This window comes from Grampus griseus, assembly GCF_964374135.1.
Source record: "Grampus griseus genome assembly, chromosome: 12".
Taxonomy (NCBI): domain Eukaryota; kingdom Metazoa; phylum Chordata; class Mammalia; order Artiodactyla; family Delphinidae; genus Grampus; species Grampus griseus.
In genome coordinates, this window is record NC_139006.1 from 37800408 (window position 1) to 37872496 (window position 72089).

General features: G+C 41.8%; 3 protein-coding genes across 3 annotated transcripts; 1 reads left to right on the top strand and 2 right to left on the bottom strand.

The window, feature by feature from the left end:
- Positions 1–277: 277 nt before the first annotated feature.
- Positions 278–26254, bottom strand: CLUL1 (clusterin like 1; the record flags this gene model as incomplete). Its single annotated transcript, XM_082667717.1, has 7 exons — positions 278–466; positions 4612–4826; positions 13273–13410; positions 17469–17901; positions 19818–19985; positions 24842–24990; positions 26149–26254. The coding sequence occupies 7 exons, from the start codon at positions 26252–26254 to the stop codon at positions 278–280; spliced, it is 1398 nt and encodes a 465-aa protein (XP_082523843.1).
- Positions 26255–38632: 12378 nt separating this feature from the next.
- On the top strand, positions 38633–39061 carry LOC309831042 (endothelial differentiation-related factor 1-like; the record flags this gene model as incomplete). Its single annotated transcript, XM_082667980.1, has 1 exon — positions 38633–39061. The coding sequence occupies one exon, from the start codon at positions 38633–38635 to the stop codon at positions 39059–39061; it is 429 nt and encodes a 142-aa protein (XP_082524106.1).
- Positions 39062–57740: 18679 nt separating this feature from the next.
- Positions 57741–58259, bottom strand: CETN1 (centrin 1; the record flags this gene model as incomplete). The annotated part of the gene is made up of 1 exon (XM_082668049.1): positions 57741–58259. One exon carries the CDS (start codon positions 58257–58259, stop codon positions 57741–57743), a length of 519 nt encoding a protein of 172 aa, XP_082524175.1.
- Positions 58260–72089: the final 13830 nt, after the last annotated feature.

Genomic DNA, 72089 nt, shown 5'->3' on the forward strand with positions numbered 1-72089 from the left:
CTTGATATGTATAATTGAATAGCTTTTCAAAAAGGCAAAAACAGTTTATGTTCCCGGCAATAACATACGGGAATTCTCATTTCATCACATCCTATCAGGTTTTTTTTTAATTTGCAAATTTAATAGGCAAAAATTGCTATCTTGTCTTAGTTTTCATGTCTTTGATTATTAATGAGGTTGAATATATTTTCAAGGTATTTTAAAACTAGTTTTGTCATTTTCCCCTTTTATGAATCATCTATTCCTGTTGACAAGCATTCCTAATCAAGCACTCTGTTTACCAAGATTTAAAATGTTCCTTAAAATGCTGTACAGCTTTGGCCAGCATGTAGCTAATGAAGTTAGAACTCTCAGCACTTTCTTCATGAGGGATGGTGAGTGTGAAATTAGGGGAAGGCAGAATGCTTACCTCTGTCATCGTTACATCTCGTTTGGAAAAATTTCCTTCATGAACACCTGGAACTACCTAAGAAGAAGGATTATACAACAAAAGATTACTAAATCCCAGCACACATTCAGCATTAATTTAATACCACATAAGTCAGGATAGGCTAAGTTGTGCTGAGGTAACAAATTAGCCCCAGCATTCCAGTGGCTTCTTATAATTTATTTTTCACTCATGTTACATGCCCATTACAAGGGCTCTGAACCACCTAGATGCTCAGGACCCTGGCTGAGAAAGGAACATCATCTCACATGTGCTGTAGCACATGTAATAACGCATGGCTTTCTTTACATCCTCATCAGAGAAAGAGAATGGATAATCACACACAGGCTCTTCTCTATCTCAGTCTAGAAATAACTCTTTTCATTTTTGTTCCCATTTCATTGGCCAGAACTTAACACATGGCACCACTTAACTGCAAGAGGAGCAAGAAAGTGTGAGTGAGTGGATGGAATATTTGGTGAGCGCTACTGTCTGTCACAAATGTTAATGTGATGTACCAAGTTTTGTACTGAGTTTCCACAGGAAATTTACAATTTATGGTTGTATGTGTGATTTCTGTAAGAACCAGTCATCTGAAATGCATGTCGTTTACTTTCTTAATAAGTTCTCAAGGGCATATACTTTGATCTTAATAATTTAAACGAAACTGTAATGACATGCAACTTGATGTAACCTTAAGAGAACTATTTTGGGGCTTCCCTAGTGGCACAGTGGTTAAGAATCTGCCTGCCAGAGAGACTTCCCTGGCGGTCCAGTGGTTAAGACTCTGCACTTCCACTGCAGGAGGCGCAGGTTCAATCCCTGGTTGGGGAACTAAGATCCTGCATGCCCCACGGTGTGGCCAAAACATTAATAAAATAAAATAAAAATAGGAGAAGAATCTGCCTGCCAATGCAGGGGACATGGGTTTGAGCCCTAGTCTGGGAAGATCCCACATGCCGCGGAGCAACTAAGCCCGTGCGCCACAACTACTGAGCCTGTGCTCTGGAGCCTGCGAGCCACAACTACTGAGCCCATGTGCCACAACTACTGAAGCCTGTGTGCCTAGAGCCTGTGCTCCACAAGAGAAGCCACTGCAATGAGAAGCCCGCGCACCGTAAAAAAGAGCAGTCCCTGCTCGCCGCAACTAGAGAAAGCCTGCGCACAGCAACAAAGACCCAATGCAGCCAAAAATAAAATAAATAAATTTATATAAAAAAAGAACTATTTTGAAAATGTGTTCAAATAAATTTCCCTATCAAAAAAACTAAAGCAGAATATTAAGAAGCCAAATCAACACTGGTGATTTCTTAATTCTAGTTTATAAAGCTAACATAACTTTCCCCCTTTTCCTTTTGATACACGTAACACACATAAAAACTGCGTAAAGCGTTTACATCTAGTTGAATAAACAATTATAACACTAACATGTAACTACAACCTAAAAAGCATAACTTTTTTCACCTGCTGGAATTTGTGTATTTTTTTTTTTACAAAAGATTCCTCTTCAGTATGTGCTGTTTTACAAATTTGCACTTTCCATTACATGATGAAATAAGAGCCGTTTAAAGAAAAATAAGTTTTACAAGCGGTTCAGCAAAGTGGTTAAGTCCAAGGATTCTGAAGAAAAGCTGTTTGGCCTTGAATCTCAGTTCTACAATTTACTAGCTGTGCGACCTCAGACAAGTTGTTTCACTTCTCTGTACCTCATCTGAAAAATCTGTAAAACAATCATACTCACCTTATAGAAACACAGAGTATTAAATGATCTAATACACGGGAAAAGTTCTTAGAACATTGCCAGACAAATATTGAGTGCTCTTTACCAGTGATTATTATTAGAAAAATATACCATTGAAAACCATAATTTTATTTTCTATGGAGTTTTTTGTATAGAAGTGTCTTTGTTATCAATATCAAAAATTTTAGTTAAATCAATTAATGTTACTCAGAGCCACTAGAATGGAAGCAAATTGAAGCATAGAATGGAAATCCTGACGACGATAAAAACATAAATATTGGCTCTACTTTTCTAAAGATTGAGAGCATTGCTAAAATTTTTCTTAAAATTTTATTCTTTCCCTCATTCCTTATAAGAATTCTTCCTCTTTAAACTAAAAGTCTATATTTGTGAGAATGATCAAATATATCACATTATTTTACTCTCCTAGGGAATGATCTATCTAATGAAGTAATAGAGAGTCAGCAGGAATTGATAGTGGCTTTCAAAACCTTTTGACTATGGTCTACAGTTATAAACACATTTGTCATCATGACTCAAAAACACACATTTCTTAGAAAACAAACTTAGGGTTACCAAAGGGGAAAGGCGGCAGAGGGATAAATTAGGAGTTTGGGATTAACAGATACATACCACTATATATAAAATAGATAAACAACAAGGACCCTGTATAGCACAGGGAACTACATTCAATATCTTGTAATAACTTATAATGGCAAAGAATCTGAAAAAGAATGTATATATAAAAGAATATATATATATATATATATATATATATATATATTTTTTTTTTTTTGCAGTACGCGGGCCTCTCACTGTTGTGGCCTCTCCCGTCGCGGAGCACAGGCTCCGGACATGCAGGCTCAGCGGCCATGGCTCATGGGCCCAGCCGCTCTACGGCACGTGTGATCTTCCCGGACCGGGGCACGAACCCGTGTCCCCTGCATCGGCAGGCGGACTCTCAACCACTGCACCACCAGGGAAGCCCAAGAATATATTGACATATATATAACTGAATAACTTTGTTGTACACCTGAAACTAATGCAACATTGTAAATCGACTATACTCAAATAGAAAAAGAAAATAAACCACATCTTACATATAAGTTATACACATATATAAACACACATCATGGAAATGAAAGTTCCATGACATATGCATCTGACTTATTAAATGCAATGCACTCTAATATTTTTTCTTCTGGTGTGTTCTATTCTGCTTTTGTTTGTTTGTTTGTTTAATGTGCTGGTTGTGACTCTCTAAACTTATTTCTCAAACCACAACCTTGTACCTTGAAAGAGAGTGAATCACTAGGATACAGAATGTCTTAGGTCAGACTGCCTAGAAGCAGAGCCTGAGATTCTGACACAGTTATTTATTAAGGGCGCTTTCAGTAAAACTTTTAGGGGGATGAGGCGAGCAAGATAGAGAAGAGGGAGATGCTAATCTGGGAGGTGGCCTTCAGGTGACCTCCAGCCTCAGCCTGATCCTGCAGGGAGCTCTGGAGCATAAGTGGCCCCAAGGACAACCCTTTGGAGAAGATTTCAGGGGTGAGCAGTTAGCAGCAGCACCAGCTGGAGTTGGTAAAGGGATCCCGGGGGATTGTTAACATTACATGCTACACAAAATATTGTACCTTCAATTGCTCTGCAGGTGATTTTTGTATCTGGACCTTTTTAGGAGCCCACCAATACCAACCTCATCAGAAATCACTTGCCTGGTGCATTGTATATTAATGTAATATGGTGTGTGAAGGGGGTGCATCAGGGAAGAAATTCAATCACTATTTTATGTTATGCAACAGGAGTTATTGATTGCAAGTGGGAGACATGGTATAAGTGCAACTTAAGATAGCAATGTTTATATGTGAATATTAATATATAACTGTGTTTAATTTTCAAGGTAAGTCAGTAGCTTGTTGTGTCAAAAGCTAATGAGAGCTATAATTTACAGAGCTCTTGTTTTGGATAAGGAACTTATACTCATTGTTTTACAGACATTAATTTTAAGGTAGCTATTATTATTCCCATTTTCCAGATGGAAAAACTGAGGCCTAGAAGGATTCTGGAACTTTCCCAAACTTATTCAGCTGGTAAGTTTCAGAGTCAGCCTTTGATCTCAAGTTGCTTTACCTGAAAGTCTTCTCCCTTAAAAACGACATTGGCCAGGTTTCTTCATGGTTACTTGTATCAGCACTATAGCTCTAAGCAGAATTAGCCATCTCTGGATTAGAAAGTATTTTGTGTTTTAAATTGGTTTTCTTTATAGAGTTTCTTGTTTTCTAAAGACCATGCACAAGTCAGCCTGAGTACAATCACAATGGAAGTAGAATATCCTTCTAGAGCCTGTTTTCAAATTCAGACGTAATTAATAAGTAAATTAACAGAAAAATCAATGTATGCACACTTAGTCTCCATAACTGCTCTTGAGTCTCTCCATTACCTTTATGAAATTGAAGATGTTCTTGGTTCCTAGGGTCTGGTTTGCCAGTTCTGTCACCCAGCCAAACTGCTCTCTCATCTTCTCCATCAGGTATGTAGTGTCCTCCAAGTGATGCTGGGTCATCTGGAGAACCTGGGCATACTGCTGATTGGATATGTTGACCAACTCAAGGGCCTCATCTACTTTTGTGTATAGTTTAGGAACATCAGGACAGTCTAGCAAAGAAGAAAGTAACATGGTAAAGAAAAATGTATGTGGGACTTGGAGTTGGGTGTTGTGGATTTAAGTCCCAGCCCTTAAGCTTTCTACTTCCAGCCTTTTGACCTTGAGTGAGTTTTCAGCCAGGTACAATCGTCACGAATGAAATAACACTGCAGAATGCCTGCTCACAGAGCCAGCACACACTGAAGATTTAAAATGTTCCTTTTCCTTGTCTTCCTTTCCATAGTGTCTCTGAAGGTCATTAGGGCTGCTCACTTATACTCTGATCAGGACACATGGGAGATTGCACTTTTCTGCCACCTGGAAGTTGAGCATGGCCATATTCAAAGTGATGTGTCTTACTGCTGGAGGAATCCTTTAAGAATGGTTTAGGATTTATCACCCTCCCTCCCCTGACAGTGGAACTAGTTTTGCTCCATATGGTGGAGGCTCCATCATCCTGAGTGAGGAGATGTGCAGCAGAGCTCCCATGCAAGCTGTAACTGACAAGACAGAGAGAGAGAAAGAAAGCTTTGTGTTCACAAGTCACTAAGATTCTGCAGCTCTGTGTTATTATTGCACAACAGTCCTTCTGAACTGAAACAGGGTTAAAGGAATTTATAGAGCTGCGTTGATGAGCATCTTGATACTGTGTAAAGATTATTTATCTGCAAACTACAGAAGTGTCTATGTGTTAGGGCATCTGGGATCATAAAAGATTGTTATTGTAGAAAAAGATCACAGACTCTTTCGACTATGTCTTCTGCTGTTTACTAAGAAACCATGCCTTCAGGAAGATAGGGGTGGGGGAGAATCCACCAACCAGAAGCTAGGTGACTACCTCATCTCAAGTCTTAAAAATCAGTTATTGTTTCTTTTTGATATGTAGATATAATGCAAGATCCTCCAGCCTTCACACTTTTCCAAAATTTGTGTTGGGATCTTCAAGAAAGGGAGACCTTTGTACTTGCAGGTAAAAAAATTTGCAATAGTGTACATTTGAAAAGTAATTCAAGAAAATATTTTGAAAACAAAGAGAGTCACAGTTAACAAGATACATTATACGTTTGAAAGGAGATCCAGATATTCTTTTAAAATGTCTTCATTTGCAAGTTTAGAGTTGTTAACTTTTAGAATAGTGGTGTAGTTTTGTTTTTTTTTTAATTATGGGGGAAGAAGGTGGTGAGTTACCTCATGATCTTAGGCAAGGAGAATTCTACAAGGGACACTCATTTACTCTTTTAGAGAGTGGAAAACGATTTCCCTAAAATAAAGGTGAAACTTTGTGCAAAACACAATTGCATGAGAAAGGAAAAAGTAAAACTATCTCTATTCATAGACGACATAGTCTTGTATACAAAAAATCCTAAGGAATACATACACACACACACACACACACACACACACACACACACACACAAAACTATTAAAGGTAATAAGTCAGGGCTTCCCTGGTGGTGCAGTGGTTAAGAATCTGCCTGCCAGTGCAGGAGACATGAGTTCGAGCCCTGGTCCGGGAAGATCCAACATGCCGTGGAGCAACTAAGTCTGTGTGCCACAACTACTGATGCCCGTGTGCCCTAAAGCCTGTGCTCTACAACAAGAGAAGCCACCAGAATGAGAAGCCTGCGCACCTCAATGAAGAGTAGCCCCGCTCACCGCAACTAGAGAAAGCCCACCTGCAGCAACCGAGACCCAATGCAGCCAAAAATAAATAAATAAATAAATTTTGTTTTTAAAAAAGTAATAAATCAGCAAGGTTGCAGAACACAAGATCAATATACACATATCAGTTGTATTTCTATACACTAACAATGAACAAACCAAAAATGAAATTAAGAAAATTCCACTCACAATAGCATAAAAAGAACCGTATGCTTATGAACAAATGTTTTAAACGAACTGTAAGACTTGTATTGAAAACTAAAACACGCTGTGAGAAAAATTAAAGATGACTTAAATAAATGGAAAAACATCTATTTTCATGAATGGGAAGACTTAATATTGTCAAGAAGGCCATACTCCACAAATTGACCTATAGATTTAATGCAATCCCTATCAAAATCTTAACTGCCCTTTTTGTAGAAACTGACAATCTGATCCGAGAATTGACATGGAAATGCAAAGGATCCATAAGAGCCAAAACAATCTTGAAAACAAAGAACAACATCGGAGCATTCACACTTCCCAATTTCAAAACTTACTACAAAGTACAATAATCAAGACAGTATGGAATTGGCATAGGATAGATATATGGACAAATGGAAGAGAATTGGGAGTCCAGAAATAAGCCCTTACTTTTGCTGTCCATGGATTTTCAACAAGAGTGCCAAGACAATTCTACACAGGAAAGAATAGAGTTTTTTAACAAGTGAAACTGAGACAACGGGATATCCAATTGCAAAAGAAAGATGCTGGATCCTTACCTCATACCATATACAAAAATTAACTCAAAATGCATCACAGACTTAAATGCAAGAACTAAATATATAAAACTCTTAGAAGAAAGCATAAGCATAAACCTGTGTGACCTTGGATTGGGCAATGGTTTCTTAGATATGACACCAAAATAAAAAAAGAAAAGAAGAAATAAAGTAGACTTCATCAAAATAAAAAACTTCCATGCTTCAAAGGACACCATCAAGAAAGTGAAAAGACAGCACATAGAATGGGAGAAAATATTTTCAAATAATATATCTGATGAGCATTTGGTATCTAGAATATGTAAAAAAAAAAAAACTCTTACAACTCAACAATAAAAAGACAAATAACAAAATTAAAATATGGACAAAGAATTTGAATAGACATTTCTCCAAAGAAGACATGCAAATGGCCAATAAAAACATAAAAAGATGCTTGATATTATTAGTGATTAGAGAAATACAGGACAAAATCACAATGAGATACCACTTCACATCCACTCGGTTGGCTAAGATAAAAACGATGGGCAATAACAAGTGTTGACAAGGATGTGGAGAAATTAGAACCCTCATACATTTCTGTGAGAATGCAAATGGTACATCCACTTTGGAAGAGAGTTTAGTAGTTCCTCAAAATGTTAAACATAGAGTTACCATATTACCCATATATATTTCATGGTATATACCCAAGAAAATTGAAAACATATGTCCAAACAAAAACTTGTACACAAATGTTCATAGCAACATTACTCACAATAGCCAAAAAGCAGAAACAAACCAAATATCCATCAGCTAACGAACGAATAAACAGAATGTGGTATATCCATACAATGGAATATTAAGCAGCCATAAAAAGGAATGAAGTTCTGAGAGATGCTACAGTATGGATAAACCTTGAAAAAATTATGCCAAGTTAAAGAAGTCAGTCACAAAAGACCACAAATTGTATGATTTCATTTATATGACATACCCCGAATAGGCAAAATCAGAGACAGAAAGCAGATTATTGGTTGCCAGGGGCTGGGTAGGGGAAAGGGGCGGGGAATGGGAAATGACAGCCAATGAGTATGGAGTTGCAGCCAATGAGTTGACAGCCAATGTTGACAGCCAATGACAGCCAATGACAGCCAATGAGCCAGTTGACAGCCAATGAGTATGAGTATGGGGTGAAAATGTTCTGGAATTAGATAGTGCTGATGGCTATACAACTTTGTGAGTATACTAAAAAACACTGAATTGTATACTTTATGGTATATGAACTGTATCTTAATGCTGTTACTTAAAAAAATACACTCACATGATCAGTACCTTAAGGCCTTTTTTTAGTCACCGTATAGACATGAGAATGAGTGTTTCAAGAAAAGGAAGAAAGAAAACCCACATTTAGCAGGTGTCTCTTATGAAATGTGACAATATGCATCCATTAGCTTTTGTTGCACAACAAACAAATATTTATTATTTCTCATGTTTTTGTGGGTTTTGTGGGTTGGTTGGACTATTCTTATGTCTGAGCTAGCTCAGCTGGGGCTGGATGGTCTAGACCCTCACATTTTGAGGGTCTCAGCTGGCATGGCTGGGACCTCTCATCTTCCAGAAGGCTAGCCTGGGCTTGATCACGCAGTGGTGGATAGGCTTCCAGTAGCAAGAGAGGACAACTTTAATTCACAAGCACATTTCAAGCCACTCACATTTGCCAATATCTTGTTGCTTAAGGACAGACCCATGGCCGAGCCCAGATTCTCAGGTTGAAAAAACAGACTCCAGCTTTTGATGGGAGGAGCTGCAAAATATTGTGGATGTTTTGTCTTTAATCTAGTGTGCATGTATCACCTTCTGCCTGTGAGAGTTTCCAGTTTATACCTGTGGTTATCAAGCAATTATTAATATTGCCTACATCACTTTCAAAAAAGATTCAGTTTAATTGATAATTATATGGTCTCATGTAACAAAAACTGGGCTGGAGACAGACATTCCTTGGTATAAATTCCATGTGCCTACCTCCTATATTAAGAAACAAAATATAACCCAAACAGATGAACCCCCCCCACTGTGACCATTCCACATCAAACTCCTTTATCTTGAAACTACTATTTTGAATTTAGGTGTATACATCTAGTACCAGTAACTGGTATGGGAAAAGAGCTACTTACAGTGAGTCCATTTAAAATTGGGACCAAAAATGTATCGTAAATAATGAAAAAAAATGATTTATAATGTTTTGGAACATATTTCATTTATCTTATATTTTTCAAATATAAGATTATAATTACAGCTGTATGCTTAGTCTTAGAACAAAGAATGAGTTAAATTTTGATAAAAGAGGCAAAATCATTGTTTGACAAAACATACAAGAGTTGTTTGTAAAATACTGGAAGCAACTTAAATGTGCTTCAGCAGGAGAATGGATAAATAAATTGTAATGTGCTTACACAGACTAACATACAACAATGAATTCGTGAAATTAGAAACACACGCATTCACATGACTAAATCTCCCAAACTGTACTGAGTGAAACACCAAGGTGCAAAAGAATACATAAGCGATAACATTTATACTATTAAGAAATATTATCCAAAACTTGGAAACAATGCAGAAGAATGGCTGTGTGTCCTTTCAATGTCGCATGAAGTATTGTCTAAGAGGCCCACCCAAAGGTTACTTGATTCTCTAGGGAAATGATCCTTTGTTGTATTTACTAGTCACTGTTGATTTGGGCCAGACTCCACGACATTAGATGTAAATTACAGATTGAAAAGTTGCAAATAATTTTTGTCCAGTAGAGACATAAATTATTTTGGTCTGATAGAAATCATAACTGCAAAAGTTACAGTTTTATTACCCTTCGGTACATCAACTAGTTTTATATCTAACTCTGCAATCTTACTTCAACATTCTGTCCTTGACTGTAAATACTTCAGTCTCTCCTGTACTCATTTAAACCAGCTTAATCATTCTGCTCGTTCCCTTATTAATGGAATCAATCTTTCGAATTTTTTTTTTTTTTTTTTTGTGGTACGCGGGCCTCTCACTGCTGTGGCCTCTCCCGTTGCGGAGCACAGGCTCCAGACGTGCAGGCTCAGCAGCCATGGCTCACGGGCCTAGCCGCTCCGCGGCATGTAGGATCTTCCCGGACCGGGGCACGAACCCGCGTCCCCTGCATCGGCAGGCGGACTCTCAACCTCTGCGCCACCAGGGAAGCCCTAAATCAATCTTAACATGCTCATTTTGTACTTGTATGAGTCATATTTTTAAGCTTAAAAGTTATACTTTGACAATATAAAAACTAAAAACATGTAAAACATTGCTATGGATGGTATATGTGTGTATGTGTGCTATATATAAACACATGATAAAAGTATAAAGAAACACAAGGAAAACAACAAGGTCCTACTGTATAGCACAGGGAATTATATTCAACATCCTGTGATAAACTATAATGGAAGAGAATATGAAAGAATAATGTATATATATATATGTATAACTGAATCACTTTGCTGTACAGTAGAAATTAACACATTGTAAATCAACTATATTTCAATAAAATAAATTTTTAAAAAAGAAATACAAGGAAATAATAAGCACCAAATTCAAAACAGAAGTTTCCTACAGTGTGGGGAATATAGTCAGTGATGGTGACAAAGGTGGTTAAAAGTTACAAACTTCAAGTTATAAGATGTTAGTACTAGTGATGTAATATACAACATGATTAATATAATTAACACTGGTATATGTTATATATGAAAATTGTTAAGAGAGTAAATCCTAAGAGTTCTCATCACAAGGAAAAAATGTTTTTCTCTTTAAAAAATTTTTTTACATGAGATGATGAATGTTTACTAAACTTACTGTGTTAATCATTTCACGATGTCAAATCATTAAATTTATAAGTGCTGTATGTCAATTATATCTCAATAAAACTGGAAGGAAAAAAAAACCCCAAAACGATTTCCTTATAAGGGGATAAAGAGGATGTGATGTGGAAGGGGCACCAGCGGGGGCTTCATCTATTTTGGTAATGTTTTATTTCTTCATCTAGTATTAGGCACATGTGTTTCTATTATTTTATTCTATATACATTTATCATAAAATATAAAAGTTTAAATTGTATGGGAGGGCTTTCCTGGTGGCACAGTGGTTAAGAATCCGCCTGCCAATGCAGGGCACACGGGTTCGAGCCCTGGGCCGGGAAGATCCCACATGCCACAGAGCAACTAAGCCCGTGTGCCATAACTACTAAGCTTGTGCTCTAGAGCCCGCGAGCCACAACTACTGAAGTCCATGTGCCTAGAGGCTGTGCTCCGCAACAAGAGAAGCCACCGCAATGAGAAGCCCACGCACCGCAACAAAGAGTAGTCCCTGCTCACCGCAACTAGAGAAAGCCCGCGCGCAGCAATGAAGACCCAAAGCAGCCAAAAAAAAAAATTGTTTGGGAGCACATTAGGACAGCCTTTCCTCTGTGTTTTACCTTTGCAGCAATCAATTTATACTGCATGTATACTGTGTGACTTGATGTATACTGATTATTTGATGTGTTTATATTGTATTATCTGATTTCTTATATATTGTCTTTCTTTTTCCAGTTTTGTTGAGAAATAATTGACATACATCACTGTATAAGTTTTAGGTATACAACATGATGGTTTGGCTTACATATTCACAATATATTCTGAATTGATTACTGTTGTGGGTTTATTTAACATCCATCATCTCATACAGATACAATAAAAAGAAAAATAAATTCTCCTTGTGATGAGAACTCTTAGGATCTACTCTCTTAACAACGTTCCTATATATCACACAGCAGCTTTAGCTATGGTCATCATCTTGTACCTTACAGCCCTAGTACTTATTTATTTTGTAACTGAAGTTTGTACCTTTCAATCACCTTCTTCCAATCACTTCCCACACACACACACCCCATCTTCTCTATTATCTTATGACAATCAGGGAGAGATTATTCTTCAAAGCTTTTAACTGGAAGTTAAAGGAAGTTAATGATAGATAGGTGGCATGTTTGAGTGGGACTATTTTTGTAAGAGGTCAGTATATTAGTGTATATTTTTCTCTTGTAAAAACTTCTGTTGTCTGTATGCAACCTTGTAACTGTGACTTGAAAAACAAACACTTGAATAATGAGAATCATGAGTACTTCAGACATTTTATTTAATCCTCAAAACACTTGTGTGAAGTAGCTATATTAATTTCATTTTCCAAATGATGAAACAGAGCTGCAGAAAGTCACCCAGGGAGCAATTCTGAAGAAATAAGACCCTCATCTGCTCTAATAAAAAGGTCCAGTGTATATTCAATCTCTTGCTTCAAATCTTAGCCACATTTTTTAGAATTTCCTTCCCTTAGGGCTTTGGCAAGGTAAAAAGCAGAAGCACAGGAATCAAAAGCTCTTCTTGGATTTTGCAAGAAAATTTGCGTTCAGACCCTAGCGGTTGGGAAGTGACTTCAGCTGGGGAGGAGAAGGGACATGAGGGTCGGAGGAAAGGGGGAAGGGCCGGTGGAGAGAATTTTTCACCTGGGGAAGGAATGAAAGATGCTCTTGGTCAGATCTGGGAGGAGGCGAAACGCGCTGTGCAGGGCTTGGGAGGAGAAGCTACTATCTGTATTTAAATACTCTTTCCACCATCTGGAAAGAGTTAATGCCATTTGAAAAAAAACTTATTTGGCAAAAAATTTGCTTACACATTTTGAAGATTTCTTCATTGGTGGTTTTCTTTCTCTGCAGTAAGAAGAAAGAAGTTACCCTAATTTGCTGAGTTCTCTTTTGCACACAAGAGTGTTCGCTTGGTCTTTAACCATAAAAATTTTTCACGGGAATAATGAGGGAATTTTTAAAAAGGGAAAAGTAAGTTGACTTACTTTTGAATAATAAACGTTTATAAACCTGCCCTGAGCACCCGCAGACGGCAATGAGCACGCCAAAAAGAGCTTGAAGGGAAGCAAATGAATCCACGATGCCTGTAAAAGCGAGATTTGTGACCTCTGACCAGAATACAATCGAAACCCTGAGAACATAATAATCATTTACCTTCCTGTAGGTAATCCTGACATTTTTGGCATCTTGCGTGAAATTGGAAACATTCCGACGAGTTCTGGCGAAGCTCTCCACACAGCCCTCGGCCCCGCACAGGCAATGCCGTCCTACTCAGGCCGCCGTGGGCGGAGTCTACAAGTAACAGCATTTTCACATCAGTGTCGTTAGAGAGTTTGAACTTTAAAGGCATGGATAGAATGTCATTTCTCTTTCTAACCAGCACTTGCAAAATCTTTGTTCTGTATTCAATCGTAGGAGTGCATACTGGTGCAACCAGTTACTAGGACAATTTGGCATCTATTAAAAAGTGCATGTATCGGGCTTCCCTCGTGGCGCAGTGGTTGAGAGTCCGCCTGCGGAGGCAGGAGACACAGGTGCGTGCCCCGGTCCGGGAGGATCCCACATACCGCGGAGCGGCTGGGCCCGTGAGCCATGGCCGCTGAGCCTGCGCGTCCGGAGCCTGTGCTCCGCAGCGGGAGAGGCCACAACAGTGAGAGGCCCGCGTACCGCAAAAAAAAAAAAAAGTGCATGTATCCTTTAATCCAGCAGTCTCATTACTGTCATTATTACTCATCATTACTATTATTACTACTTGCTTCCCCCAAACCCCACTCCCCACACAGAGGTTAATGCATATAATTTTATTTTCAGGAAGGAATCATGAGGAATTATTCATAGTAACTCTATTGGAAGAGAGACTTGATGGGGTGGGAGAAGGCAGCTTTCATTTCTTTTGTTCCTTTGTATATTTAAATTATTTTAAATTTAGTGTGTCTTATTTTTATCATTATTATTTCTGATATCATTGGGGTTAACTAGATAGGGAATTGTAAGCCACTTTTCTCTTTGGGCTTCTATTAAAATTTTTTCTAGTAATTATTTTAATTTTTTCAAGCTGTAATTCGAATGTGTATTGGAGTTCCAAAGATATTGGAAATGTCTGTTTTTTAAACTGGGTGGTAGGTATTTATTGCTATTCTTTTTTGCATTTCACATATATAATGTTATAAACAGTACGTCAAAGATTTAGGAAAACATCTAAAGCAGATCAACTTTTAAGAAACTTTTTTTTTTCCTGGAATAATTAGCCATCCATATAAAAATGATGTAAAAAGAAGTCGTCCAACAGCAAATTGACAATTCCCAATTGAGTGTTTCACATTAGGAAAAATTTGTTATTAATTTTTAACCTGATGGTATTCTGTTATATTAAATCCTTGATGTTAAAAAAATGAAACATTTCGAGATAAATTGTGAAGTTTACTGGGACTTCCCTGGCGGTCCAGTGGTTAAGACTGTGCTTCTACAGCAGGGGGGCAGGGGTTCAATCCCTGCTCAGGGAACTAGGATCCTGCAGGCCGCGTGGTACAGCCAAAAGCAACAAACAAAAAATGTGAAGTTTATTGTTTAAAAACCTACGAGGCATTTGCTAGATCATCTGGTGGGTAAGGCAGCCATCCCCTTGGTTGAATAGGAGTCATTTTCTCCCATTCCCTATAGATTCAGTGGCATCTCCTCTCACCCCAGAGAACCCCTGTGAGTTCTACTGTAGAGCAATTCTGCATTATGTGCTGTTAATTTTGTCTTCTCTATTAGACTCTGAGTCCTTTGAGAGAGGGGATTTGGTCTTGTCATTTTAATCTTGTCATTCTTCCATAACTTCCTCTGTCATTTCACTTAAGATATGGTAGTGCAACTGTTCACTGACCTGTTTTTCTTTCTCTGGACTAAACTCCTAAAAGTTAGGGGCTGTGTCATGTCTGTCATAATCATTGCTTATTCACAGGATCTAGATGAATACTTGGTATATTCAAGGATGGCAAATTGAGGGCTATCTAAACCAATTCCCCATGCTATACTCATGAGAGTAGCCCATCGCCTACCTTCGGCCATGCCAGAACAGAGCCTGAGGGCCCTTCTAGGCAGTTACTTCTAGTAAATCATCTACCCTCCCAACTTGCCTGTTTCCCCCATGGGAAAATTAAGACAGCAAAATTCTCCAGGGCAGGATTAAAACCCAGAACCCCCAGCTCCCAGCACCCAGCACTGTGTGAAGCTACTACACCACAGTTTTACTGAATGGATCTCATCTATTCTCTCTAGGGATTTGTAAGCCAAGTGAGGACAACTGCAAAAGCTATCTTATTCTGTTTCAACAGATTCAGCAACTGAAGTCTAGAAAGAACAAAGTGGGAAGGAAATTCTTTCATATGGAGACTAAAATGAAACAACACTCAATAAAATTAAAAAATATATTAAACAAGATATTTCATATTTTTATCACCTTTTTCCTTTTAACAGTGTTCATTATTCAGTTTTAGCTACTTTTCTAATTTTGGCTCTTAGGATGATCATGACAAATAAAGCCTATCTGTGAAGGCTGCCAGATACGTAGTTTACACTCAGAAGATATTAACCACTGTAATTGACAGGAGGCAGCTTTCCTAGTGCTATTGTAACAGATTCCACAGATTTAGTGGTTTGAACAACATAGATTATTTTACAGTGCTCTAGGTCAGAAGTCTGAAGTGGGTCTCAGTGGGCTAAATTAAGGTGTTGGCAGGGCTGTTCTTTTCTGGAGGCTCTAGGGCAGAATCCATCTCCATGCCTTTCCAGAGTCTGGAGGCCACCCCACCCTTGCCTCCTGTTCCCCTTCCTCTATCTTCTAAGCTGGCAAAGTAGGGACAAGTTCGTCTCGTGAGGCTGTCTCTATTGATTCTTTTCTGCCTCCTTCTTCTACTTTTAGGAGCCCTTGTGATTTCACTGGAACCACCTGGACAACCCCAAATACTCTATTTTAAGGTCAGCTGATTAGCAACCTCAACTCCATCTGCAAACTTACTTTCCCCTGCTGTGTAACCCAACATTTTCACAGGTTCTGGGGATTAGGATTTGGGTATCTTTGGAAAGCTATTATATTATTCTGCCTACCGCAAGGGGCAAAGGTTTATTCCCATTAGGTGGATTTTCTAGGGGCAATAGGTTTTTTCCGCACCTACCACCAGTCCAGAAAAGTGATGGAAACTACACGCAAATACCCCACAGCCCCTGCCTGCCTATTTTTGATAAACTGTCCTCATGTACTCATCTGGGAAGAGAATCTGTTGAACTTGCTGTCTGGTTAGGGTAGGGACACTGGAGAGAGAAGAGTATAAAAGTGTAACAAAGGCTTTTTTTGTTTGCTGTTTTGTTTTTGTTTTTACTTTCTGCACTTGCAGGGGACCCTGGATCTCTAGATTATCACTGAGGTGGTGGTGGTGCAAGGAAGGAATTGACTAGTTTAGATTCCTCATGTAAGTGGGATATAATATTTGTCTTTCTGTGTCTGGCTTATTTCACATAGCATAATGTCCTCCAGGTTCATCCATGTTGTCACAACTGGCGGGATTTCTAGAAGGAGCCCGTTTCATTTTTTGTTAGAGAAGAGCATCCCTGTCCTTGACTTAATGTTCCATAGAGATATGTCCAAGGAAACACAGATTCTACCTGTGGCCCACACGGCAACTCTCATTTCTGAGATGCTGCCTCCCAGGCTCTCCACAGAAGCCCGAAGAAGTTACCTCCTTCTGCCTTAACAACATAAAGCAGCATTGCTTTTTCCAATATGGAATATCAGAGGGCATGAGTGGTATTGGTAGAAGGCGATTATTATCATTTACAGAAATTTCTACAGTCTTGGGTTTGTCTCTGAGTATTTTCTCTGGTTTTGTGCATAAAAGATGTGATCTAAGGGATTACAGTAGCGATGCAGAGGAGGTCACGGAAGGCACTAAATATGACCTGGTTTTACATGGCACTAAGCTTTCTCCCCAAACTGGAAGTTGAGGAGCCTGGACTGATTTTAAAGAAACCCCATGGTGTTCAAGCAGAATAGAGCCAAGCATCTGCCTGAGTTTTAATAAAGGAGGCAACTGTCTTTTTCAAGTTCTCACCTTACCAGCATTTTCTTTCTCAGCTTTGAAAATTTGCTCTAGAAATAGAGAACAGCCCCACAGAGTTCTCGACAAAGACGGGAGAAGGCTAGTGTTTGGCAGACCTCAAAGCTTTTTCTAAGAGGCTGTGAGACTTTGATCATCCATAAACCATCACTCTCAGAAACATTGTACAATGACTTAGAAATGGCTACCATTTCCAAAGTTAAATAAAACTCAACTTTAGTACAGATATCTAAATAATCTTTTAATACTTGCCTTTGCCTTGTTTTGATAAATCCTCGATCGCCTTCAGCATCTCGGTAACTGTTGCACTGACACTTTGATAAATAGAGAGACTGAAATTACAAAACAGCTGGAAGAAGCTGGGAATGTCCCAGCTTTGCACAGGATGTGCTTTTTTTGCTGGCTCTTTGGAAAAAGCTGGAAAAAAGTAAGGCTCCATGAAGTCTGTATCTGACATGAAATATGATTGAAAAGCCTGGTCAAATTCTTGCTGCATCTGTTTGAAGACGTCAAAACTCCTGTTATAGAGAAATCCCACATCCACAGTCAGTTGGCTGAACATGTTCTCTATCTGGGTCAGTTGTGAGTCTTCCTCAACGAACTTCTCACCGATGGGAAGGTCTTTTTCATTATCTTCATGGAAAGGAAACAGAAACTGATATATCTTCCTGAAAAAATGTTCAAGCTGTGGGGTGGGATGGGGGACAGAAATGAAATAAATTAATTTTCTTTTGGACTATTTTTTTCTTGTGAATTTTTATGTCAACTTACAAGTAGTCATTCCAAATCGAGAACAGTTCTGGGCAAACTAGGAAAAGGTGATCCACTTTAAGATAATTTATTAACATTCATGTACCTGGCTTTGGCTTTGACCATGGAAATAGGGTCTGAAGTTCCTCCTGGTTTCTGTTTGTCTACCAAGGCCTAAGAAGGCCAAGTTCTCAATATTATTGACAAGCCACAGTCCTGATGTACTGGTGGTGGTTGGCATGCATGGTTTTAGACCGTGCAGCCTGAAAACTGTGAAGAAGGCTCTTGTCTTTCACCTCTGCCTTAGTTCTTCTTCTTTTTTTTTTTTCCTTCAGTGGCATGCTATTCATGTCTTTATGCTCTCCTCTCTCTCATCTCATAAATTAGTCCAGGGAAAAGATCAATACATTCACACTGAACTATAGATGCTTAATACAGCTAAATAGGTTACTTCGAGATGTTACATATTACCAGTGATCAAAGCCCTCCTTGGCTGTAGTCAAAGGAATGAAGCTCTAATTATAGAATTTCCTATTCAGGCGGAGATCTTCCAGCAGTCACACCATGTTCTATTTCATCTATGTGACACATAAGTTCGTGCCAGAACACAGTTGCCCTTGTATGATAGTGATATGACCCTGTTGTATGTTTTGGAATGTAGCAACCATCAAACATCACTGTGGGAGCACTCCCCACCCCTGCTCAAGGGCTGTTCAAAGAATTCTCCAGGGATTCTTAGAAGACTCATGCCTTTCTCAAAAAGTAATCTGGGTGGATCATCTGCCTCTCCCTCTGTCAGCTTCTGTTTACCTGAACCCAGCCACAAAAATGAAACTTTAAAGGCCCAAGAAATTGTCATAAGGTCACACAAAAGGTGCAGATAGGAATGGTCTCCAAAGCTCCTGACTTCCAGCCAGTGCTCATTCCAGTATACTCTGGTATGTTAGAGAGTGGCTATAAAAATAGAGCAGATGCAATTAACAGTGGAGGCAAATTAACTTGGCATATGAATTATCCTAGGGGTTGTTCCTTCTGTAATTGGGGAAGGCCTTGCCAAGCCAGGCGCAGACTCTGATTACTGCATGCTCTGATACGGAGGGGAATTTCTCTGCATTGCCTACTCAGCCCACTTCTTGAAGGGGAAGGGAAATTCAGGCCAAGAGAAGAGGAGCCTTTTATGGGTCAGAGCTCATCCTAATCAGGTCACCACCCTCTGTGATTCCCTCTGCCCAGAAAAGAGCCAAAGAGGACAAAAAAGAAAACATGCCAGTCCTACAGGATGTGCATGGATTGGGGTAAAGGGGACGTGAATGTGGGTACGTGTGTGCATGGGCATGTGTGTGCTGCCACAAGAGGGCAAGCCCGTTGAAGGAGAGACTCAGGAGGCAGAGGACGCCTTCAAAGGCTTGGCCTCCAGAGAAAACATTAAAGCAGGTTGAAATCAGAGACTATAATACTATTATTCAGAATGCAATTCAGCAAACATTTATTGAATGCCTACAATGCTTAAATGAAGGCAGATAATATATGGTTCCTGACCTCAAAAAGCTTACAATCTAGTGGGAATGTGTTCATAAATAACAAATACAAGGCAGAAAGAGTCAGGGTGTTTCTGAGAGATACACACAGTGTCCTGAAAGGGAGGGCAAGCACTGGATGGCTGTTCTAACTTAAAAATTATATATCCACAAGTGATTCATACATAAGCATGAATGCTAGATTCTAGGTTGCAAAAGGCCAACATCAGATCATCCATATCTATTCTAAATATTAACATAAGTTAATTTTTAAAAGTAAGCTGAAGCACATACCTTAAGAACTTAGAAACCTTGAGCTCTATTTTTCCCTTACCTTGTTTTTCATAGAGGACCAACTATTTGGGCAGGTTGTATAAAATCTCATGCAGTTACTTTCCAGGCAAGATTTGCATTCATCCCAGGAACCTGTCAAAGACACCTGGCATAGCCTTTCTTCCTCTTCTAGATGTTCTTGAACTTCATTCATAAGTTTCAGAGCCTCCTAATTAAAAAGTAGAAACACACACCCTATTTCCATTTCATGACTCTATGTGTTGTACCTTAGTTGATCTCACTCTTTACAAAATGTGCGAATTCTAAACTAAACCTCTGGGAATTCCCTGGTGGTCCAGTGGTTAGGACTTGGCACTCTCACTGCCAAGGGCCCGGGTTCCACGATCCCTGGCCGGGGAACTAACATCCCACAAACCCTGTGGGACAGCCAAAAATTAAAACAAAAACAAAAAATACTAAACCTCATTCCTTCTTCAAGCCCTTAGCGTCTGACAGATCTACCCTGAAGCTTTCTGTTAAGAGCACTGCTTGATCTCTATTGAAGACCGGGGCAGTTCTTATTCACCTGTTCATTCGTACAGTCAACAGCTATTTATTGAGTGCTTGCTATGGGATGGACATTCACTGCCTGTGGGTGAAGCAACAATGAAGACACAGCCCCTACTCTGCTGAATGACTGTAACTGATCTGTTTACTTGTCTGTATTCACTTCTAGTCCTTGAAGGATGTGGAAGATGGGTTTTTAAGGCTTACAAAGTTGATACATTTATTTCCTTCATTTATGCTGCTTTTAATTTTTGTATGTTCTTAAACACTGCAAGGAAGCACAATTCTTGTGTATCAAATCAAATCTTGTATATCAAATTCCTGTGTACTCTATATCACAATTCTTGTAGTGAGTTGCATTCTAATGGCAAAGATGCTGTATTCTGAGGGGCTTCGTTCTTCTCATCCACATTCCAAGCACTCCCCCTTGTGGTGCCTGCTGTACTCGGCCAGGTCCCGCCCAGCAGAAGCGACACCTGTCCCTGAGAACGTCAACCCTGCCCCCAGAGCTCCCCCCAGGCCAGGCCCACGTAGACCACCCCCCACCCCCGTCTCCCTGCAAGTGTGGGCTTCTGCAGACCGGCTCCCTCCAGGCCTGAGAAGTAGTTCAGGGGATTTAGGGGATATAATGGACCTGTCCATAAGGAGAAAGCCTCAGAGCGGATGAAGACTCCCTTAAGTGAAAAAAAACACGAGGGAGCACAGTTTCTAACACCAATGTACTATGCACTTTTACCTACGGCAAAAGAAAAAGAAATCACCCTTTCCTGGCATATTAAGTCCAAAGAAACACCTGGGCACTGACAATCCCCCCACATTTCCTCTGCAGGGCTCGGATTTTTCAGCTGCTCTCATGGCAGAATCCTGGGGCTAAGCTGGGTGTCATTTGCTACGTCCCACATAAGAAACCTGGCAGGGCTCCAGTCTGCCAAATGCACCTCGTGATCCAGACAGGTTTAACTTGTCTCTTTGGGCTTTGCAGAACAATTTTGGAATCCTACAACTTCTCAAGAAAGGTTGCCTCACCAGGACAGGCAACAGTACTGCCCAGATTTTCTCAATCAGTCTTTTAAATATTCTGCCCATTGTCACTATAAACCGAAATCCCACTATTTTCAATTACAAACTACACTCACTGTGGACCCTTGGGCAAATTATTTAACATCTCTGAGCCCCTGTCTCCTTCTTAGCAAATAGGAATAACTGTAGGATCTACCTCTTAAGGTTTCGTATTAAGTGAGATGAGCAAGCAAGGCACATAGTCCGTAATCATCTGATTTCCTTCCACTCACCTCCAAGAGTGTAACAAGAACCAATGACCAAATCACATGGCCCAAGTTTTGGTACTGAAATGTTGCCATGGAGGAAGAAGGTCTCTGGTTTAGGAATGCCTTGTCCATGCCTTCTGCTTCCCCCTAAATGTCCCACCCAGCGATAGATTCCATACTTAGAACCCTCTTCCTGAAGTTCAAAGTCCCACACAAACCTGGATGGGGGTGTGGGGCGTGGGGAATCACTTGAAGCTGCTTTAGGGTTTCCCACTTTAGTAAGAGCAAGTTTCAGATGCTCCCACTAAATATAAATAGGGAGAAGCTGATGAGGAGGATCGAGATTACACTGGATCACCTGAGGATGGGATGTGTTTTGTTCTGGGAGACTTGGGGGCACCCACCCCGTATTTGTCAATTCGTGATTTGTGTGAAGTATCCTTTATTTTAGATTGAAAATAATTTTAGGGAGGGAAACTCAGGGTTAAACAGGTGTTTCCTTTTTTTTTTTTTTTTTTTTTTGCGGTACGCGGGCCTCTCACTGTTGTGGCCTCTCCCGTTGCGGAGCACAGGCTCCGGACGTGCAGGCTCAGCGGCCATGGCTCACGGGCCTAGCCGCTCTGCGGCATGTGGGATCCTCCTGGACCAGGGCACGAACCTGTGTCCCCTGCATCAGCAGGCGGACTCTCAACTACTGCGCCACCAGGGAAGCCCGGTTTTTCCTTTTTGAAATGAATTTTTAAATGAGTACCCAAACCTTAAGAGTATAATTCAATGATTTTTTAAAAAATAAAATAAGTATGTTTTAAGAAATAATAAAAATTCTACTAGCTCCTGGGATTCTTCAGGGTCAGAAATGGAACTAACACTTGCTAACCTGACTTACACCAAGCATTCTTTCCATAGCATGTGCTCCCTCCTTGGCTTGCCAGGAGGCCCGGGAAAGGGAGAAAAACAGAAAGTCACTGGGTCTTCCACAGGCACAGCACCAGTGGACTTTGTCCTGGGTCAGTCATGACAGGGTTACAACATTGTAAAGCAACCCTACTCCAGTAAAAATTTAAAACAACAACACCACCACATTAATTAACATCTCAAAACTCAGTTTCCTTAGCTGTAAAATGAAAGTGATGGTTTACTCAGATGTTGGAAGGACCGCAGGTGATAATGTGTTTTATAAAGGGCCTGTGAATGATATCTAGTGTGGTTGTTCCCGGTGGCCAGACTCACAAGCCCACCAGGGAAGAACACAGCTAGAGGGGCTTCCACATTTTCCTCATGAGGAGCTGGTTTTCATTTCCTCAAGGTCTTTTGATCTCTGCCAAAAGGGAGGAGGGCTTCCAGCTGCTGATCAAGCAATCTCCTTTCCTCGACAGGGACCCTGTGTGGTGCAGGGAGAGGGATGGCTGCAAAATCAACCAGCTGCTGACAGGCTGACTACAGCTTTGGGGTCCCAGCCTGTGATGTAGCCCTGCTCCAATGGATCAGGGGACACCCAGTGGCCACCGTGAATTCCAGCAGCTCCGGAGCTTGGCAACCCCCAACTTTATAGGTCTACAGGTCTAGGTGTAGATCAAGGTCTAGAGAAGAGATATTAGAACTTGTATTTGTGTTTTTTAAATTTAAAAATCAACTATGGAAAGGAGAAATGGGGGGTTGTTTAATGGGTATAGAGTTTCAGTTTTGCAAAATGGGATGAATTCTGGAGATTGGTTGTCCAATAATGTGAGTGCATTTAAAAATATATATTTCTTTATTTATTTGGTTGAGCCGGGTCTTAGTTGCAGCTCGCTGGTCTTAGTTGCGGCATGCATGCAGGATCTAGTTGCCTGGCCAGGGATCAAAGCCGGGACCCCTGCATTGGGAGCATGAGTCTTAACCACTGCGCCACCGGGCAATTACTGTGAATGTATTTAATACTGTTGAACTGTACTCATAAAAGTGGTTAAGATGGCAAATTTTATGTTATGCATATTTTACCATAATTAAAAATGTTTTCATGAAAATAAAATTGAAAAGTAATTTACTCCCAATTTTAAAATTTAAAATATTTTCCAAATTATTTTTATAGTTTTGATATTCTCTATAAGGGTATGTTGGAAAATAAATTTAAAAATTTTTTAACTGTTCTGAGTGTTATGTTAATGGTTAATGATATTAAACTATGAGCCATGCAATGTCTATAATTTAGAAATGTATTGAGCTTTATACTGTAACATATGAACAGTTTTTAATATGGCCCATAGACATTTGAATATAATGTATATTCTCCATTGATAAGATACATAGTTTGGACAACAACTATTAAGTTAAGGTATTTGAATTAAAAAAATTGATGAGGCTGATGTACTATTTCACATGCACTGGTGCTTGTGTCAGGCCATTGTGTGTGGCTAGCTGTGCGTGAGGACCCTGCGGAAGAGACACTGGTTGCCTCTCTCTGTTCACTTGGAGCCAATTGCAATGACTTGCCATTTAAGAGAACTCAGGTAAATGATGTTTTTAAACTACTTTTAACTAAACTAGCCCTCACAAAATGAACAGGAGGCTTTAAAAGTTTCTTGGAAAAAACCCCCAGCAGATTAAAAAATATGAATAACTTAAGCTCAAGTAGATAAGAAGCAAATGGCAGGGCTGCCACTTTTTCATTACAAGCTCTTTGGCCTTGTGTCAGTAAAAATATGATGATCTAATCAGATTTGGCAATAAGCTAAAATATTTTCAAAATATCTAGATGATTTGAAATATGGACTTACACCTACCCAAGCTAATGATGATCCCTAACTGCCTTCTGTGCCTTGAGATAATAACGGTAGCAATTCATGTGTCTAATTTAATAAATTAATTAAAATGCATATATTCAGGAGTGGATGCTAACAATAATTATGGTAATAGGGATGGGAAAGAAAAAAACTTTGGAGGCCACTGATGTAGCCAAAAACTCCCAGACACTTTTGACACAATATCCCAACTCAAAAGGCACCAATAAAGCATTTTTAAGAAAGCAGCACTTCCCAAACAAAGCCGAATCCCCCAAATTCCCGAGTTTGGAGGCCAGCGAAGGCCTGATCTACAAGGAATATCTTCTTTGGAGAAATTTGAAATTTTCTTCAAACTCTTCCTCCAGTAAGTGCTGCTCTCCAGAAAATCTATGATTAGGGTAAATAAGTAATTCCTCCAGTGCACTCAGACATGCACTATTTATGGTCCAGATATAGTTAAGGACAGGTGTGATTTTCAATGACTGTACCTGCTTTTCTTCTCTGCATTTCTTCAGGGTTCTCATTAGGTTGCTATGTTCCTCCTCTCTTCTTTCCATCAGGATTTTCATTTGCTTCATGCCAGTCAAAGCCTTCTTCACCTCTTCATCTATATCTATCTCCCCAGCCTTGGAAAAACCTAAAAGATTACGATGTAGTTGTAGTTTTTTCTTTTGAGATCTGATCAGATTACAATGTATCAGAACACAATGAGTTCGCCAACTTTTCATGTTCCCCCAGCAGAGGCTTAATTGTTTTTTTTTTTTAACAGCATCAAACTTTGAAAGCAGATCACAATGATTTGGGCTGTCAGCTGCCACATGGACATGGCTACCACCCGGGTGATATCTTCTGTTCCTCACTTCTGAACTGCTAGCCAAGTCAGAGTTCATTTAACTTTATTCTTATCATTTTCCTCAGGGCCTGTTTTCATTTATCCAATTGTTTTTCTTTCCCTTAAAACTCAAGTGTGTTTATATTAGAAGAAAACATTGAATTTTCTTCACAGACAATTTATATTAAATGCCCAACTGGGAACCTTAAACAGAGTGAACAATTTCCTTTTCTTTCAGCTTCAGTTACCTTCCCAGGAGGCATAAAACCTAGAAAGCATCTTGTATAATGCAAGATTCTTTAATAACCTACTGGACATCTCTTACACCCCTTTAATAAGCCTTTAGCGAGTATGAAATTCATGGTTTGTCATTCTCTCTTCACAATAGCCAATGTGGCCACCAGAGGAGCTTAATCTGGCCTCCAAATTTAATTACAGATCCCCAAAAAAGAAACGTTTAAACTAATTTATTTTCCTGTTAAGTACTCAAAGCATATCTCATCAAGCAAAGGCCACAAGTTAATGAGCACAGACCAACCAGATTCAATGTCATTATAACCCATTCTTTCACTATCTCAAGAATAACTGCATGGATTACTTTAATTGTTTAAATTTTTCAAATGCTAGAAAAGAATTTCACTGTTCATTAAAACTGTGCTCAGAGGACACCAAACATCTGGATGAGACCAAGCAATGCAACTCAAAACGTTGGCAAGTTTTATCTCTGTGATGGCAAACATCTGGATATGTGGACCATTCTCAGAGACGCATTTGGAATTTTCTATTTTTATCCAGATGCTTGGCGTCTTGTCTACTTGGCTTAAGTGCCTGGAGAACATCTCACCGTGAAACTAGAGGGCATCCTGAATACGGTTATCTCTCAACTGTAAATCACCGTAAATGCCAGCAGGACATGCAAACAGGCAAACGGGACACAGCGCAGATAAAAAAACCAAACATTACCCTTCAGGCCTCCATGGATAGCAGTTTTGTCCTTCCACGTAGGTGCACAGTGACAATCTTTCAACCACAGCAGATACACAATAAACACCAAGAGTGGCAGCTTCATGTTTCCGTTGTGACTGCAAAGGAAAAATAAACCTGCATCAAATGCCTTAGGTTAAGTTAGTTTCTACTGGCATCAATTGAAAACACATGGTGATCCAAAGCATTTTTCTGTCAGTTTTTCTTTATGACTTTAGACAATGTATGCTGATATGGCTGAGACATAAGGAAACCTGAAATCTAAATAAATTTTTTAAAAAGACAACCCAAGTCCCTATTTTGTTTACATTCTTCCTGACAGTTAAATAAGGTCATCATCTGAAGCATTTGAAATTTAGGGCAACCAATAGCATGGATAACAGCCCCATAGAATCCAAACTACATTTTATTTCCTTGTCAACAGTAAATATTCCCAAACACAGAATTAGGTATGTCAAAGGGACTGTTTTTTTCAAAATTCAGAGTCCACAAGTAAGTTTTAACCTAAATGGCTTACTACTTATTTTTTTATGAAAGCAAAAACCCCTCAGATTTTTCTCATACATCTTATAAAGTCCATCAGGATGTATGAATCATGCACAGTTAAATTTGTTTCTTCTCAGATAATAAATTTCCTTTTAAATTTAATTTGATAAATATTAGTTGCAAACATTCCAAATAAAAATGTATGCTTTCATAAAGTTATATCTATAAAATAACTTAGATTATCTTAATTCCTCCCAAAGGGGATATTTATCTGCTTTATGTATATTTGTTATTTAAAAAAACTCCATTATTTAATCAACATTTGGGATATCTTTTAAAAATACTAGTATTTACAAAGCTATCACATTTTATATCTACGGTTATCATTTGGACTAATTCTCTTTCTATTAAGACCCTATTTACCAAATGAAGTTTTAATATATTTACCACCAACTTTGCAGGCTCTCCCCAGTGAGGTTGTCACCAGCTTCTGGAAGGACCTTCACTTTTCTCTGATTTAATTTTTGTCTGTGTCAGGGATTTTGCCTTGTTCTATTAATTTGATGACACAGTTCTTAATCCTATTAACCTAGCATTTTGAGATTATGGTTTAAAATGCGGTAGGGTTTAGAAAGAAACACTAGAGGGCGGGCTGTCTACACGATCAGGAACAATGACCTTGAGTTACTTTATCTTACACAAATTTTTTTTTTTAATGTGGAATGCTTCATGAATTTGCATATCATCCTTGTGCAGGGGCCAAGCTAATCTTCTCTGTATCATTCCAATTTTAGTATTTATATGTGCTGCCGAAGTGAGCACACACAATTTTTTTTTTAAGATTTTTTTGATGTGGATCATTTTTAAAGTCTTTATTGAATTTGTTACAATATTGCTTCTGTTTTATGTTTTGGCTTTTTGGCCTCGAGGCATGTCTCGCGAGGCATGTGGGATCTTAGCTCCCTGATCAGGGATTGAACCCACACCCCCTGGAAGGCGAAGTCTTAACCACTGGACTGCCAGGGAAGTCCCCACAAATATGTTTTGATAGGACTCATTAAAGCCTTAAAAAAAAATATATATATATATATATATTTTTTAATTTGAAATTTATGGGACTTCTCTGGTGGTCCAGTGGTCAAGAATCCACCTTCCAATGCAGAGGATGCAGGTTCAATCCTTTGTTGGGCAACTAAGCCTGCCTGCCACACCTACTGAGCCCACATGCTCTGGAGCCTGCGTGCCACAACAAGAGAGCCTGCCTGCTGCAACGAAAGATCCCACGTGCTGCAACTAAGACTGGACGCAGCCAAAAAAAAAAAATAATAATATAATAAAATAGAAATTTATTCTATGTATATTCTTTTATAGGCCAAACAAATTTCTTTGATTGAAAGTATAAGCAACAATATGAAATAAAGTAAATGCTTAGTTAAAACATTTTGAGATAACTAATAAGGACCTACTATATAGCACAGGGAGCTCTACTCAATACTCTGTAATGACCTATATGGAAATAGAATCTAAAAGAGAGTAGATATACATATATGTATAACTGATTCACTTTGCTGTACAGCAAAAACTAACACAACATTGTAAATCAACTATACTCAATAAAAATTAATTAAAAAACATTTTGAAGATTATTTATAGTCATTTGGCATTTTAAAAAATACATGCAAACACATTTTAACTAAAGTGATAACACTGAGCATATAAGTGAGTATTTTACTACAATTTGATAATTGATTAGCTGAACTGAAAATTCAGTGAATGATTCATTTAAAAGCAATTTAGAGAGTCACCATAGCCAGGTGTTGTCTGGGTCTCTCTGGCTACTGAAATCTCAAGATTGTCTTGGGCCCCCTTTGCAAGTTTTGAAGGATTAGCCAATCAATACTTATTAGATACTCAATACTTTCTAAGCAGGTCACATTGTTTTGAACTGGTTCACCTGCCTTTCAGGGCCCTTAGAAGTTGATCCTTGTGTCTGAGTAACTTGCAGTCTGGAGTTTATCTCTGCTCTGCTTGGACATAGGGATGGGCAATTACAGGACACACGTGAAGTCCTGCCTACACCTCATTTCAGCTGTTTTGACTACCTGCTGAATCTCTGATTTAGTGGAAAACCTCTTAGCTCTGTTGGAAAACAGATCAGTTCAAAGCAAATTGACCTATTATCATTTTAAGAAGGCTCACGTCATTTTTGAGCAACTACAGTCCACACCTACAAACAGATGTGTCCTATCCTGAGAGGTGATTGGTTGGCCAAAGGAAGAAGCAGTACTTTGGGTATTTTTCTCAGAAAGAGGAGAGCACAGTTCTGGGAAAGTCAATCATAGGAAATTGTGCCGCATCAGTGCAAACTCTGACCCTGAGAACCTTTCTTGTTAGTTTGCTGTTGTCCAAGTTTGGACCCATTTGAAGTCCTGGCTGGCATCTACATGCTCTTTTTCGACAACCCACATTTTGTTGAAAGTGGAACCAATGTTTAGGAAGACTGGTGGTTCATTCTCTAGTGGTAGATTTTTTTCTGTATTCCATGTTCCCCCTTTAAGTGTAATTTCCTAGAAGAGAACTTTATTGCTAACTAGTACTAATTACTTTTAAAATAGCCTGAAGCAGGGCTTCCCTGGTGGTGCAGTGGTTGAGAGTCCACCTGCCAATGCCAGGGACACAGGTTTGTGCCCCGGTCCAGGAAGATCCCACATACCGTGGAGCGGCTGGGCCCGTGAGCCATGGCCGCTGGGCCTGCACGTCCGGAGCCTGTGCTCGGCAACGGGAGAGGCCACAACAGTGAGAGGCCCGTGTACCGCAAAAAAAAAAAAAAATCCTGAAGCTTCCAAAAACTTTCTTCCTCTAATTGTTTCAGCTGTTTTCACAGATGCCATTTTGTTCTTAAGATTAGGTAACACTTCGTGTGAATCTGGTTACTTTCATAATTATGACATCATTACATTCAAGATTTAAGTGGGTTGTAAAATATTATAGCTAGTCAGTAACTAAGGACACCTAGAAGCAAGGTCATCTTAATTAAGAAGGACAACAAAAAGAGGCACAGGATATTAACTGAGAAATAGAGAAGTCAGACAGATGGACTTCAAAATGTCAGGTTTACTGTTGGTAAGTTTGGGCTTGGACAGAGCATCTTAGATGTGTGCCCATAATGGACTTGCTACTATGTCACCCCTGATTATATCGGCCCACCCTGCCACTGGCATAGCTAGACAACCTCTGGGCTTCCCTTCGGGTAACTACTTGGCACAGAGCAGGCCAGGAAGCCTGTGCCACTTGTGCTGTTTCTTCTGTGGAGCCCAACTCCAGGATATGATGTCCGTGGTCCGTGGAGCTGTGTAACCCGGCAGCCCTGCATGTGTCCTGTGGATAAGTTGGGATTTGCTGTCTTGCACCAGTGAGGTCAGAAAGGGGAGGAAAGAGAGCGAAGCCTTAATGCTTTTGCCACAACTTGGATTCTCCCGTGTGTCAACCCACTCCCGCTTGGGAGGGGGTGCTACTCTGGCAGAAGTCCCTTCCCTTCCCACCAAAAAAAAAAAAAAAAAAAAAAAATCAAGGAGGGAATGCATAAGAGAAGTAAAAGACAAGAGCATAAAGATCCAAATAAATGACTTATGTAGATTATAATTAAACCGTGGGTAATTATTAGTCAAATCCATTTTACCTGCCTTTGCTAATCAAGGTCATTTTAAGACTTGCACATCCTCCAAGCAGCAGGCAGCTGAAGCAATAAGGTGTTTGCCCAAGTTATTTTCCAGGTACTTGGAGTCAGCTGTGTCTAGTTGGAGATGAGCTGGATAGGACCAAGCTGAAGTGGTTAACACTGGTTAGGACCACCACCCCTCCAACTGGGCATGTGTGAGTGTCCAGTCAGTGATGTTTCGATGTCAGAGGGCCAAAAACTCCACCCTCAGGACCATGTTAAGCACCTCCAGTTTTGAATGTGCAGAGGCCTTCATAGAACGATGACAATTACCACACCTTTTCCCAAGCACTTTCCTCATGCTCCCCACGTTCCTTACCCCTCAGACCATCCTGCTTCTTTATTCTTTATCTTCCAAATACCCCAAGGCCTTTGCACCCCAAAGGGGGAGGATGGTCTGAGACTTGTTCTCCCATCTCCTCACTTGACTGCCTTGTGAATAAACCTTCTCTTTGCTGCAAAACTTGGCAACTCAGTGTTTTGGCTTGCTGAGTGTCAGGCAAAACGATCCTGGTTCAGTAACAATAGTAATAATTTCCCTAGCTCTGCTTCCTTCCTTCCTCCCTCCCTCCCTCCCTCCTTTTCTTCCCTCCTTCTTTCTTTCTTTATCTTCATCTATTCAGCCATTCATTTAATAAAATTAAAGATATAATTCACATCAAAAAGCAAAATTTTGAAGTAGACTGTAAATACTCTTTTGGGGCAAATGTTGGCAGAGAGGACCAAGGGTAAAGTATAAAGTTCACTGATTTAAGAATCAGGTTCTGTCAAAATCCTTGCCTCGTGGTGGGCTCTGGATTTCTCTGTGTCCTCATCTAAAAATGAGAAATTATTGGAAGAAATAATCTCAACACTTACTCCCAGCTCTAAATATCTGTGATTATTATTCTTGTATTCTCATCAAGCTTCAACATAGTTTGAGTCCATCTGTAAAATAACACAGCCACCTTATCTCTTGTATAGAGTTACTGAACAGGTCAAATTAGTTAATACAAAAGAAAATGATTTATTGAGCCATAGAGCACAATGTAATTGGAAGGTAGACCAACAACCTCTTTTAAAAAATTCAGACTAAACTAAAATGATTGTTTTAGGCTCATATAACATAGGCAGCAAAAGTAGGCATTGAATCCAGATTTCAAAATCTTTCATGAAAAAGACCAATCTTGAATATAATAAGAAGAATTATATCCCATTTAACCTCATCATGAAATCAGAATTTATCAGAACAGACCAGCACCACAAAAATTTAATTATTGATCAGGATGTATATAAATACCAAAAGCATTCTAGAATTTCCATGACACCGAGCACGGTTCTTCTCTTGCGTCCAGGGAGTTCAGTCTTGGAACAGCTCATTTATCAGCAAATGTATGTTGGGCAGCCTTGTGTTCCACACACTGAGGTTCTACGGACGTTGGGGCGAGACAGAATAGATGGTCCCTACCCTGTAGGAGCTCCTGTTACATTCCAGGGGGAGGGAAGTGGACACCACGCAAATAAGTACCTAAGCAAGAACATATCAGAGCGTGAAAGCTGTTACAAAGAAAATAAAACGGGATAAGGGGATTGCCTGTGTTTTGGAAAGTGGGGGCAGCTTTAGTCTGGGAAGCCAAGGGAGGCCTCTCTGAGGAGGGGACGATCCCTAAGAGCAGAGCCCAGTGCAAAATGGAAAGGTGAGGCCCCTCAGTTCAAAAATGAAGAATTTCAAGATGCTAACAGCGGAGCATTAAACCAATATGGGGTCATAGGGATCAGGGGGTGCAGGACTCATGCGCAAGAAGCAAGCCCTGCCTGAAAGATGGAATAGCAAGTGCAAGGGTAGGAACAAACCCTGCACGTTTGAGGAACTGAAAATAGGCGCACGTGGTGGAGGGCAGCGAGAGGAAGGGGAAGTAGGATGCTAAGAGGCAGAAAGTGCGGATCATGTAGTATGGCAGGGTCAGACATGAACAATTATTTTTAATAACAGGATCACTGTGGAGGATTTACAAAGGGCAATGATATGGTCTGATTGACTGGTTTTAACAGACCCCTGTGGCCACTGTGAAGGACCGATTATGGGACAGTCAGGTGGGAGGGGAACCAGGGGGGAGGGAGTTTCCATCACCTGGACAGATGGCCACACAAGGGTGGCTCCTTGGGCGGAGTGAGAAGTGGTCAGGCTTGGGACTTATTTTGGAGGCAGGACTGGATTGTGAGCTGAGGGAAGGAGCAGAATCACTGGGGACTGCTGGGGTTGTGATGCGCTAAGTGTGTCCAACGATGCCCTGCCCCGGATGAGAAAGCCTGGGGCGTGTAGCCCTCCCTCACTTCCCACAACTCCTGACCTGCAGCCTGGATTTCACTCTCTGCCAGTGGGAAGTTTTATTGTTAAACGCATCACGGAGCTACTGATCACCAAATCCACGGCTTACTTTTTGTCCTCTTTCTTGTCCTCCACGTGGCATTTGGCACAGTTGACTAGCAACTACTTTTTTTTTTTAATATAGATTTGTTTATCTATTTTTGGCTATGTTGGATCTTTGTTGCTGTGCGCGGGCTTCTCATTGCGGTGGCTTCTCTTGTTGCAGAGCATGGGCTCTAGGTGCACGGGCTTCAATAGTGGTGGCTCGCGGGCTCCAGAGTGCAGGCTCAGTAGTTGTGGCTCACGGGCCCAGCTGCTCCGCAGCATGTGGGATCCTCCTGGACCAGGGCTCGAACCCATGTCCCCTGCATTGGCAGGCGGATTCTTAACCACTGCACCACCAGGGAAGTCCCGCAACTTTTTTTTTTTTTTTGCGGTATGCGGGCCTCTCACTGTTGTGGCCTCTCCCGTTGCGGAGCACAGGCTCCGGATGCGCAGGCTCAGCGTCCATGGCTCACTGGCCCAGCCGCTCCGCGGCATGTGGAATCTTCCCGGACCGGGGCACGAACCCGTGTCCCCTGCACCGGCAGGCGGACTCTCAACCACTGTGCCACCAGGGAAGCCCCCGCAACTATTTTTTTAAAGCAGCTGGTCTTTGGTATTACTGAACCATTCTCTCTGGGTTCTCCTCTTACTCCTCAGACTGTTCCTTTTATTTGTAGCAGGATGGGGTTCACCTTCCCCTTCATTCTTTTAATTCCACCTAGTCTCACTGGGTTCTCCATCTTCTAAATCTCCTTTATCTCATCCATCCCAACCTCTCCGCAGGAAGAGGGTCTTTTAGGATAATAACAAACCGCAATTATGCTGTGAGAGGCAGTGTATACTGCTCCCCCTGCAAGGGTGTGATGACACAGGCAGGCGGGAAGAGATCCCTGGGGTGAACCAAGCCAGGACCCCAGAGAAATGGAGAAGAGGCACATGTAAGGGAGACCAAGGGCACGTGACGTGGACGCAGCACTGACCAGAAGTGATCTGAGAAGAGTGGTCGACATGTTACATGAACCTCTGGGTCCAGGCACATTTCTTTTTTTTTTTTAATAATTCTACAGCATTTCTATTGATTGATTGATTGATTGGCTGTGTTGGGTCTTCGTTTCTGTGCGAGGGCTTTCTCTAGTTGCGGTGAGTGGGGGCCACTCTTCATCGCGGTGCGCGGGCCTCTCACTGTCGCGGCCTCTCTTGTTGCGGAGCACAGGCTCCAGACGCGCAGGCTCAGTAGTTGTGGCTCACGGGCCCAGTTGCTCCGCAGCATGTGGGATCTTCCCAGACCAGGGCTCGAACCCGTGTCCCCTGCACTGGCAGGCAGACTCTCAACCGCTGCGCCACCAGGGAAGCCCCAGGCACATTTCTGACTAGTTGCAGGTAAGAGTGAGCTGAGCCTGTTTGCCCAACCATCCTGCTGTAGATCCCCATGGCTGCGTTCCGTATTCTTTCACAGTATTTGCAGAGTGCCAGCTGTGTGCCAGGCACTTAATCAGACATTAGACACCTGCTCGGTCTTTTTCCTGACCTTCTTCCTCTGTCCCAGCCTTAGATGTTTATATTCCCCAGGATTCTCTTCTTGGGGAAAATGCCAAGCCATCCTCTTTGGCTGATGTGACATGGAACCTCAGACACTCATAGCCAGCCTTCTACTGGCTGCCTCTCGGACTGCATGGCCCACAGGGATTTCAGACTCAACAGTTCCTAATCCAGCTTTTTCTCCTCAAGCTTGCCTTACCATGGGATCCCAGTCACCAGATCCAGACCTTTGGGAATTATCCCAGACTTCCCTCTCTTCTTCAATCCAGGGGCCAACCCAAGCAGACTGCCAGACGATGTGTTGAATCTGGGCTCATGGAATGTCAAGACCCATGTGAGTCAATGGCTCGAGAAGCTCTATTATTATTGATAAACTAAAGCACGTAGAAGTCAACAGACCGTCAGAGCAAACAAGCAAAATTATATATAACTGCAAATCAAGTTTTTCTTTAAATTCTGACTACATTATTATGACCCTGGCAAATGTGTTTTAATTTGGTTCTTGATCTCCATGGCAACAGGATAGGTAAAATACCATATGTATTTGATGACAACTGGAGCCTATACCAATGACCTGTGGAGGAATAAATCATTCTATCAGTTGGATAGTACATTTCAGCCTCACCTTCTGATCCATAACTTCCTAAGTAGTTGCAAGTCCAAATTAAATAATAAAATATGAACAGGAGCATATAAATAATAGAATATATCACCTGGCTTGTTGGGTTTTTCTGAGCAAACTGGACTTTTTTGTTTAAGGTCGTTTACTTTTTAAAAAATTTTTTGGCTGCGTTGGGTCTTCGTTGCTGTGCGTGGGCTTTCTCTAGTTGCGGCGAGCGGGGGCTACTCTTTGTTGTGGTGCGCGGGCTTCTCGTTGCGGTGGCTTCTCTTGTTGTGGAGCACAGGCTCTAGGGTGAGTGGGCTTCAGTAGTTGTGGCGCATGAGCTTAGTTGCTCCACGGCATGTGGGATCTTCCTGGATCAGGGATCAAACCCATGTCCGCTGCATTGGTAGGCGGATTCTTAACCATTGTGCCACCAGGGAAGTCCAAACTAGGCTTTTTCTACATGGAAAAAAAAATTCTTCATGGGTACTGACTGCAAATTTTTAGAAGAAGGCAACACACCTAAAATATTAAAATGGGCAAAGAAATTATACACGTATCTTGTAGATAGATCAGGAGCCCTTACAAATGCTCTTTGGGTTATTACCAGATTTTTATCCAAAAGGAGGCAACAGACTTGCCAGGATGAATTATCCTTATTTGAGTATTGAAGGAAATTGTGACTCTGGAAGGCAAAAAAACTAGGGAACATTTTGGGTTATTTGTAAATTCATTAAAAAGTAGAATAAATAAAACAAAAGTAAAAGAAACTATCCTGGAATTATTCTAAAGTAGGTGACATAAAATACCATGTGTGTTTTCCTGAAATGTGTCCTTCATCATTTTTATTTTTGAACTTTCTATGGGTAGAATGTTCTTTCTTCAAATTAGAATTAATTTTAAAACTCTTTCAGGAGCACGGATACAATCCTGCATAATAATAATAGCACATTGCAGAATAGGAACTCAAGCAACTAACAAAACAGAATTTGTAAAGCGTCAGAATTTTAAAAATGCCAGATCACAACAAAGATCCTTTAAAATTTACTTAAATATTTAAAATGATTGTACTGAGAGCTGTTGTCTCTTGACAACGTAAATATGTTGTCAAGTTTTACTTTAGAGTTTTAAATTCAGTTTGCTTATCTTAAATTGTTTTATTTTAAAAGATACCATTTGATTATTAATAAAGTATATGTATACATATGTATAAGACACATACATATATGAAACAAAATAAACCCTTTTTGTAGTACTTGGTGGCTGCACGTGCTTTGAGGTTCATTTTTTACTAACAATGTCAGGCTTCATCCCCTACAGCTGGTCACTGCATTCTATCCATTTTATCTCATTCATTCACTCAAAAAGTATCTAGGCTGTATACAATTCTTCATAGCAGCTTTGTTCATAATAACCCCACACTGGAAACTACCCACATGTCCTTCGGTGGGTTCAGTGGGTTGAACAAACACTGGTACATCCATGGAATACTACTCAGCAAGAAGAAGGAGTGAAATATTGATACACACAACTTAGATGAGCCACAAGCAAATTATGCTGAGTGAAAAAAGCCAATCCCCGAAGGATCCATGATACACGATTCCATTTATGTAACATTCATGAAATACCATAATTATAGAGATGAAGAACAGATTAGTAGTTTTCAGGGGTTAGGGATGGCAGATGGATGTGGCCATCAAGAGGTAACATGATGGCTTGAGCGTGTTGATTATGGTGGCGATGCTACACATACACACGAGTGTGTGTATAACTGATGAGATCTGAAAACACTGTGATTATATTAATGACAATTTCTTGGTTTTGATATTTTACTATAATTGTATAAGATGTGAACATTGCAGGAGGCTGGGTGAAGTGTACATGGGGTTTCCCTATACATTTCCTTGTAACCTCCTGGGAATCTATAATTATTTCAAAATTAAAAATTAAAAAAATTCTCAGATTTGTCTGCACTGTCCTGGGCATTGTCCTCCTTTTTGATTTCCTTTACAATATGTGTCCCCTCTTTTACATCTCTACTGCTGCCCTGTTTTAGATCCCCTAAGAGCAGGGATTGTTGTTTTATGGTCTAATGAATCTCCAGTGCCTAGAACAGTGTTTGGCAGAGAGAGAGAGAGAGGCAGGCAGTGTGCATGTGAAATGAACAGAATTGCTTAACATCCTTACATGTCTTGAACCAAGTCTATTTCTCCCCACTATCTCCCTCTGCTGCCTTCCCTATACTTAGTGCTCCAGCTGCCCTAACCTGCTAACAGTTGCATGAATACATCCTGGTGAGTTTTCTCTCCATGCTAGACATTGCCCCTTCCAGGTCTTTCTCCCACTTATTATTTATCCTTCAGTGTTCAGATCAAGAAGCATTTTCTCATTCCCATTCTCTGGGTATTCTTGAGCATGCCCTCCTGTATCACACCATTCTACTTGTGTATATACCTCTATTACTTCACTTACCTCCTTTAATTCAGTAGTTTATTTACCTATTGAATCAGTCAGGGTTTGTACAGGAAACAGAAGGCACACTCAGATGAAATCATGAAACTAACTTTATGAAGGGACTATTCACAGAAGTGGGCAGAGGTAAGGAAATTGATTATTGGCTAAGGGAGCCCTGCAAGTGCTGGAGGCTTGGAGGAGAGAATTACAATCACAGACCAATGGCCAGAGCTTCAAGCCAAAACAATGCCTCCCATTGGCTGAACTCAACCAGAAGCCACAGAGCAAGACAGCCCCAGAGATGCAGCTCATAGAGGTCAATCCTTGAGGCGTGGAGCAAGGCAGAGAGAGGGCGAGAATGGATCTGGGGGAGACAGTGGCAAATAGAGACCAAGTGACACATGTTTCTCTCCCCATTAGATGGAAGGTTCCTGAGGGCAGGACCATTTCTCATTCGTTCTTGTAGTCCCAGCACCTAGCACAGGGCTTGACCCAGGATAATCATCCAATAAATCCTCGTGGAAGTGAATTACAATGTTAGGGCATATACTATATTTAACTTAATATTTATAGGAAAGTAGGCGGGAAGGCGGGCAAGCTGTTTACAATCTATCTTTGGCCCATTTTAATTTGCTTTCACATGGAAATGTTTTTATACGTTTCTTGATATCATATCTAACTTAGATGACAACAGCACAACCAAGACAGAATCCACTGGAAAGGCTAATTTTGGTCATCTTGCTTTGCTGAGTTCAGTCTAATAGCTCCAAAAGCAACACGAACCTGGAAATAGTTGTATCCACGTGGGGCTATCAGCATAAGACACAGGGCGTGAGACACACAAAATATTTCAGTTAGGGATGCTTGTCTACTAATTGTACATCATCTCCAGATCCTGGCCCCCAGCAGGCAATGAATAAAAGCTTGCTGACTGTCTAGAGTCAGGCAAGCCATGTAGATTTTTGAGGCATGAAAGAATCCAGATACTCTATCTAATGATATACATCAGGCCATTGCGTAGGGTGACCAACCATCCTGGTTTGCCTGGGACTATCCTGGTTTTAGCACTGAAATCCTTCAGCCTGAGAAATCTTCTGTCTCAGGTCAGCTGGGACAGTTGTTCACCCTACAATTAGGGTTAATTTAAAAATACAGATTTAGGGGGCGGGGCCGCGGCGAGCCCCGGAAGCGGCCGAGCGACAAGGGGACGTCGCGTCGCCGGGTCTCGAGCAGCTGCCTCGGAGCCGCCGGACGGACCACCTGCCCCACCATGGCTGAGAGTGACTGGCCCAAAAAGGGCCCCATGGCCGCCCAGGCCAAGGCCAAGTCCTCCTCTCTAGCAGCTCAGAGAGGAGGAGAATATGTGGAGGCTTCCAAGAAATGGGCCGCCGGCCAGAACAAACAGCATTGGATCACCAAGAACACAGCCAAGCTGGACCTGGGGACTGAGGAGCTGCATCACGACCGGGTGAGCCTGGAGGTGGGCAAGGGGATCCCGCAGGGCCGGCAGAGCAAAGGGCTGACGCAGAAGGACCTGGCGACGAAAATCAACGAAAAGCCACAGGTCGTCGCTGACCGTGAGAGGGGCCGGGCCATTTCTAACAACCAGGCTTTGGGCAAAATCGAGAGAGCCATCGGCCTTAAGCGCCGGGGGAAAGACATTGGGAAGCCGATCGAGAAGGGGCCCAGGGCGAAATGAACACAAAGCTTCGAAATCAGCGCGTTCCAGCTGATCTTGTCTGGCTGGTTCCGCGTGACCACCAGCGCCAGCGTGGGTCTCTTCACGCGGCCACGCGGAACACGGGGCGGTAGCCCTGCCCGGGAGCCCCCTCTACCCCTACCTGCTGTCAGACTAACAAACAAAACCTTGCAAAGTGTTTGCTTCTCCTGATTATTTTCCTCCCTGTCCCCGTCCCTCACGTGGGGTGCGGAACGCTGTCTTCCTCTCCCCTGGGGTCTGCCCCGTCACCAGGGTGGCTCCAGGGAGCTCGGAGGGGGACCACCTCGCACAGGGTGGGCAGCCACCGTCTGGGAGAGGAGCTGCGTCTCCCGCCCGGCTCGTAGAGAAGCTAATAAACATTTGTTGCCCTTCCAAAAAAAAAAATATATATATATAGATAGATAGATTCCTCACGATATAGCTTCATTGAGGCATTATTCAGAGGTGATAAAGCTATTCTAGCTCTTTGACAGTTATCTTGAGTTTTGTAAAACTTAGAATCTTCTTTGACTGGGATCTGGTAACTTTGCTGATGAATCAATTAAGAAGTCCTAAGAAAAACCCTCCACTGACAGTATTTTCTTAACCCCAAACCTTACAAACGTACTTAATCTAATTGGTTCCTCAGGTGTAAAATCAAAATGTACTCTAGCATATTTACAGAAATAACAAGCCTCTCTTTCCACTAATTTCCTCAGGTTTCTGGATATATTTCCGAACACCTTGCCAGCCTTGTCTGTAAACTGCAAGTCTCTTCTGATATTCTACGGGAGGAATATGCACTCACAGCTATTGTACCAGTGGCCATTTCTAACTTTCGTATTTATATGCCAAGTGAGAAAGCAGTTGAGAACTAGTTAAGGCTTTTTGCAGCAAGTCTTCATCCTCAAACTTTTGGCTGAACTGTGGAAACTCAGTATTGCAATAAAACTGCCTGGTTCTGGAACCAGATACACTCCTTTTATTAGTGAGAAACATCATATAGATACTGATTTATGTCCTATATGGAAGTACAGGAAAGATTTAGCCTGTGTATAGTATTTATAATTTATGAGAGATTTTTAGAAAAAAAATTGGCAAATGGATTGCCTTGAATCTTGGTGGGAAAGGCTAAAGCTACTGAAGTAAATTAAAAACAAAAATCCAACTGCTGTATATACAGTAACAACAAGTGATAGTTTGCAAATAAGAGGAATAGTTACCCCATTCCAGTCACCAAAATTAAGATTTGCCTCTGTGATGTGACACCAAGGGAAATAATTTCATTAATACTTTAATTAAATTATTTATTAAATTAAAGTTAATTTAGATCAGCAGTCCCCAACCTTTTTTGCACCAGGGACCGGCTTCGTGGAAGACAATTCTTCCACGGACCAGGGTGTGGGGAGGATAGTTCAGGCGGTAATGCAAGCGATGGGGAGTGGCAGGTGAAGCTTCGCTCACTTGTCTGTCACTCACCTCCTGTTGTACTGCCCGGTTCCCAGCAGGCCGCGGACCGGTACCAGTCTGCTGTGGCCCGGGGGTTGGGGACCCCTGATTTAAATCATTATTAATTTTTATAATTGTGACAATATGACAATTCCATGATAGTGACAAAAATGTCACTGACATTTTTGGTGCTAAAAATAAATCCTTTAAATAGTTTTGGGGGGTATACTTTATTTTATTTATTTATTTATTTTTTTGCGGTACGCGGGCCTCTCACTGTTGTGGCCTCTCCCGTTGCGGAGCGCAGGCTCCAGACGCGCAGGCTCAGCGGCCACGGCTCACGGGCCCAGCCGCTCCGCGGCATGTGGGATCTTCCCGGACCGGGGCACGAAGCCGTGTCCCCTGCATCGGCAGGCGGACTCTCAACCACTGCGCCACCAGGAAAGCCCCTTGGGCGGTATACTTTTAATGAAGGAATTGTGTGATATGTGAGTTATATCCTTTTTTCTTCCAGTTTTATTGAGATATAATTGACATACAGCACTGTATAAAGTACAGAATAATGATTTGTCTTACATCCATCACTACCACAAGAAGTAATGATTACCATGAGAAGTTTAGTGGAAATCTATCATCTCATATAGACACGAAATTAAAGAAATAGAAAAAAATTTTTTCTTGTGATGAAAACTCTTAGGATTTACTCTCTTAATAACTTTCATATATAACATGCCACAGTGTTAGTTATATTTATCGTGTTGTACATCACATCCCTAGTACTTATTTATCTTGTAACTGGAAGTCTGTACCTTTTGACCACCTTCATCCAATTCACCCTCTGGTAACCACAAATCTGATCTCTTTTTCTATGAGTTTGGTTTTTTTTTTTTGAAGTATTGACATAATTGACCTGCACCACTATGTTATTTCCTAGTGTACAACCTAGTGATTTGATATTTCTGTACATTATAAGATGATCACCACATCATTTAAATAATTTGAAAAATCAACTATTTCTAAAGCTTTAAAAAAATTTACTTAAGCATCTGAAGTCACCATCACCTGAGAAAACTACAAATAATGAGAGTTGCCTTAATTGAACATCTTACACTGTGTCAGGCACCGTTAGACATTTTACACAGAATCTCATTTAATCCTTTCAACCCTGTTATATGAGTATTACCAACTCCACCTCACAGTTTAATAAAACGAGGATCAGAGAAGTTAAGTAATTTGCCCAATGTCACAAAACTGTTAAGGCAGAGAACTAAAATTCTATCTAAACCAGATCTTTTTGTTCTCTCCACTATATCACACAATTCCCTTAAAAACAAAACCAAAATCACTTAAAAGTGTGTAAAAATACTATTCCAGTGACTATATTATTTTGCTTCTCTCTATATAATCTTCATTGTATGTTGCTAATTAAGAGTGAAGTTAAATAAGAAACCTTATAAGATCTATACTGATGCTTTTTGTGTATTGTAGAAGTATTCGTACCTTGAATGCTTGCTGAATGGTACTGGCTAATTCTACTCATTTACTAATTTGCTCATATATTTCCATTTCTGAAAATGTTGCCGAAAGCTGTTAAAAGGGAACAATGGGCATATTTTTAAAGTTTAGTAAATCAAAACAACATGGGCACATGCTAAAGATTAATTTGGGATCATTTACATATATGGCATTCTAAAACAAAAAAAGAGGAGGTAACTGTTTTTTTGAGTGCAGAAAAAGGAATGCAACCTATTTCTTGCAAGGGCATAGGAGCGGGTCTCATATTCTCACACATGGCTTTGTTTTCAAATTCTTGAAAGTGCAGAAATTCTTTTAATTTAAAGGTGAGCCCATGGAAAATCTGGAACAGCTGTAGAAAACCGTAGAGGAACGCAGTGCCACAGCCACTTTTCCAGTTTGTGACACCACCCCAGGGAGATCTGACCCTCTGCTCAGCACTGTTCTAAATTATCAAAGAGGCACCCCCGTCCCCATTGCTACAAACAAGATGCTTCCATGGAATTGATAGTCTCATTCACTGCTCCTGCCTAAAGGTTGTAAAGTGCAGAGAGGAACTCAGATAACCCTTTAGACACGAGAGAGACTCCAGGCTGTCCAAGGAAGAAGGCTCAGAGCGGGTCTAAACACAGCCTACTAGATAGTAAGTCTTGGGAAACAGCCATATCTCAATCTACTCTCCCAGGGACCTGGCAGAACATCACCATGACTTTCTGCAAGGTCATGCAAAGTTTAAGTGATTTTTACTCTCCCACATTCCGACGTGTCCTTCTCTGTCGATTCATTTCCCATGGTGGTTCATCATTCTTTATTTATGGCACCTTTATTAGTTAACAACATCTCATCTCTCCTAGTAATTGTGCTGCTGCATATTTTTGGAAGCTTCTGCGGTCACTGTCAGGAACTGAGGGATTTTCATCAATGTTGAAGGGAGAGTTTGAAAATCCTGTTCTCAAATGAGACAGGTAAAAAATGGTCTTATTAGGATTCCTGTTTCCAATGTCCGGAGAAAAGTCCCAGGGAGAGAAAAACAGATAACAGAGCCTTGCCTTGTCCACTGGTGAGGTTTGTACATTGAAAGTAGGCTAAGCTAGAGTAATCGGCTTAATCTAGCCATAAATAGTGTATGCAGCTCTTCATTTCATTAACATCATTAACCAGGGCCCATCAGGAATGTGGATTGAAATCACTGGGCCCTGTCACGGTTTCCTCTGATGCTGATTTAGCCACCTGCACGGAGAATGCCATGAACTGCCTGACACTGATACACAAGTGTCAGAGTGATTCTTCCGCTGTTTTTTTTTTTGTTTTTTTTTTTTTTGCCAATAGATTTGTAGGGATGGGTTGTCTCCTAGCATCTACCTCCTCCTCCCGGCTGTTTTGATAAAGAGAAGAAACGTCCTGGAATAGCCCAGGAGGTGGCCTGAGTTTTGCTGGCAGCCTCTGATGTAGCCACCACTGTTTGCACGTTCCCCAGGAAAAAGAACAGGGGGTGGCTTTGTTCTGCCCACACCGGAGAGGCCCCATATCCACGGGGTTTGCGTGACCAGACAGTGCCTTTCTCTGGCTTTTGGTAAGGAGAGAAATTTCTTCCTCCTAAAGGACATCATGCCTCACCTATCACTCATATGCGGGCACGTGCTGCCCCCTGAAGACGTTCACCAGCTGTGCCACTAGCTGGAAATCAGACCTGTTAGCCCAGAGCGTTCGTTTCCCCTCCACCCCCAGCCCCACCCGCGACCCCCCAACCCCTCTCAACCCCCGGTGGCGGGGGGAACCTAGGAGGCTCCCTGGCCTGCGGAGAACCAGCCATCTGGGTCTGCAGCGAGCAGTGGCCATCTGGCTCCAGCTAAAATGTTGTCAGGAAGGAATATGGGCCTACTGTGGAAAGAACATCCCGTTTTCCGAAAGAAGCTAGGAATATAGAATCTTGCATGAAATCCCTGACTTTTCAAACTTGGCAAGCTAACTTGGTTAAAAAAGAAAAACAAAAAGACCCCTCTGATGGCAGGCCCATGCGTAATATATACAATGCTTTGTGCAAATTAGAAAAAAAGCACCCCTCTGGGCAGATAAAGCAGGGGAAAAAAAAAAAGCAGTCAGTGCATGTGTGCCAAGTAAAAGGCACTTCTGGGCAGTTGTTCCCTGTGCCAGGCGCTGGGTTTAACGAGAGCGTCCTGGCCAGGGTTCAGCCTCCACTTGCCCGCTGGCTGCGCGCTGCGCGAGGTACACCGTGCATAGCTACAGGCAGCTCTCCTTCAGCCGCCAAGTCAGTCTCTACAGGCCAGATTCTGCCCCTGGGCCTCTGCGGGGGGCGGGCAGATTCACAAACTCTGGGTGATGGAGGAGGGAGCAAGTGAGCCAGGAGGCCAACAGAAATTGCAGGCCTATACCTGCTAAGGAGCCATAAAATTTTAAAATAGTTTTCCTACACTGTGTCCCAAACTTGCTCTCAGTGGTCCTGGGGGGTGAACGGTGAATCAGCAGGAGAGTTTATGTTAGCATTTTTCTGAGGTTATTGAACTCTGTATGTGAGGAGGATGCGCTCGTTTATCTACTTTGCCTTTCTTAGTACACTTCATCTACAATTATTTTTAACATGTTCCCTCTATTGGTCTAGCATGGATCAGATCCCTTTATAGAAATTATTTCTAACTCTGACAACATCCTGAAAAGATGTTGTTTTACAGATAAAGATACTAAGGCTCAGAGAAGTAATTTTTCTGCCAAAACCAGCTAGGAACTGGCTCTGTTCTGGGCTTCAAACTTAGGTCTGTCACTAGGAAGCTATTGCTGCCCTAAGATGATATGATGAGTCTGTTACTTCTAACTGAGATTCCAAAGGCTTTAGCTTTTCTCCCTAATGGCACCTAATCAAGATCTGTGTTATTCAAGTACATGATGCATGGAAATCTCCTATTTGGTGCCTTCTCCCTTCTCCTTTTTATTTCTTGATAAATGCAAGAACAGGGACTTCCTTGGAGATCCAGTGGTTAAGACTCTGCGATTCCAATGCCGGGGGTGCGGGTTCGATCCCTGGTCGGGGAACTAGGATCCCACATGCTACATGGCCAAAAAAAAGAAAAAAGCAAGAACAGTTCTTTTACCAAGCAAAGGATGCATCTGTGTAGTGTATAGCTTTGAAAATAACAACATCACCAGATGGACATATCCCAGCGAGTGTTGTTCTTTCAAAACACTGGGTTGCTATGGTGATTAGAGACTTATTCCAGCCATACTGTCATCGGTCACCACCTTTCTTCTCTTTTGGAAGAAACTTCAAAGCCAGTTTACAAACCATTCAGAGAAATTAGGCTCATCATTTCAGTGGCATTGATGGTTTTAAATGTCAAATGATAACATCCAGCTTTTCCAGCCACTCTGTCCATCAGATTTGACTACAAATCACTTGAGGCTATTTCCAAAGCTTAAGTCCAGTCTCAGTGGAGTTAGATTTGCCTCTTGAGAATGTTCCAGAGAATATGCTGGAGGTGTTTAGATTGTATCCAAAAGAGAACTTCCAAAAATATTCTGAGCCCAGCAGTACCATTGGTTAAGTGTGACTTTTGAAAGGGACACATGCATGGGGGAGTAAGTAGACAGGTCCTGACAAGCTGATTAAATTAAAGAGCTAGGGTGGTGGGCAATGTATGCATTTCAAGTCTAGACTTAGGAGTCAGACAGACAGGATTCAAATCTTCCTTTTACCACTTACTAGCTGTGTGACCTTGCACAGATTACTTAATCTCTTCGTGTCTCAGTTACTGCTTTTGTAAAATGGAGATAATTATTGAATATGTAGAAGCTCCTAGAACAGTGGGTGGTACAGAGTAAGTGCTATTTAAGTGTTGGCTATTGTTAAAATCACACATAGCACTTTATAGCATCACCTCGAATTATAAATGTATCAGGCAAGATCCGTAACAGGGCAGACATTTTCTATAAGTGGCATCACCAACTGTAGTAATAACATGTTCTTATGTAGGATAAATAATTTTGTTTGGTTGTTAACATCAAAGTGGAATTTGCCACGTCTAAAGGTTCTCTATCTAAATACATTGCATTTCAGATATAATCTGTAAAAAACTCGAAGCACTGTGCTGTACACCTGAAACTAACACAGTATTGTAAATCAACTATACTTCAATAAAAATATATAAATAAATAAATACACGCCATTTCATTTTATATCCAGGAATCCCAAATGAAAATAGAGATGCTTGGTAAGGTATCACAATATCAATAGCTTGAAATACCTGTGGCATACTGGCAAAATATTCATCCAACCCATACCTCTGAACCTTTATGACAGGAACATAATCTTTATGCAGTGCAGTCCATCTTTGTGCAGCTTTGGTTGCTGAAAATTCTTCCTGATACGAAATTGAAATCTCTTTCCCTTATCATTCCTTCTCCCTGAAACCCCTTGGAGCCCTGTGGAACAAGTCCTATTTCTTTGGAAGTCATATTCCTCGAGAGAATTTTCTTTTCAGGAGAAACAGCTTTAGTTATTTTAAGCCATTTCTCTTAGGATGTGGTTTTGTATCCCCTCACCCTATTTATCTCACTGCTGTCAACAGGCCTTGATTTCTTCAGTTCCTTTTAAGATGTAAAACCTACACGTGAGCACAGTCCTCCAGACCATAGAAATGGGTCTCCCTCCTCATTTGGTGAATTGCACTTTTATGAATGTAGCCTGGGAACACATTCATTTTTATTTTAGTTTAGTCCTTACTTTGACAGCATACTTCACACTAAAGTGCCAAAATAAAAGAACTGATTACCCAGAATCCTGTATCCTGTGAAGGTGTCCTTCAGGATAAAGGGGGAAATGAAGTTATTCTCAGAGAAAGAGAAAATAACTAAGAGAATTTGTCATTAGCAGATCTACACTAAAAGAATGGGCCTAAATAAACTGATTAAAAGACAGATATTGATAGAGTGGATTAAAACTAAATACATTCTACAAGAAATTCAATCCAAATATAATGGTATAGGCAAGTTGAAAGTAAAAGGATGTAAAATGATATATCTTGCAAACATTAATCAAAGGAAGCAGAAGTGATATATTTATATCATATAACATAGGCTTCAGAGCTCATAAAATTATCAGGGACTGAGACAAATGTTATATAATAGTAAAAGGGTCAATCCCCTGAGAAGTCACAGCAATCCTACATGCCTGTGCACCAAACAACAGAGCGGCAAAATACGTGAGGCAAAAACTAATAGAACTGAAAGGAGAAATAGACAGATCCTGAATTATAACTGGAGACTTCAATATCTCTCTCTCAACAGATTGATAGAATAAGTGGACGGAAAGTCAGCAGGGTTGTAGAAAAACTCAACATCACCAACAACCAACAGGACTTAATCATCATTTAAATAACAGATATGCTAAGGGCACTAATGAAAAAAGTGGACATTATGAAAGAACAGATGTGTATGTAAGTAGAGAGATGGAAACTCTAGAAAATAGTCAAAAGGAAATGCTAGAAATCAAAAACACTGAAACAGAAATGAAGAATGCCTTTTTTGGGCTCATTAATAACCAAGGAAAGAATCAGTGAGCTTGAAGATATGTCAATAGAAACTTCAAAAACTGAAATGTAAAGAGAAGAAAGAATGAAAAAGATAGATCAGAATGTGTAAGCGGACTTGCCTGATGGCGCAGTGGTTAAGAATCCTCCTGCCAATGCAGGGGACACGGGTTCAAGCCCTGGTCTGGGAAGATCCCCCATGCCGCGGAGCAACAAAGCCCACGTGCCACAGCTACTGAAGCCTGCACACCCTAGAGCCCGTGCTCCACAACAAGAGAAGCCACCACAATAACATATGTATAAAGGGAATACCAGAAGGAGAAGAAAGAGAGAAAGGAAAAGAATAAATATTGAAAATGATGATGGCTGAGAATTTTCCAAAATTAATGATGGACACAAACCACAGATCCAGGAATCTCAGACAACACCAAAAATCTGCATGTAATTATCAAACTGTAGAAGTGGTGAGCCTTTTGTAATGTATAGAAATATTGAGTCACTGTGTTGTGCACCTGGAACAAAGAATGTTGTAGGTCAATTATACTTTAATTAATAAAATAATAAATAAACAAATAAATACCATACTATGTTACCATAAATGATAAAATAGGGTGTATTTACAGACTCTATGTTTAAAACATCTTTTTATTTTTATGAATCTCCTTTATACTTTTAAATACACATTAGCTAAACACCATGGTATTTTAATGCTTCCTATTTGGTTAAAAAATGTCTGGGCTTTCCCTATCAAACTACCACTGGCATTTTTCACAGAACTAGAACAAAAAATCTCACAATTTGTATGGAAACACAAAAGACCCCGAATAGCCAAAGCAATTTTGAGAACGAAAAATGGAGCTGGAGGAATCAGGCTTCCTGACTTCAGACTATACTACAAAGCTACAGTAATCAAGACAGTATGGTACTGACACAAAAACAGAAATATAGATCAATGGAACAGGATAGAAAGCCCAGAGATAAACCCACGCACATATGGTCACCTTATCTTTGACAAAGGAGGCAGAAATGTACAGTGGAGAAAGGACAGCCTATTCAATAAGTGGTGCTGGGAAAACTGGACAGCTACATGTAAAAGTATGAGATTAGATCACTCCCTAACACCATACACAAAAATAAGCTCAAAATGGATTAAAGACCTAAATGTAAGGCCAGAAACTATCAAACTCTTAGAGGAAAACATAGGCAGAACACTCTATGACATAAATCACAGCAAGCTCCTTTTTGACCCACCTCCTAGAGAAATGGAAATAAAAACAAAAGTAAACAAATGGGACCTAATGAAACTTAAAAGCTTTTGCGCAGCAAAGGAAACCATAAAGAAGACCAAAAGACAACCCTCAGAATGGGAGAAAATATTTGCAAATGAAGCAACTGACAAAGGATTAATCTCCAAAATTTATAAGCAGCTCATGCAGCTTAATAACAAAAGAACAAACAACCCAATCCAAAAATGGGCAGAAGACCTAAATAGACATTTCTCCAAAGAAGATATACAGAGTGCCAACAAACACATGAAAGAATGCTCAACATCACTAATCATTAGAGAAATGCAAATCAAAACTACAATGAGATATCATCTCACACCAGTCAGAATGGCCATCATCAAAAAATCTAGAAACAGTAAATGCTGGAGAGGGTGTGGAGAAAAGGGAACCCTCTTACACTGTTGGTGGGAATGTAAATTGATACAGCCACTGTGGAGAACAGTATGGAGGTTCCTTAAAAAGCTACAAATAGAACTACCATATGACCCAGCAATCCCACTACTGGGCATATACCCTGAGAAAACCATAATTCAAAAAGAGTCATGTACCAAAATGTTCATTGCAGCTCTATTTACAATAGCCCAGAGATGGAAACAACCTAAGTGTCCATCATCGGATGAATGGATAAAGAAGATGTGGCACATATATACAATGGAGTATTACTCAGCCATAAAAAGAGACGAAATTGAGCTATTTGTAATGAGGTGGATAGACCTAGAGTCTGTCATACAGAGTGAAGTAAGTCAGAAAGAGAGAGACAAATACCGTATGCTAACACATATATATGGAATTTAAGAAAAAAAAAATGTCATGAAAAACCTAGGGGTGAAACAGGAATAAAGACACAGACTTACTAGAGAATGGACTTGAGGCTATGGGGAGGGGGAAGGGTAAACGGTGACAAATCAATAAAGAGGCATGGACATGTATACACTACCAAACGTAGGGTAGATAGCTGGTGGGGGGCAGCCGCATAGCACAGGGAGATCAGCTCGGTGCTGTGTGACCGCCTGGAGGGGTGGGATGGGGAGGGTGGGAGGGAGGGTGACGCAAGCGGGAAGAGATATGGGAACATATGTATATATATAACTGATTCATTTTGTTGTGAAGCTGAAGCTAACATACCATTGTAAAGCAATTATGCTCCAATAAAGATGTTTAAAAAAAAAAAAAATGTCTGGGCTTCCCTGGTGGCACAGTGGTTGAGAGTCCACCTGCCGATGCAGGGGACACAGGTTCGTGCCCCGGTTTGGGAAGATCCCACATGCCGCGGAGTGGCTGGGCCCGTGAGCCATGGCCGCTGAGCCTGTGCGTCTGGAGCCTGTGCTCCGCAGCGGGAAAGGCCACAACAGTGAGAGGCCCGAGTTCCGCAAAAAAAAAAAAAAAAAAAAATGTCCAAGTATCTCTTAATATTTAAACTTAAGTTGTGAAACTATAAAGCAATGACATGTGCCAATGACATTACAATTAAAGCCTTTCATTATCAAATTAAAAAAAAAAACTGCAGAAAATCAAAGACAAAGAGAAATTCCCCAAAGAGGCCAGAGGCGGAGTGGGGGAAACACCTTACTTTTAGGGAAACCAGGATGAGAATTGTACTGACTTCTCTTCAGAAACCAGGCAAGGAAGAAGAAAGTGGAGTGAAACATTTAAAGTGCTGAAAATAAAAAACATTAACTTAGAATTCTGGTTTCAGTGAAGTAATCCTTCAAAAGTGAAGGAAAGGGCTTCCCTGGTGGCGCAGTGGTTAGGAATCCACCTGCCAATGCAGGGGACACGGGTTTGAGCCCTGGTCCGGGAAGATCCCACATGCCGTGGAGCAACAAAGCCCGTGCGCCACAACTACTGAGCCTGCGCTCTAGAGCCCGGGAGCCACGACTACTGAAGCCTGTGTGCCTAGAGCCCATTCTCTGCAATGAGAAGCCACCGCTCTGAGAAGCCCGTGCACCTCAACAATGAGTAGCCCCCGCTCACCGCAACTAGAGAAAGCCCCCGTACAGCAATGAAGACCCAATGCAGCCAAAAATAAATAAATTTATACAAGACAATATAAAAACAAACAGACAAACAAACTCATAGGAAAAGGACCAGAGGCAGGGGGTAGGGGGAAGGCGAATTGGATGAAGGTGGTCAAAATATATAAACTTCCAGCTATAAGATAAAAAGTACTAGGTTTGTAATGTACAACATGATTAATATATACTTAACACTTCTGTATGTTATGAAAGTTAAGAGAGTAAATCCCAAGTGTTCTCATCACAAGGAAAATTTTTTTTTTTATTTTTCCTTTATTTTGCATCTATATGAGATGGTGATGTTCACTAAACTTCTTGTGATAATCACGTCATGATGTATGTAAGTCAAATCATTATGCTGTACACCTTAAACTTATGCAGTGCTATGTTTCAATTATAGCTCAATAAAGCTGGAAGAACAAAAAGAAGAGCATTATAGAAGAAATAAATGAAGATAAAATAAAATCTTTTATTTTTCTTGTTCTTAAGTGATCTAACACCAATTAAAAGACAGAAACTGACAGAGTGGATAAAAAAAACAATACCCAACTATATGTTGTCTATAAGAAACCTACCTGAAATATAAAGACACTGGTTGGTTAAAAGTCAAGATATTCCATGCTAATAGTAATCAAAAGAAAGCTGAAGTAATAACATTAATTTCAGATAAGGCAGACTTCAGAGCAAGGAAAATTATCCGGGATCTAGAGGGGCATTAAATAATGATGAAAAGGTCAATTCTCCAAGAAGACATAAAATTCTTATGCACCGAAAAACAGAGCATCAAAATATGAGGCAAAAACTGATCCATGTGTGAAGAGAAATAGATGAATCCACTATTACAACTGGAGACGTTAACACCCCTGTATCAGAAATGGACAGATCTAGGAGGCAGAAATTCAGTGAGGACATAGCTAAACTCAACAGCACCATCAATCTATTGGATATGATTGACATCGATAGACGACCGCATCTGAGAACAGCAGATGACATGTTCTTCTCAAGCTCATGCAGAACTTTCACCAAGATGGACTACATTATGGGGCATAACACACCTTAACCCATTAAAAAGAATAAATCTCAAAAAGCATGCTCTCAAGCCACCGCAATGAGAAGCCTGCGCACCGCAACGAAGAGTAGCCGCTGCTCACTGCAACTAGAGAAAGCCCGCGCGCAGCAATGAAGACCCAACACAGCCAAAAATAAATTTTAAAAACCCACAAAAACAAAAAAACAACCAAACAAAAAAACACAGGGCTTTAAAAAAAAAAAAAAGCATGCTCTCAGACCACAGAGAATTAAATTAGAAAAGATAGAAAAATAGCAGGAAAATTGCAAAATATTTGAGATCAAACAATAACACATGGGTCAAAGAAGAAGGCTCAAGAGAAATTAAAACATATTTGGAACTAAATAAAAATGCAGTGGGGGGGACTTCCCTGGTGGTCCAGTGGTTAAGACTTCACCTTCCAATGCAGGGGTGCAGGTTCCATTCCTGGCCAGGGAGCTAAGATCCCACATGCCTCAGGGCCAAAAAACCAAAACATAAAACAGAAGCAATATTGTAACAAATTCAATAAAAGACTTTAAAAATGGTCCACATCAAAAAATCTTTTAAAAAAAATGCAGTGGGATACAACGAAAAGTGGAGGGAAATGAATAGCACTGAATGCATATGTTAGAAAAGAAGAAAGATCTACAATCAATAGTGTAATCTGCTACCTTGGGAAACTAGAAAAAGAAGTGGTATATCTAGGGAAATTCCTTGGTGGTCCAGTGGTTAGCACTCCATGCTTCCACTGCAGGAGGCATGGGTTCGATCCCTGGTTGGGGAACTAAGAACCCGCATGCCTGGGATCCGGCACAGGCAAGTCTAGAGGACCCAAGTAAGCTGCGTGAGGAGAAAGCCCCTGTCATCCAACAAATTGCACCAGAGCCCCTCCCTCAGTTCATACCTGTGTCCACGTGAGGGTAGGTGGTCCATTATGACTAGCTGTTGGAAGAGTAAAAATGCTGAAGTTGGTTCAGGGATACGTCAGCTTTGGTACAACGGACCATAGGTTCATTACACTCAAAGGTGGACCAGAAAGATATCAGTGAAAGAGGAAACCCTCCCAATGGACAGAATTTCTGATAGACCAGAATCCACTTTGTGTGGAAAGAAAAGTGGCCTGAAATTAGAATACATGCGGGCTCTAACAGTGGTGACCAATCAGTTGGCTGATTGTTCAGGACTCTGGAAAAGGAAACATCAGGAATAAAAAGATCTAGAAACAGCCGCATAGTACAGGGAGATCAGCTCGGTGCTTTGTGACCGCCTGGAGGGGTGGGATAGGGAGGGTGGGAGGGAGGGAGACGCAAGAGGGAAGAGATACGGGAGCATATGTATAAGTGATTCACTTTGTTATAAAGCAGAAACCAACACACCATTGTAAAGCAACTGTACTCCAATAAAGATGTAAAAAAAAAAAGATCTGGAAAAAAGGTACATAGATGGATTTATGGCAATGGGTAGGAAGTGTAAGGAATTCATATTAACACCTATCAGAGCATTTGTATCATATAAGAGATGCCAAACAACTAGGAAGATAGAATGACTTGGCCAGTTGATGCCAGTCTACCTCTGTCATTGCCACCCCAGGGCTGGCACAATACGCACATGAATGGAGTAGTCATTGGGCAGAGATGGAGGCTGTGCGTGGGTCCAGCAGCTCGGACTCCCATTCAGGAAAGGTGATATAGCTACTGTGGCCACCAAATGGGAACAGCACCATCCCCCAAGGAGGCCAACAGGCCTCCTGGTGTCAAGTAGTCTAACTGGATCCCTTCCACCTGGAAAGATGAGCGACTCATCTTGACTGGACTTGACACATATTTTGGTCCAGGGTTTGCCTCTCTTGCTTGTGGAGCTTCAGCCAGGACCACAGCTGAGTATTTACTGACATAAGATCCCACATAATATTCCATTGGACCGAGGCACGCACTTTATAGGAAAGGAAGTGCAACAGTGGGAATTCAGGCCCAGAGTCTACTGGTCCAATAACACACAGAAGCTTTTGACCTGATGGAGCAGTGGAAAAGCCTGCTGGCGATGCTGCTGAGGGGCCAGCTTGGGCATCACAACCAGTGAGGATGCCTTGCCACCCTCCAGGATGCGGCACACACTCAAAACTGATGGCCATTATATGGTGTGGTGTCACGTGAGTCCAGCAAATCAAGGGCGGAAGTCATTCTTACCACAGCTGCCAGGCATTTACCCTTTAATTTGTGCTGCCCGTCCCCACAACTCTGGCCTCTGTGCGTTCAGAGATCTTGGCCCCCAGAGGGGGAATGTTCCCCTCAGTAGGCACAGCGAGAGTCCCATTAAATGTCAAACTATGCGTGCCACCCAGTTACGCTGGGTTCCTCGTGCTGAGAGGGCGGCAGTCCAGGGAAGGTGCCACCACCATGGGTAACTGCTCCTGGACATCAGGAGGATGCAGAGCTGTGGGCAGAACGTGGGGACAGTATGCTTGGCACCCAGGTGACACACTTGAACGTCTCTTGGGGCTCCTGTAGTCAATTTTGAGGGCAGAGAGATGTGTGCAGCAACCAGAGCCTGAGAGGGGCATGGTGATTAGGGGCCCAGACTCCTCAGGGATGAGGATCTGGGTCATCCCACGAGGCAAGTCATATGTCAGCAGAGGTGCTGAGGGTGAGGGGAATCCAGACCGCGTGGTTGGGATGAGCACTACTTGTGGTCTCGAGACCAGCTGCTGTGACAGAGGCTGAAGTTCATCCCTCTAGATTTCCTTCTAGATCTAGAAAGATCCATCAGAATCCTGAATTAGCCAGTAGATCTAAGTGGTATAAGGTGTGGGGTGTAGTGGACACCGTGGGGCCCTGCCCAGATCTCCCCTCTGGCCTGTCCCTCAGAACTGAAGTCATCCCCCAGGTGCTGGCAGTCTTGACAGCTAATAGTTTGCAACTGAATTCCCTCTCCCAGAGATTGACTGCCCTTGACTGAGGCCAGCCACCTTGCTCAAGGTCATACCCTCTTCCTAGGGACAGCTCATGTCCAGTGACTGTCAGTCAATGACAAGTTTTAAAGGCCCAGCTTCCTCGTCACAATTTGGGTCATCTGCAGGGTCACCCTTGCCCCAGAGCTCCCCATGAGATCAGCTGAGGCCTCTGTTAGTGACCATATCATAGCCCAATTTCTCCCTCTGCCCTGTCTTGGTTTCTTTCCCCCTCACCCGTGGGATCCAGAGAACTCAAATAAACTTCCTGTACACACACCTAAGACTCAAAGAGCCTGCTTCCCATGGAAACCAACCTGCAACAGTTTAAAGAGTTGGACCTATCCCATCCTCAATCTTCTCATCTTAGACATAACTAAGATGCCTTTAAGGAAAAAAAAAAATTCCTTTACTGTCCTCTGCTCATTTGGGGCATTAGCTCCCTTGATAGCAATACAACCTTGAGACTGTCATATTTTTATCCTTGGCCTGATGCTCTGCTTTTCACCTGTTAACATATATCATTAGAAAGCAAGAGTTTATCAATGAGCTCCCTACACAGTTTCTTTGCTATACTTCCTGCTTCTTTATTGGGACCATTTGTAATAGTGCCAGTAAAGTGAAAACTACTTTCTGAGTTCTTCCCAACCTTTATAGCTGAGTTTACTCATCTGCAAAAAGGTGTTTTTAAATTTTCATTGAACTTCTTGTGTTCTATTTGTGTAAAGACTGGGATACAGGTCTGATCCAGCCAGACGTGTATGATTTACTTCTCTTAAAATTCAAATGTCAATCTAGGTCTGCTCTAGTTGTTCCCCTGCCCCCGATTTACCCTCCATCTCCCAGAATACGTGCCGACTGAGAAGCAAAACTAGTAGTCCATGAGAGGTTCTTCCTTAGCAGTGAATGGGATTCAGGAATATTCTGGAGCCCCTTCCTGTGTGTAGGACGGACTGTGTCTTTAAGGCAACCCTTTAAGTCCTGGGCTACAGCCTCCACAGTTGACCCCATGGTGTCTGGGCAGCTTGATTCCTGGGCTTCAGCCTGGGTTCCTGGTTTTCGCTTCTACCCTCTGCTGGGCCGGGAGCCAAGACTGAACCCAGTCCAGTTGGCCAAGGCTCTGACCCTTTCTCCTAGTTCCTGCCAACTTTCTTTGTTTCTGTTTTTTCTACCTTGATCCATATTTAGATCCTTGGGCCGAGACTCTGGTCATCAGGATGCCAGGAACTCTTGTTTCCCAGAATGCCACGCTCCTCCCCTTGCCCTCAGATCGGGCCCCTCACACTGTCGCTGGTCCAAGCTGCACCTGTATCCCCTACAACTGCACCTGAATCCACACTAAGACATTGAACCTGAACTGTTAGCATTTGCAGTCTGGGTGAGTTCCCCTGCCCTGTGCCAGCCGCCTCAGCAAAATCCTTTCTCACAGTAAATGCCCACATACCCATCACTTCAGCTAGTACTGCCGCTTTGACAAATTAGTCCCTGTTAATGAGAATTAAACCCAGAGTAGTAGTTTTCCTTATTGGATTAACAATCCTCTGAAGGGTAAAACTGCTGGCAAAGCAAGTGAAAAATTTTCCAGAATTTCACATTTATTTTAATGGGACTTTGTATGAAGACTTAATTTAGTTGTGACCAAAATATCTTGCCTGTTTGCTAGTTTTGTTGCCTATTATCAAAACATTTGTCCAGGCCTCCATCTCAGCAGATAGATTTCATTATCTTCCCACAGCTATATTATTTAACTTTTCGCTAACTTCATATTTGTAGATGTTCAAATGGGTAGGTATTTTATTTCAAAACAAGAAAGGTTTAATTTATAACAGAGAACAAGTAGTATTAATGCATACACAAGCCACAACAAATACTTTCCTGGGATTATAAAATAGAGAACTACTTAAATGCCAGACATTCTGGCATCAACTATATACCAGAGGAGGGGAAATTAAGTATCAAGAACCAAGATGTTCTAAGAATTAGAAGGTAGACAGTGGCTTGTAATAAAGCAATAATAAAATGACTAAGGTTATAGTATAACTCATCTAATAACTAAAACACTAGTTTATCTTTCCAAGGACAGATAAGTAGCTCAAAGTGTGTTACAGATATTTTTTTACAACTTCCTAAGCTAAGATCTTACATTTATAAATATTTACTCAAAGTCATTAGTTAGCTTAACCTCTTAAGCCAATCATTCTTTGCTTGGGCCAATATTAAATTCTGTTTTTATTCTGTAGCCCAAGAATACATTGTGGCCCCGATAATCCACAGTAGGTAATGTACACACAAATCAAGAATCATTTGCATGTGATGAAACCAGAGAACCGTTTAAATAGCACCATTTACCACCAGCCAAAGGCAAGCCTATCCTTTAGAGCAGTACCGTTCCTGAGCCCAATAAATGGGTGCACTGTTTTCCTTCAAACCAGTATTCAGTTAAGTGAAAATCAATGGCTAGGATGACCTGCTGGTGATTCCACCTTATCATGCGAGAACAATGACTTGAATTTAAGGAATAATATATGAACCATATATTATATATATATATAAACTGAAGGCAGTATGTCTTGCCTTCAGTTTAATGGGTGTCCACCAATGCAAGGCAAATGGTGGATGGAAAGAAGTTTCAGAATCTTTGATTCAACCTACACTCCTCCAGGTCTGCTCTTGGGAATGAAAAACCAAAACTCACATTAAAAGCATCTTTAAAATTCTATAATTGAGCTAGAGATTTGGAAATAGAACTATCTAGACCAGCTGGGGGTAAGAGGAGAGACAGTGCTGGGCTCTACCTCAAGGTTTCACAAAACAGAAACAGGGAACCCAGCAAGTCAACTCAATCTCCCTACACATGCTTGCGGGAGAAACCGACTTCAGTAGAGGCTGGTCTTTTTCATGATCCGAAGAAACTCTTCCTCGTTCACTTCACCGTCTCCATCCCGATCTGCTTCGTCAATCATTTCCTGCAGCTCCTCATCAGTGAGGTTTTCCCCCAACTCGGTGGCCACGCGCTTTAGGTTTTTGAAAGAGATCTTCCCGGTTTCATCATCATCAAAGAGCCTGAAAGCCTTCAGGATTTCTTCCTTGGTGTCTTTCTCGGCCATCTTCTGAGTCATCACAGCCAAGAAGTCATTGAAGCTGACTTTCCCTGTGCTTTCCTTGTCCACCTCGGCGATTATCCTCTTCATCTCCTCCTTCCTGGGTTCAAAGCCCAGCGCCCTCAAGGCCACCTTCAGCTCCTTCACGTCGATGGTGCCGCTGCCGTCGGCATCGAAGAGGGCAAACGCTTCGCGAATTTCTTGCTTCTGATCTTCAGTGAGCTCGGGCTTAGGCTCCACCTTTCTTTTCTGGCTGGTGGAGGCCACGTTTGACTTCTTGAAGCTGGAAGCCATCCCTCTGGCGGCGGCGGCGGCGGCGGCGGCGGCGGCGGTTGTTACCTTAACGCTTGTTGTCACCGCGCTGGAGCTAGGGCGCCACCGCCAGGAACGCGGGCTCGGGGCCTCGGCTCATTCATTCCCAACCGCTTCCCTTGTGCGCCCCCAGGGAGACCCCGCTCAACTAAGCCCGCCCCATCTTCGAAATCTGACATACGTTAAAACCCACAGTTTCCTCAGTTATTACCGAGTTTCCACGACCTGAGAGACCTGAGCTGGTAGCCACCAGCCACATGGTCTTCTATAACATGCTGCACCTGTTCTTTCCAGGCCATTTGCCAGCATCCATAGGACCAGGTTTATAGGGTAATTTGGAAGTTTTTCCTCTCTTTTTCCATACAAATTAAAACAAACAAACAAAACAAAACAAAAAACCCCTCTGGGTCTGAGGTTACCTAAGGGTAAATTTAGGATAATCAAGATTGAGTTTGATCCCTTGTCATAAAATGTGGGAAAGAAGGAGGAGAGAATATTAAAAGTCACACCATGTGTTCAACGCCATAAATGGAAAACAGATAAAATGGAAAAAGTTATGTAGAAAATTTGTAGACGTTTGTCTCCTGACATTACCCTCAACAATGATAAAAACGTCACTAGCTTATTTGGCATAGGCTGAAATACGAAATGCAATATCTCAATGGAAGATTTACTTTCAGTGTTTCAATTTTACATGCTCAGTATAATTGCACTTGAGTACAGTCATCATTTCATTCAGTAGGCTTTGATTTGGAGAGAGGGGTCTGCAGTACTGTATTCTGGTATTCTGGAATTTTAAAAACTCTACCAGCCTATTACTCTCACTATTTGTCATCCAATTGGAGTTGTGCTGAAGCCCACACTCTGATTGCCCTGCTTCGGCAGTGGACACAGGAGGAGGTGATGCAGGGCATGTTGGGACTCAAAACTGCCTCCTGAGAACAAAGGGGCAAGAGGAAAATGGAAGCTGTTCAGGTGAAAAGAAAGAACAAATTCATCAGTTAAACCCATAAGGGAATTGTGTTTAGAACTGCTCTGTAGGTGCTAGGACTCAGCTATTTTTGTCTGACCTAAGGCTGGACATCTTCAGGGTTTTCCCTTCACATAAAAAAAATGAATGTTTCTTGCTAAAGAATTAAAAATAATTCGAATAAACTATTGTTGCTTTTGGTGGTAAAAAAAAAAAAGAATTGCTCTGTATTTCTTTAAACAGTTAAAAAAAAAACCAGAAAGCTGACAATGGTAGCATTCTTTTTTTAAAAATAAATTTATTTATTTTTGGCTGCATTGGGTCTTCGCCGCTGTGCGCGGGCTTTCTCTAGTTGTGGTGAGCAGGGGCTACTCTTCGTTGCGGTGCGTGGGCTTCTCATTGCGGTGGCTTCTCTTGTTGCAGAGCACGGACACGTGGGCTTCAGTAGTTGTGGCACAAGTGTTCAATAGTTGTGGCTTGCGGGCTTTAGAGTGCAGGCTCAGTAGTTGTGGCGCACGGGCTTAGTTGCTCCGCAGCATGTGGGATCTTCCCAGACCAGGGTTCGAACCCGTGTCCCCTGCATTGGCAGATGGATTCTTAACCACCGAACCACCAGGGAAGCCCTTACAAATTGTTTTTAAAGTTAGTGATCAGATATTGTTTACATGACATGTTTAAGTAGCCAGATCTCACTACCTGCCCCAGTTAATACGTGACATAATGGACAGAGGGCCTCGGCACAGGGTTTCTAAAGGTAAAAGCACCTTACCTGGGACATTCCTCTCAACAACCCCCCTTCCCGGCACGTGTTGTGGATGGTGTCAACTCAAAGCAGGCTTTGGCAAGTAGACACTGCCATTGCCCATCTTCCAACTCTGTAAATCCTCCTGCTTTCTTAACCAGGTCAAAAAGCCTGGGGTCTTATCTCAAACCTTATTATTTCTGTGACCCTGAGAAAGCCACTCAACCTCCCAGACTCAGCTGAAACTTCTGCAAAGTAGGCATAATAATAGAGCTTCGTACTAGGCTCCTGTGAGTGTTGAATGAACTACTCCAGGGACAGTTACTACAGGGAGCTACTCCAGGGGCCATACAGGGCTGGGTGATTCTTAGTTGAATCTGAATTCCTCCCAGATATTTTGCATTTCTTTTGACACCCACTCTTCTGCCCAAATTCATGCCAAGCTATGATGTGTTGGGAAAAACTGAGGGAATGAAGCTGCTTTATATAGAGCTATATTTGGGCCAAGTTGAGCTCAAAGCAAAACAGTTGTCATAGTTTCCAGATGTGTGCAATCAGCAGTCACAACTAAGGGCCACCAAGAGCTCCCTTCGTAGAAAACAGTGCCCTCGGCCAGAGTCAGCTCTTGGTGGGGAGTTACTTTATGTGCATAGCCTGTGATCTGATTTTAAAAAAGAAGGGATGCTTACATTGATAGTGTGCCTAGCACTGGGCTTGCTTCTCTCATCTGCTGTCTCATTTAATCCTTGTCATCATTTCTCATTTTGCAGATGGGAAAAAGAAAAAAAAAAAAGAGGCCCAGGAGGACCTGTCACGTATCTAATGGTGCACAGCGAAAAAACGGTGGCTCTGGGATTTAAACCTTGGCTGGTCTGAGTCTGATGCTGAATCTTCGTTCACCACACCATGCTGCCTTCTCCAGAAGTTGAGATCATTACCAAAATGCAGTATCACTGGGAAGCTATGATACTGATTTTCTTCCCTAAGCCTAACAGCAGTTAAGCATCTTGCCTAGAAAGATTTAACAGGATTTTGTGGGATCTCAGACAGGGTCCCATTCGGGGGTGAGTCACTGAAAGAAAGAGCAGTATGTCTGGACTTTTGTTTACATTTGTTCTTCAATTCTGCTTCACCCCATCCCCTCTGGGTACGAGTTAGTGGGAAGCAGTCTGGGCAAAGTGTTTTTGGTCGGCATTAGTCAGAGTCTATATAATGCTGGTGAAAATCAGCTTCATTGCTTTAAAGTCATTTTTCAAGTTTGAAGAAGACCAACATAAAGTAAATGAGATGTTCTGATAAACCAATGGTTAGGAGTGGTTTTGTTTTGTTTTGTTTTCTACTCTGAACATTTTTTGTACTGCGATGTCCTAGGTAATATGCTAACTCAGTTGTTGATTATCTGAGATGGGGAGAGGAGGGAAGATAGTTGTTTAGATCTGGTCATGGAAGTTTAGCAGCTGGAAGCGGGGGTGGGGAAGAGGTGCTAGAATTCCACAGCAGGGTCTGGAGTCAGCTGAGAGCAAGAGAAAGGACCCACACAGCTAGCTTATTCTAATTATTTGGTTTTCCATCTGACTCAAATGGCATGAAAAAGGTGAGGCTCAGGGACCTTTTAAAATTTAAGGTGCTCTCAGCAAATTCAGCAAATTCCAGGTACCACCCAATGCAGAAAACATGCATAATACAATTTCTTTATTGGTGCCTCTTTACCTTCCAACAAATGCGGAACAGAGAGAATGCCAATGCTTGATACTTCTGCATAAACAAGATAACTGTGTGCGTGTGTGTGTGTGTGTGTGTGTGGGTGACTCCAAAACCAACAATAACAGAACTAAACTATTTATTCGTGAATATGTGGAGCCATTTACAAGAAATGGACTCAGCATCAACAGTTTTACAATTCCGGTGGTCTCAGAGTGGGAATATGTAGTCCAGTCCAGTAACTCAACCCAAGCCTTTTTGGCAAGTCCAGGAACAGACTTAAGTGTCCAGCCAAGGACTACATAATTTCTCATTCCACGAACCCCAGAAATAAAGAAATACTCCTCTCAGATACAAAAGCAGACTGTGTTTTAGAAAAGAATTTACCAGAATCTCACACTGCTTCTCAAACTTTCACCCAGATACTCCTAATAGCAATGGAGATGTAAAGCACTCCCTTGGGATCCAGGGAAACATTTGGAAGAAGCCTACAGGAGGAATGAAATGTCTTTATGATTCTGTGTTTTGTCTTTTTAAAAAGTGAATTTTGCTTTCTGCTTCACTGCAAGTTTGCTGGTCTTAGTATAGTTTTAAATGACTGATCATCGAGGAATTGATTGCTTTCAAAAAAAATGCACTGTGCTTATTTGCTGAGTTTAAGTATACCTCCAGGGGTTAGGAGGACCTTGTATGTTTTAGCAAACTTGGATCTAACGTGGAGTTTGCAGTGAAAAAAATAAAGATGGACAATGTTTCCCACTCCTACCCAACCAAGATCTGCTTCACTTATACATCATTTGGATTTGGGTGTCAAAGAAAAAGAAGGAAGGAAAAGTGTGAGGAGGAGAAGAAGGAAGATGAATGAATCTCCAGAGCATTTGGAACTTGAGAGGTGGGGCAAAATGAAATGCATCCATTGAAAGAATGGCTGCCCTCTCTTCCCAGAGCCCAAATCAACCCAACTTAAGCATTGCTTTGCTGGCAACAGCTGAGAAAAGACACAGTCTATGTTGACATAAATTCAAAGCAGAACCTCATGGGGTTTATGACCCAGAAGGTGACCACCCTGTAAGTAGTCTGCCAAGAGCCACCAAGTTAAGGCACACAACAGAAAATGCAGAACTAAGAGGACCCGAGTGGCTTAGTTGGATTTTTAAAATATCTCATAGACTAAGCTATTGGTTTCCTCTTTGATCCACCCTTTTTCATTATCCAAGGCCCCTGAGACTTCAGTGTCAAAAGCTGAGTCCTCTGTTAACTAAGGAGAATTTTCTGGTCACCAGAGGCAGAAAGGTCAAAAGCCCACGGGGGTGTTAGTGACACAGAATTAGCCAAGTGACCTGCATGTTAAGGGTATATTTAGGGATTAGCAGTGACCTGGAGAGCTTGTGCCCTTTTCAAAGACATTGAAATTCAAAGTAAAAAAAAAAAATAACTGTGCAGGCCCAAGAAAACAGGTCTTGTGGAATACAGGTCAGGCAGAACTTGGCCTGTTGGCTGCATGGTGTTTGTCCAGTCCTTGTACTGGTCACTGGGGTTCAAGTAGTAAGGACACTTCTCAGAGAAAAGGACAGACAGAGAGAAACTTGAATTCTGGCCTCAAGCCTACTCATGCCTAGTTCCTTTAGCACAGCATCAATATCTTTTTTTTTTTTTTTTAATTTTTGACCACAAGGCATGTGAGATCTTAGTTCCCCAACTGGGGATTGAACCCAAGCCCCCCGCATTGGCAGCATGGAGTCTTAACCACTTGACCGCCAGGGAAGTCCCCGCAGCATCAATATCTTTATTGAAGTATAGACCCTGCTATAGGAGCAGCCCATAGGGAAAGTGAACTACTGCAGATGTAGCAATAATCTGTTTGATTTTCTCCCCTGAACCAGCTTGGTAGGAGAGGAGCCCACTTTGCCTGCCCATGTCCCTGTGGCCTTTTCCACAAGCACCCCTTTGGGAATAGAGGGCCCCTGTGATTGGCAGTGAGGCTGATCCAGGTAGGACCCTAGAGGCTACTCCTGAGTCCCGTGCTTGGCACCATGAGGGAGCAGGATAGCGAGGGACTGTACCCCTCCTGCACGTATGACACAACTGCCCTGTTATCAGAGGTCTGCTCCTCAATTCACTGGGGATTGAGGAAACCAAATGAAGGTGACAGTAGATGGTAGAGAAAACGTATGCCTTTTTTTTTAAAGTTTTTATCTTATCTTTTTTTTTTTTGGCTGTGTTGGGTCTTCATTGCTGCGTGCGGGCTTCCTCTAGTTGTGGTGAACGGGGGCTACTCCTCGTTGCGGTACGCGGGCTTCTCATTGCAGTGGCTTCCCTTGTTGCAGAGCACGGGCTTCAGTAGTTGTGGCACATGGGCTCTAGAGCACAGGCTCAGTACTTGTGGCGCATGGGTTTAGTTGCTCCGTAGCATGTGGGATCTTCCTGGGCCAGGGGTCAAACCCATGTCCCCTGCATTGGCAGGCTGATTCTTAACCACTGTGCCACCAGTGAAGCCCACGTATGCCTTTTATGAAGAAAGGATTTGCATTAACAAAAAATTCTGAGAAGTGGATTTCGACTAAAAATCAGTTCTGTGCTGCAATATACGTTTAAAAAGAAGCTTCTGAACTAAATTACAGTTTGACTGCATTTCAAAGTTTAGCAATTGTGTCAGCAAACAAAACATCAAAGGAAACCAATAGGTCATGTTAGTCTCCTCTGAAGCAGCAATTAGAAATCCCTTCATCAACAAATAATCATATTACAGCTCCCTCCTGTGAAGCCTCTAAATAGGAAAGGGGTGCAATCTGGGCAGGAGGAGATGATGTCTCCCTCATCCTTTCCAGCTGGCAACTGACCATCCCCGCGGTGGTTTTTCGTTTAGATGTTGGGGAAAACGTCTATTGAAACTTGGTGGGTTCACCACCCAGAGTTGCTGGTCCCCCTACTTGCCTTCATGTTCTGCATTTGCTACTTTGCATCTACAAAGCCCTTTCCAAATTCCTTTGGTTTCTGGATCATTCTTATCTGAAATCCATGTTCTTTTGTTTTTTTCCTTTGGCATAGGTCAGGGTTTCTTTTGCCCTGAGTACTGTGAATGGGACAAAGCTTAAAATGAAAAAGAAGTGGTTTACTCGTGGTATTTTTTTCAGTTACACCTCATACAAAATGTCTGTCTGCCAAGGTGATTTCAGGCTTCAGTGCATTAATGGGAGCCTATAGTTAGTTAGTTGATTTTAAAGCTCTCACATCCTCTAAGAATTTCACACAGGCATTTTCAATAATATTTTAAGGATAGCAGATGGGAATGAGGCAAGGGGAGAAAGCTGGCTCTCAGATATAAACTCACATTTCAACCTCATCTACCAAGCTGGGTTGAAAAAGGCAAGGAGGATGCATATTTCACTCCAGGCCTCTTCGTGACTTTATCAAAATCGTGAATATTTAGCGAATCCTAAGAAAGTGATAGACATTATTTAGCCTCTCCTTCTGCTTTAAAACTGTGAACATCCTAATTTCCCAACACAGTCAAATTTTAGAGACTAAGACATAAACAATTTTATGCTTACATATGGTTCAAAATAAAAGAAAGAATGCCTTAGAATCCCCAGTTCATTAGGATTAATGAGAAAGCACAAAACCAAATACATACATTTAGCATGGGGGCTCTGCAGACATTTACAAGGCTGGGATTAACAGCTAGATAAATGGAATAAGATTAAGAACATGTTCAGAAACTGTATTCTTCATCTTAATGAAGAGCTCACAGGCAGAGAGATGTCTCTCCTGCATCTCGGCCGGGGCAGCCCCAACAGGAGAAGCCGGAGATCTTGCAGCTCTAGGGTACATTTATTTTTTTAAATCAATCAATTAATTAATTAATTAATGGCTGTGTTGGGTCTTCGTTGCTGTGCACCGGCTTTCTCTAGTTGTGGCGAGTGGGGACTACTCTTCCTTACGGTGCATAGGTTTCTCATTGCGTTGGCTTCTCTTGTTGCGGAGCACAGGCTCCAGAGTGCAGGCTCAGTAGTTGTGGCGCATGGGCTTAGTTGCTCCGCGGCTTGTGGGATCTTCCCAGACCAGGGCTGGAACCCGTGTCCCCTGCATTGGCAGGTGGATTCTTAACCACTGTGCCACCAGGTAAGTCCCTAGGGTACATTTTAATCTGAGACAAGTTGTCTACATTATGTCAGTGGTCTGCATATAGGGGGTGCTCATATGGCCCAGGTGCACAGGCATCTGTGTGACGAGAGTAGCCCAGAGCCCTGGGTACCACCTTCCAATGCCAGCCCCGCCCACTAATAGTCACGTGACCTCGGGCAAGCTAAGCTTCAAATTCCTGGAAAACGGGGTGGAAAAGTTAGCTCATAGTGTTGCAGTGGTGATTAAATGAGATAATCCGTCTAAAGTGTTTAACACTATGTCTGGTCCACCGTAAATGCTCAGGAAATGTAGGGCATTATGGTTTACAAAGCACTTCTAATATTATATATACGTATCCTTGTTTCACTTCTCAAAAAAACCTGCGAGGTACAGGTACATTTTATTGTTGCCATTTTCTCAGTGAAGCACCTGAGGTTAGAGATTCTCAGCCATTTTCCTATTCACACAGCAAGCAAGCAGCAGGGCAAGGACTCAGCCCATGTACTCAGCTCAACTCCTGTGCTCCTCCCTTACAATCTTCAACCCCCATCGCCCCCCATCGTCCCCCCCCATCCCCACTCCTGCCTTTTAAGCACAAGGCAGGTGAACTACTTATTTTAGACCTTCTAAATTCCCAGAGAATAGCAAAGCTCACAGTTTCCCTCAATCAGATCTAGCGTAATGGGTAAAGCATGGGCTTTTGAGGCAAACAAACCTGGGTTCAAATCCCAGCTCCACCACTTCCAGGTTGTGCCGCCCCACCTCTCTGTCCCTATCTCTTCCTTCATGATGTGGCACCCAGTTCCCCTTAGATCACTGTAGGCACTTTGAAGGAATGTTATACTCAATGCTCTGTCCAGTATGGTCGCTTATTAGCCATTAGCTACAAAGTTTAATTATTCAGTGAAAATGTATTTAGTGTTCCATGGGCTATTTCATTCTTAAGAATTGGTGTGATCGGTGATATAAGATAATCATATTTGTAAAAGAATGCATTGTTTCAGCTTAAAATACTTTGGCAAGGCAAGAATGTGTATATTTAATAAGGTATTTGGAGGAGCTCTGTTGGGATGGCAACACCACCCAGTTGATTCAGTACCAAGTTGTTAGACTGTTCTTTGGTGTCATGGACTGAGCCACACGGTGCTGAGATTCTCAGCATGATTGTCATGTAGGCCATGGGTCTGCCAACTGTTTACTGACACCTAAAATTTTTATTCGTTGTCTAAACAAATCCCTCCAGTTTGATGTTTATAGCTTGTGATTATCAGACTTATCTTTTTTTAGTTCCCCAAATAACAGGTGCTTCAATAAAAGAAATTTATTTCTCTCTCTCGTACAGTCCAAGCTCACATGGCTACTCAGACTTTCCCAGGGTGCCAACCTCCTTCGATATCATTGTTCCAACCCTCCCAGGTAGTTTGCTCTGGTTTCAGGTCTGAGACAGCTCTCCACTAGCATCTTAGCCAGCAGGAAGGGGGATGTATCACACTGTTTTGAGCAGCACTTCTAATCCTCTCAGCCCCACCTAACCACTCCTGGCTGCCCACAGCTGTGCAGCCTTTGCTATGTTGCACAACTGCATCCAGGCAATGCCTCATCTTAGTCCATACTCCAGGTTTTCCACTTTCTGTTCTGGGGCTTCTAGGCCTGTACAGGAAGTGCAACCTAGCGGTGTAGGAGAATTTACACCTTGACCAATGGCAGTCGGTTGTCAGTTGGTGTTTCCCCCTTTGTATCTCCCCATCAGAAGGTCCTGTGGGACTGAGCGCTGTTCACCTATGATACTGGCCCGTGCAGTAACGCGTTCTCGTGTGGGCTCTCCCTGCTTCCTCCTCACACCCCTCCTTGTCACCTCACTCCTGCTCCCAGAAGCCACCTCCCAAATAAACCTGCAGTTGAGCTTTACCTTCAGATTCTACTCTCAGGGGAACCTAGGCGGAGAGAGGGGACCACACGGTCCTATGAACAGGAAGTTGCCCCCATCCCTTCTGTCACAATCCATGGACCACGTGTAGCTGCAAGGGAGGCTAAGAAATGACTTCTTTATTCTGAGTGGCCACGCTCCCACTTAAAAAATCCATTGGAATGGATGACATCTCTGCACACGCTTCATATGGATATTTCTCTTAGTTAGATGAATTTGAATTTGCACAATACATCGTGGATGGACCAGAGAGGTGGGACCTGAGTTTTTGTCCAAGCTCTTCCACCCATTTTCTGTGTTAACTTAAGCAAGTTGCTTAAGTCTTCCGGGCCTAAATTTCCTCATTTGTGAAATGGTGATAGTAATAACTCTTTTCTCTGGGTAGTGGTGAGAAAAATGAGATTGCAGATGGGAAAGTGCTTTAAAACAGATAAAAGATGAGATATAGGCTAGATTTGGTTACGGCCTAAATGTAAACAATAAACCAGTGGCAGAATGTCCCATTTCATTCTGTCGTTAGATTGCCAGACAGATACACCTACAGCGCAGGATCCAATTCACCCCAGAGGTGGGCGAGGTTGCCCAGCCCACCATCCCGGGAAACAGTGATCAGCATGAGATAAACATTCGCTGCTTAAAAGGTTGCCCTAAAGTGGGTTTTTGGAGATACTCTCTCTTAATGTCCTTCTCTTTCAAAAGATTATCTACCTCTGGAATTTATCCTTTAAAAATAATCCTAAAGAGAAGAAAGCAGAAAAATGTTTCTCATGATACGTTACGTGAGCCTGAGGGACAAAACTGCATTCCCTCTCCCCATCAATAACCTACACTTTCAAACATTAAGGATTCCTCTGGACTATTTTAAGAAGCAAATTTATTAGTTCTATAGCATCTTGTAATCCTGAGGTATTTAGGAAAACTGCATTCTTTGGATTCTGAAACCCTGGCTGTTTCCCCGAGCTACTTCAAACAATGCAGCTTTTGCTGATGGGGCACTCCGTGGGCCAGCAGTGTTGTTGAATTGTAAGTAAATAATCTTGAAACAAATCCGTGGTTGACACGCTGTCATATTATGTTTACTGCTCCAGAGGAGGGATTTATTCTGAGGATATTGAAAAATTCCATTGCTGGTTGGGGGAAGTGACAATTGGGATCACCCATAAATTAAAGTGACTGCCCTCTGTACCATAGATACAGTCCAAAACACTGAACATGCACCAAAATGTCATATGCGAAATAGAACAGCACTGGATAAAAATATGTTACGTCACTAAATAAAAACAGATACTGTAGAAATGACAGAAGCTTAAATTGCCAAGTCTGGCTAGAGCCGGCACTGTTCTTCTCCCAGGAGTAATAAACATGGGAGTTCTAAAGTGGAGCAGAAAAACGAACTTCAGTTCAAGTGCATCCTGCTTCGGTTTAGCATAGATTTCATGATGTAATATAGGTTGCATTTTTTTTTTGGAATGGCTTAATATTTAATGAGCCAGATACCTCTTTTCTTGTAAGAAGGGCATTAGCATTGTAACGTTCTAAAAACCGGTACCTGCTCTGCCGTCTCCCCCATGCCTGGCTCTCTTGGCCTGGCTTTGCAGATGCCGGTGTTGGTGAGGGATGCCGTTTAATGTGACATAGGGCTAAAGGGTGAGGAAGGCAACCACCATGGTCCTTTATCTCAGCAGAAACTTCTCTAGGCTAATTCCATCTAAATCCCAGCAATGTGCAATTACAGAAAATCAGGAGCAAAACTAGGATTAAACTACAACATCCCCTTGTGTGCATAATAACCTTCCTCTGATACCGTCTACAGTCTCTTAAATAGTGAACGTGTGCTTTTTGGAAACGATGTCTCTAGGTATAACGATGACCGCAGAGACACGAGAAAAGAGTTCTTCCACGATTGTGGAATACTCAGTAAGGGCCAGTTCCGCAGGGTGGAAGGAGTGAGAATCGCTGTAAATCATCGTAGCTCTCCGCCTGCAGTCAGGGAGTGCCTCCTACAGAAGGCCCCACTGGAGCCCACTCTGGCAGGGTAGCTGTGAATTGTCCGGGAGCAGAAGACTGTCAGGTAGAGGGAAAAACACACACAAAGGAGTAGAAGCAAGAAAGTGAACAGCAAGTCCAGAGCCACAGGTGGCCTTCCTGGTGGAGTACTGGATGTGTGTGCGTGTGAATAGGAGGGTGGGGCTGGCCAGGGATGGAGGTCTGCGGGGCGCCCATGTGTGGAAGGCATGGGGGTGGCAGGTACCAGCCACAGAAATCCTGGGAATGAGAGTCGGAGTCGTGGAATGGGATGGTCTGAGGGAGATCCGGGTGTCCTGTCGTAGACCAACCCTGGCAGGCGGCTGCTGGCAGGTGCAGCACAGCAGGACGACCATAGCGCTTCATCTGCTTGTGCACTTTCTGTGGCCAGCCCACAGGCCCAGGTCCACTGCAAGGCCGTGAAGGTCATCAGCAGCAGCAGCAGCAGCAGGAGAGGGGACAGCCTCTCACACAGCTCGTAGGATCTTCCACGGCCCCCTTCAAGGTCTCACTTCCGCCCACAATACCCTGCCTACCTGGCTGGACCTTCATGCCTGCCCATTGGATGTGTTCTAGCCAACTAGACTCTTCCCCATGAGTAAAAAACTGGCAAGTCCCCCTTAAATTTGTTCCCCTTCTTTTTTTTTTAATTTTAAAAATATTTATTATCTTTGGCTGCGTTGGGTCTTCGTTGCTGCACGCGGGCTTTCTCTAGTTGCAGTGAGCGGGGGCTACTCTTCGTTGCGGTGCACGGGCTTCTCACTGTGGTGGCTCCTCTTGTTGCGGAGCATGGGCTCTAGGAGTGCAGGCTTCAGTAGTTGTGGCATGTGGGCTCAGTAGTTGCAGCTTGCAGGCTCTAGAGCACAGGCTCAGTAGTTGTGGCACCTGGACTTAGCTGCTCCACAGCACGTGGGATCTTCCTGGATGAGGGATCGGACCCATGTCCCCTGCATTGGCAGGCGGATTCTTAACCACTGGGCCACCAGGGAAGCCCTCCTTTTCCTTTCTAATCTACTCTATGTTTTATTCTTTATATCAAGGAATGCTTACTGTTCAGTTAATCTGTAAATACCCTCATTGTTTCAGTTCTCTTGTGAGAGATTTCTCGTCCTCCACCCCCTACGCCTCCTCCTCTTTCTCTGGCACACACAATAGAAGGGAGAATAGTATAAATGAACCCCCATTAGCCTATCACCCAGCTTCAACACTTACCCACTCATGGGCATAACCGTTTCATCACTACACCCATCCATAGGTCATTCTGAAACTAGTTCCAGACATTTCATCTATAAATAGTTCAGTATAAACTAAGAAAGATTTGATTCCTGTGACAATCTGATGTCCCTATCCCAGCCCCCTGGCCGTATTTAAAAGTATTATTTTTCTGTTCGTTGCCATCAGAGTGTTCTCAGTGAGCAATTTATTGTAAGGCTATTTACCACTTGAAAAAGCATTATCTATGCTAAATGTTTATGTAACATAAAACATTAGAACTAAAAATATTAGAATAACATTACAACAAACACCCATGTAACCATGATTGAGCTAAAGAGAAAGAACATTACCAGTGTTTTTTTTAGTCTTTTTTTTTTAAATGTTATTTTTTTTTAACATCTTTATTGGAGTATAATTGCTTTACAGTGGTGTTAGTTTCTGCTTTATAACAAAGTGAATCAGCTATACATATACATATATCCCCATATCCCCTCTCTCTTGCGTCTCCCTCCCTCCCACCCCCCCATTCCACCCCTCTAGGTGGTCACAAAGCACCGAGGTGATCTCCCTGTGCTATGTGGCTGCTTCCCACTAGCTATCTATTTTACATTCAGTAGTGTATATATGTCTGTGCCAATCTCTCACTTCATCCCAGCTTACCCTTCCCCCTCCCTGTGTCCTCAAGTCCATTCTCTAGTAGATCTGCATCTTTATTCCCGTCTTGCCCCTAGGCTCTTCAGAATCTTTTTTTTTAATTCCATATATATGTGTTAGCATGTGGTATTTGTTTTTCTCTTTCTGACTTACTTCACTCTGTATGACAGACTCTAGGTCCATCTACCTCACTACAAATAACTCAATTTCGTTTCTTTTTATGGCTAAGTAATATTCCATTGTATATATGTGTCACATCTTCTTTATCCATTCATCGGTCAATGGACACTTAGGTTGCTTCCATGTCCTGGCTATTGTAAATAGTGTTGCAGTGAACATTGTGGTACATGACTCTTTTTGAATTATGGTTTTCTCAGTGTATATGCCCAGTAGTGGGAGCCTGATTCCTCCAGCTCCGTTTTTCTTTCTCAAGATTGCTTTGGCTATTTGGGG